At 48.2% G+C, this 61,504-nt stretch overlaps 1 protein-coding gene, 1 long non-coding RNA gene and 3 other non-coding genes across 5 annotated transcripts in view; 3 read left to right on the top strand and 2 right to left on the bottom strand.

Moving 5' to 3' along the window:
• The first annotated feature begins 1,937 nt into the window (after window positions 1–1,937).
• Window positions 1,938–2,010, top strand: TRNAV-UAC (transfer RNA valine (anticodon UAC)). Its single transcript has one exon. It is a non-coding gene; the product is annotated as a tRNA-Val (tRNA).
• A 1,003-nt stretch (window positions 2,011–3,013) lies between these two features.
• TRNAK-UUU (transfer RNA lysine (anticodon UUU)) lies at window positions 3,014–3,086 on the bottom strand. The gene has a single exon. It is a non-coding gene; the product is annotated as a tRNA-Lys (tRNA).
• An 11,683-nt stretch (window positions 3,087–14,769) lies between these two features.
• TRNAL-UAA (transfer RNA leucine (anticodon UAA)) lies at window positions 14,770–14,852 on the bottom strand. Its single transcript has one exon. It is a non-coding gene; the product is annotated as a tRNA-Leu (tRNA).
• Window positions 14,853–55,630: 40,778 nt separating this feature from the next.
• Window positions 55,631–57,779, top strand: LOC128835730 (uncharacterized). Its single transcript, XR_008444692.1, has 2 exons — window positions 55,631–55,713; window positions 57,552–57,779. It is a non-coding gene; the product is annotated as an uncharacterized LOC128835730 (long non-coding RNA).
• Window positions 57,780–61,022: 3,243 nt separating this feature from the next.
• LOC128837125 (mas-related G-protein coupled receptor member H-like) overlaps window positions 61,023–61,504 on the top strand; it is a 2,007-nt gene continuing 1,525 nt past the window's right edge. The window contains exon 1 of the mRNA XM_054028026.1: window positions 61,023–61,233. The gene's annotated coding sequence lies outside the window, so the exon portion shown is untranslated. The remainder of the gene's footprint in view (window positions 61,234–61,504) is intronic.

Here is a 61,504-nt window from a genome sequence, read left to right as displayed (position 1 = left end):
GCCTCCCCTGCCTGAAGTGCAGGGCAGGGATAATCATCAACATAAACTGACTCATATAATGAATTAAGGGGAGCAGGGGGAGGATTTGCACCCCCCTAGCCTCCTGCTGCAGAAGCAGCAGATGAGGGGGCAATCCTTCCTGGCTTAGCCCTCCCTTTGCACCAATTTATAGTGCAAGGAAAGAGTGAGATTCATCCTGCTACTAAACACAACTCCTCAACCTACTCCTGCAAGCTGAAAGGTTAGGGGCAAAGCTGCTTTCAGAAATAATGACACCTAGTGCTAGATCATTAGCAGAGCAGGGTTGTTATCCCCATTCTAGAGAGGGGGAAACTGAGGCACAGAACACGGGTAGGAATTAACCACAGGCCTGCAGGGTGTCCTTGGGTGACCTGGGACTAGAACCCAGCTATCGTGAGTGCCCGTCCACCAAGTAATTAATTAAACACATGCAGCCCCCGGTGAATGCAAATGGCGCTGCTGCAAAAACAGGGCACTCACAGCAGGACACTCCTCTCCAGCCTGATTTATGGCTGCCAGCCTGGCCAGATTGTAGTGTTGCCAAGTCTCAAGGGAAAAAAACCCCAGAACTGCCTTTCAAACCACACCCAACCCATTTCAGAGGGAGGGGAGTGGGGGCAGTGCTTAATTTGTAATGAAAAAACTCCCCCAGCACAAATTAAGCCCTGCACCCACCAAAGGGGGCAGGAACAGTGGGAAATTTTCCTCCTCCCGCTTGGAAAGGAAAAACTCAAATGTTTGCAACAGGGTTTAGCCAGGGCAAAGTGTGTGTGTGTGGGGGGGGAGATGACAGACACATGCCTTTGTCTTCCCAAAGTCAACAGCCAACAACACTGACTAGGCAAGGTCTTCCCCACCCTTCAGCCTGAAGCCTCGTTGAGGATGAGTGGGGTGAGCACTAAGCGCTGCTAGCACATGGAGGGAGAGCCAGTCAGCGAGCCAGGGGCAAGAGATGGCCAGAGCTGCAGGCGGCAGCCTGGGGAGAGGCCAGCTCCGCCCCCGGGCTCGCCCCGCCCCCTGCTCCCCCAGACCACGTACAGTACAGAGCCGCCCGCCCCCCTCCGTGCAGCAGCCAGAGTCTCCCCACATCGCCCATCCTGACCCCCACCTCTTCCCTGAAAGCCCCTCACGGCCCCCATATGGCCCCACCTGCTCTCCGAAGACACCCCCTCTTTGCGTCCCCCAACACCCCATTACTCAGCCCCCACCTAACATCCCAGACAACCATCCACTCCCCTTTGAACCAGCCTCCCCTCCGATACCTGTAGCCTTCACCTACCTACCACTGACCCTCCCCTTTATCCAGCCCGCTCCCCCTCCCCCACTAGCACTCCGCAAGTTCTGTGCAGCACTGTCTCCTAGCCCTGGCACTGCCTGTGGGCAGGGAGCATTGTTCACACAGGCAGGGTGCTGGAGGTGGTGTTGGCCTAGTGGGTAGAGCACTGGGCTGGGATTCAGCTCTGCCTGGGTGACTGTGGGTGAGTACCCTCGTCTCCCCGCACCTCAGTTTCCCCATCTGTGAAATGGAGGCAGTGACCTTGTCATCCTCTGTAAAGCTATGTGAGAGCTACCAATTAAAGAGTGCTAGCTAAAAGTGTGGCATTGTTATATGCCAATTATTTTAGGTCACTCTATAACTGGTGCAAATTGGAGCAACGACAGAGGGGGAGCCTTTCTGGGCATAACTGTTTTTTCCAGGGTGGGTGCACTCAGCAGGTCCTTCCCAGCCCCACTTGCCTGGCCCCATGCACGCAGACTTCACACCTCCTTGAGGAAGCACCCGGTCATAGCAAGCGATCGCGCTGACCCTAGCTGTGTGGCTTCCCGCAGGCAGGTAAGTGCTCTGAGCACTGGGCAAAGGTGAACTCCCAGCATCTCCTTTTGTCAGGCCAGGGGACCTGCTATTCTTATAAGGTGGTTCCATAGTGTAGTGGTTATCATGTCTGCTTTACATGCAGAAGGTCCTGGGTTTGAGCCCCATTGGAACCAACTGCAGGCTATTTTATAGGCAGCTATGAATAATGCAAGTGAGCCCCATGTACCTCTCATCAGGAGTTGATTTTATCCCCCAGCAGGGAAGAGGTGCTTCCAGCCATTGTTTCTGCCACTTGCCCCAACTTGCAGCGTTCTGCGCTGCCCCCATGTGACCATTGCAAGTACTCCTCCCACCTCCATTTCTCTGATACAACACGGTGGTGCAGTGCCCTGTCTCTTCACTAGGGACTGGCAGAGGTACCAGCACCAGACCCCCCCCCCCGCCCCCCAAAAGGGCAAAAGGGGTCAGTAGAAACCCCCCACCACTCCCAGGGGGTGATCAGAGGGCTGAGCCGCTTGCCCCCTCACAGGTGTCTGCCCCTGCTGGAGACGATCCCTCCTGGGGGACGAATGTAACTTCCCATGAGGGGGGGAGAGAGAGAGAAGGGTTTCCCAGCAGTGCCAGAGGCCTGGGGTAGGTGGGTGAGGGCCAGAGGGTGACCGGGGTAGGTGGTCAAGGGGTCACTTGGCCCTGGCCTTTTCTCAGAGTCACCTGCAGTCTGCAGCCTCAGTACACCCAAGGAGATGGATCCAGCCCGTCCATCCGCCTGGTCAGGGCCAGCTCCAGGCACCAGCTTCTCAAGCAGGTGCTTGGGGCGGCCACTCCGGAGAGGGGCGGCACGTCCAGGTATTCGGCGGACGGTCCCTCACTCCGCCTGGGAGCGAAGGACCTCCTGCCGAATTGCCGCCACAGATCGCGCTCGCGGCTTTTTTTTGTTTTGTTTTGGCTGCTTGGGGCAGCCAAAACCCTGGAGCCGGCCCTGCGCCTAGTAGTGCTGCAGGACTCAGCTGGGCCATGTTCGTGGGGTACAGAACCCTAGGCGGGGAGGAGCTGTGCCACCAGGGTCCTCTGCTGATAAGCTAAGAGCCACTGGTGACGATAGGGCAGACACTGGGCATGGTAAGGAAAGGGGCATTAATACATGTGGGGATTGGGGGTAAAAAAAGTCATTGGTATCGCCCGAATGGGGACTTGAACCCTGGACCCTCAAATTAAAAGTCTGATGCTCTACCAACTGAACTATCCAGGCAGCTACTAGATATGTTTTCCCACAGCTGAGAATCACTAATCCAAGCAATTGTATTGGCTGTAGTTTCAATACTTTTGTATCTATGTCCAGGGCCAGCTCCAGGCACCAGCCAACCAAGCACGTGCTTGGGGTGGCACCTTGTAAGGGGCAGCCAATCTTGGGGTGGCGTGGGGCACTCAGGTTTTGTTGTTGTTTTTGTTTCGGCTGGGCGGCGCTCAGGGTGGGTGGGTTGTTTTTATTTTGGCGGCATGGCGTGGGGCCTGGGGGAGGGGGAGTGTTTCGGCGGCCCGGCGCTTGGGGTTTTTTGGGTATTTTTTCCGGCGGCGCGGCACTTGCGGGGAGTGGGGTTTCGGTGGCATGGTGCTCGGGGGTTTTTTTTGTTTTTTTTTTCTGGCGGCGGCGCGGGGCGGGGCGGGGGGTTTTTCGGCGTGGCGGCGCTCTTTTTCTTTGCTTGGGGCGGCAAAAAAGTTAGAGCCGGCCCTGGCTATGTCTACATGTTCATTTAAACAGCACCAGACGCCTGAAACCTGGGGAGAAAACATACAAGAGACCAAAAAAAGAGAAGAAGCTCTTAGATATAATTTAGTTTAACAGATGCAGGAGCTCGAACCTGGCTACCCATCCTCTCTGTGTAGGCTCCTTCTTTCCCAAAAGGTTCCCCAGTTCCTCCCTACACCATCCTCTCATCCATTCCTTAAGACCTTGCAGGTTCTGCCTGTCTAACTGGCCCTGCCCATGGAACTGGAAGCATTTCAGAGAATGCTACCATGGAGGACCTGGATTTTAATCACTTACCTAGCAGCCTAAATTTGGCCTCCAGGCCCTCTATCCTACCTTTCCCCATGTCACTGGTACCCATGTGTACCATGATCACTGGCTCCTCCCCAGCACCGCACATAGCCTGTCTAGATGTCTCGAAACATTGGCAACTTTCGCACCCTGCAGGCAATTCCCCATGTGCTTCTCCCAGTCAGGGCTGGCTTTAGGAAGTGTGGGGCCCAATTCGAACATTTTCAGCGGGGCCCCAGCAGGGATGACTAAAAAAAAAAACATAAAAAAATCTCTTTCATTTCTTCCATGTATTATTTACTTTCCATAACTATATAAATATAACAAAATTATATATTACGTGCATTGCTGGCTGGAGGCAGGGCAGGGGCTGATTGGAGGTAGGGTCTGGCAGGAGGCAGGGCAGGGGGTGCAGCAGGGGCTGGCTGCGGGCAGTGCACGGGCTCCCCTGCTTCTAACGCCCCGGCCCTTTAAATAGCTGCCGGAGCCCTGGGGAAGCAGCGGGGCTCTGGCGGCTATTTAAAGGACCAGGGCGGCACAGGCAGCTGGAGCCCCGGCTCTTTAAATAGCCGCCGGAGCCCCCCGCTACCGCAGGGCTCTGGGGGCTATTTAAAGGGCCCGGGGCTCCCCTGCTTCTACCACCCCGGCCCTTTAAATAGCCGAGGGAGCCCTGGGGAAGTGGCAGGGCTCCAGCGGCTATTTAAAGGGCCGGGGCGATAGAAGCAAGGGGAGCCCCGGACTTTTTTGAATAGCCCTCAGAGCCCCGCAGCCCTACCCCAGGGCTCCAGAAGTGGGGCTCTGGTGGCAATTTAAAGGGCCTGGGGCTCCAGCCCCTGCTGGGAGCCCCAGGCCCTTTAAATTGCCCCCTGGGGAAGCTGGCTGCCCCGGTACGGCGTACCAGTGGCGGCAAGGGCACGGGGCCCTCTTAGGCGCGGGGCTCGATTCAGGGGAATCCCCTGAATCGGCCTCAAGCCGGCCCTGCTCCCAGTCATCAGAAATCCAGCTATCTATATTTCTAATGGTCAAATCCCCCATTACTATTAGGAAGAGACATGTAATAAATGGGATTCCCTCCCGCAAAGAGGTATTCTCAGTGCAAGAGGATACTATGACATCATCTAGAAGGAGTTCCTAAATATGGGATCATTTCCCTCCACTCCACTTTGATGTTCTCCTTCTCCAAGACATTCATCCTCCTCAACAACGCAGAGGCTGTCAGACTGTGGGTAGGACCACTCTACCGTGTCCTGGAAAGTCTCATCTGTGTACCTCTGTCTCCCTTAGCTCCTCCAGTTCAGCCTCTCTGGTCTCCAGAGCCTGTACTTGGTTTCTGAGGGCCAGGAGCTCCTTGCACCGAATGCACACGTACACCACCTGCCACCTGCCCCCAAGGCTGCCAATCAGATATTCTGCATTCAGTGCAATAAACTCTGCCACTGGACTTCTACTTGCATTCTCTTTTTTACTCCTGCAGCCATTTTTGTTGGGTTTTATTTTTGTTTTGTGGGAGGGTCTTTATTGGCCTAAGTCTAGAGAATGTTCATCTGGTGTATCTGGCTTTCCCACTCCCTTGCAAAACTCCCATGTTTACTAGCTCCTCTGGTCACTTAGGAGCGGGCTTGTTAAAGCCCTGTTCTCCCTGAGTAGCCCCAACCCCAGTTAAGGGTTGATGGGTGCTAAATGATTTAGGGATCAAAGCCTCGTTAAGAAGCTCTCAGCCTTGCCTAGCAGGCCGGTAGGCTCAGCACACCCCCACCCCGAAAAACAGACCACGCTATATACTTCAGTCAAGCTGCAAGCACACAATAAACAAACTGACAACAAACTCACCCCAAGGTTCACATAGTCACTCCTCCTTCATCTGGAGAACTCCCTCACAAAACTCCCATTAGCTGCTCCTGTTCGCTGGATGGGATCTGGTCGCTTCAAAGACATAGGACATGGTGAGCTCCACTAGAGGGCTCGCAAACTATTTAAAGACATACTACCCTATTCCTATTCACTATAATCCACCGCTCCCCAACCCACTATGGTGGGTAACATTCATCCCCTCCCCCTCACTGACTCTCCACCCCCAGTCTAACCATCACCTCCATTCTCTGGGGAGTTAATGCTGTGACCAACCCATAGCCCCAGCGTCCCTCTCCTTCAGCAAACATCACACCCCACCTGCGCCAGACCTCCATCGAGCATCATTTCCCCTACAGTTGGGGAGCTGGTCCCTTTGCACTGTGCTACAATAGAGAAGTAGTCAGCAGGTGTCACTGTGAGATCAAGGAAGAAAAGGAAAATGTTCTTTCATGTGCTCATGGCATGTGGCTCAGAAACCCACTAAGTCAAGGATGGTATTAGCCAATCATCTATGTTAAGTGTAGTATACACCACATTAATAAGTATTATGTGCATGGTATTACTATAATATGCATTATATACACACACACACACGTGACTGTTGAGAAGTTTTGTTAACCAACTGTATTATGCTTTCCCCACAATTCTGACACCCATGTCAAGTATCCTTCAACACTTTGCAAAGTTGAATTCAGCTTTGACATTAGCCAATAGGAAATGTATCAAAGGCAAAATACTTTAATGTGTTGCCAGGGTACAAGCTGATACCTTTGCAGACCAGTGCCTGGAATGCCAGAACAAAGATAAGGAAGGTATAGAACAACAAGTTAAGGAACTGGGACAAACTGATGGGTTGAATTTTAGTGACTTTAGAAAGTTTTGTAACTTGTAAAATCATCTGATAAATACTGCTATCTAGAATGTGTTTTTTTGAAGCACATGTTCTGTGTAAGGTGAACATGCAGCGAGAATTTGCTTCTGAGAAGTAGCTATGTATGTCTCCTTTACATATTGTACTGATTTGTCTTTAGACAATAAATTTGGCTAAGTTCAGTTATTTGGTCTCTTGAACATTTTAAGAGCAAACCACGAGTGTAGTCAGACAACTGGCTACACCTTTAGTCAATACATGGGAAACAGGAGGGCAAAAATAAAAATCAGTAGGTAATTAAAGCAGAAAGAGCCATTATTTTTCATGGATGTTTCAAGGAAATTTGGTGTGAATCACATCAGTTGTTTCTGGATGGAAAAGAAATTTTGGGAAGAAAATTACCATGTTTAGCAACGTTCTGGGGGTTTTCATCATCTAAATAAAAGTCATTGTTCAATGACAACCTCAAAAAAAATCTGAAAAATGTTGGGGGAAAAGAGCGAGAAAAGAGTTTCCAAAAATTTCATGGAAAATTAAATATATTTTCCAGCCAGCTCTGTCTGAGCTGTGTACAGGAGCCAGAATGGTGAGGGGGTGGTGCTCTATGTAGAGGGACCTGGGAGCTCTGCCCTCTGCTGTAGTGGTGGCCTATGTAGAGGGACCTGGGAGCTCTGCCCTCTGCTGCCTGGAGAAAGAGACAAAAAATGTAGTTCCATCAACAGCTCTGCCTTGCAAGCAGCAAGGAAGGGGATGTTGAGAAAATAAGAAGGAAACTTCACCCTTTCCCCTCATCGGGTCCCTCTCTTTGAAGGGCTCACTTCATCCTGCTCTTCCAAAGACATCTCTTCCTGAGATGCTAAAGGGCCACCTTCCAAAGTGTGACTCTGCAATGTAATAGTTACTATGCCTGCTGTATACCTCAAAGGTCCTGGGTTAAAGCCACTGGATTTGTGCTGAAGTGACAATTTTAATATCAAACCCCATACTGTGATTTCATGGGGCTGATTGTGTTGTGCTGGAGTTTTCCAGGCCCTTGATCATTCTCTAAGCCCCATTCAGTTCTGCAAGATCCTCTTGGAGATGGGATGACCTGTACTGCATACTGTTGAGGCCACACCTTTGATTTATACCCAAAACATGATAATAGTCTCAGTATTGTTCTCCATCTTCTTCTTTATGCATTCTGACTGAGTGAAAAGATACTGCATTGTATTACTCCAAGCATTCAACAATCACAGAAATGGAGGGCTGGAAGGGACTATAAAGGTCATCTAGTCCATCCTCTCTATGTGGAGACAGGGTCAAGTAAACCTAGACCATCCATGATAAGTGTTTATCCAACCTGTTCTTAAACACTCCAATGATGGGGATTCTACAACCTCCCTTGGAAGCCTGTTCCAGAGTTTAACTAGACATATAGTTAGAAAGTTTTTCCTACGATCAAACGTAAATCTCCCTTGCTGCAGATTAAGCTAATTACTTCTTGTCCTTCCTTCAGTGGATACAGAGAACAATTGATCCCTGTCCTATTTATAACAGCCCTTAACAGATTTGAAGACTTATCAGGGCCCCCCTTCAGTTGTCTTTTTTCAAGACTAAACGTGCCCAGTATTTTTTTAAAATCTTTCCTCATAGGTCAGGTTTTCATAGAATCATAGAATATCAGGGTTGGAAGGGACCTCAGGAGGTCATCTAGTCCAATCCCCTGCTCAAAGCAGGACCAACACCAACTAAATCATCCCAGCCAGGGCTTTGTCAAGCCTGACCTTAAAAACCTCTAAGGAAGGAGATTCCACCACCTCCCTAGATAACCCATTCCAGTGCTTCACCACCCTCCTAGTGAAAACGTTTTTCCTAATATCCAACCTAAACTTCCCCCACTGCAACTCGAGACCATTACTCTTTATTCTGTCATCTGGTACCACTGAGAACAGTCTAGATTCCAAAGTCCATCCTCTTTGGAACCCCCTTTCAGGTAGTTGAAAGCAGCTATCAAATCCCCCCTCATTCTTCTCTTCTGCAGACTAAACAATCCCAGTTCCCTCAACCTCTCCTCATAAATCATGTGCTCCAGCTCCCTAATCATTTTTGTTGCCCTCCGCTGGACTCTTTCCAATTTTTCCACATCCTTCTTGTAGTGTGGGGCCCAAAACTGGACACAGTACTCCAGATGAGGCCTCACCAATGTCGAATAGAGGGGAATGATCACGTCCCTCGATCTGCTGGCAATGCCCCTACTTATACAGCCCAAAGTGCCATTAGCCTTCTTGGCAACAAGGGCACACTGTTGACTCATATCCAACTTCTCGGCCACTGTAACCCCTAGGTCCTTTTCTGCAGAACTGCTTCCTAGCCATTCGGTCCCTAGTCTGTAACAGTGAATGGGATTCTTCCGTCCTATGTGCAGGACTCTGCACTTGTCCTTGTTGAACCTCATCAGGTTTCTTTTCTAAACCTTTTATCATTTTTGTTGCTCTCTTCTGACTCTCTCCACATCTTTCCTAAAGTGTGATGCCCAGAACAGAACTCCATCTGAGGCATCCCAATGCTGAGTGGAGTGGGACAGTTACCTCCCGTGTCTTACATACAACACGTCTGTAAATACACCCCAGAATAATATTAGCTTTTTTTTTTTTGCAGCTGCATCATTGTTGACTCATTCAGTTTGTGATCTACTAAAACCCCCAGATCCTTTTCAGCAGTACTCCCATGTAGCCAGTTATTCCCCATTTTGTAGTTGGCAATTTGAGTTTTCTTTCCTAAATGAAGTACTTTGCACTTGTTTTTATTGAATTTCATCTTGTTGATTTCAGACCAATTCTCCAATTTGTCAAAGTCATTTTGAATTCTACTTCTGTCCTCCAAAATGCTTCCAACCCCTCCCAGCTTGGTGTCATCTGCAAATTTTGAAAGCATATTCTCCACTCCATTGTCCAAGTCATTAATGAAAATATTGATTAGACCAGGGGTCGGCAACCTTTCAGGAGTGGTGTGCCGAGTCTTCATTTATTCACTCTAATTTGAGGTTTTGCTTGCCAGTAATACATTTTAATGTTTTTAGAAGGTCTCTTTCTATAAGTCTATAATATATAACTAAACTATTGTTGTATGTAAAGTAAATAAGGTTTATAAAATATTTAAGAAGCTTCATTTAAAATTAAATTAAAACGCAGAGCCCCCCCAGACCAGTGGCCAGGACCCGGGAAGTGTGAGTGCCACTGAAAATCAGCTTGTGTGCCGCCTTCGGAATGCATGCCATAGGTTGCCTACCCCTGGACTAGATCCAAGACTGACGCTGGCAGGAGCCCATTAGATACACTTTCCTAGTTTGACAGCGAACCATTGATAACTACTCTTTGAGAATGGTCTTTCAACCAGCTGTGCACCCACCATATAGTAATTTTCATCTACACCACATTTCCCTAGTTTGCTTATGAGAGTGTCATGTGGCACTGTGTCAAAAACCTTACTAAAAAACAGGATATATCACATCTACTGGGTCCCCCCATCAACTTGGCCAGTAATTCTGCCAACAAAGGAAATTAGGAAATTGATTTATTTTTGAGGAATCCACACTGGCTAGTCTTCATTACCCTATTATCCTCTCAGTGCTTGATTGTTTAATAATTTGTTCCAGTTTCATTCCAGGTATCGAAATTAGGCTGACTGGTCTTTAGTTCCTCAATTCATCTTTGTTCCTCTTTTTAAAGATAGGTACTACGTTTTCCCTTCTCCAGACATATGGGATCTCACTCATCCTCCAAGAGTTCTCAAAGATAATTGCTAATGGTCCCAGCCCTCAATGCATTTGAAGACTGTTATTAAGTTCCTCCACAGCCTTCTCTTTTTTAAACTAGACACGCCCAATTCTTTCAACCTTTCCTCTTAGGTCATGTTTTCCAAACCTCTCATTTTTGTTGCTGTCCTCTGGATTCTCTCCAATTTGTTCACAGCTTTCCTAACATGTGATACCCCAACCTGGACGCTGTTACACAATACTCCAGCTGAGGCCACATCAGTGCTGAGTAAAGCAGGACAGTTACCTCCCCGTGTCTGACATACGACACTCCTGTTAATTCCCTCCCCAAGTATGACAAGAATCATAATCAAATTAGGGGGGCCAACAGTGAGAATATTTGGAACCATCAACTGTTCTCTTAAGAAAAGAAAAAGAAAATAATCCCAAGCAAATGAAAATACCTGATAGCAGCAAATGCTCCATGGAAAACCAGTACTCTTTAGATCTTCAGTCTAATGCACTCCCAACCAAACTATTTCAGCTGCCACAGGTCAGGCGGGCATGGATGCTAGTAAGAAAAAGCCATACATGATGGACATCTGTGTGACGTTCTGTACCTCGTGGGAACACCCTACAGCCCCCTGTTCACCTTTATAAAATGATTGTGTGGTATCCAATGCAAAGTTTGTCATGTTGGGAGTCTTCAGAAGGCTCATGATGCACTGAGCATTGTTGTTATAGGGATGTTATAGCAATTGTTGTTACAGCAATGTTATAGGTTATAATTTCATGTATATAGTTATGAGGCTGAAAATGTGTCTTCATGGCTTAAAATAAACCCAGGCAAAAACTCTTCAAGCACAGTTCACACCTCATCAGGGCATGTATGGGACAAACCTAGCCCAGCCTCACAGGAACAAAGGACGCTGGCCTAGGCAGCAACAAAAGGATCTGTTGGACTCTCAAGTGAATCACCCCCCTTCCTTTGGTCAGTTTGGGACTGCAATGAGGTAATGCTCACCTGACTCTGAAGGGGGGGGGGGCAAAGCCAAGAGGGAAGAAAGGACATGATAAAAGGGAGAGACGTTTGCCATTCTCTTCCTCTTGCTTCCACCTACATCTACAGACACCACCACCACCAAGTGACTGAAGCGCTGATCAAAGGGGAGACCCTGGCTGAAGAGCAACCAGCCAGCCTGTGGTGAGAAGCATCTAAGTTTGTAAGGCCATTGAAAGTGTTAAGATCAGCTCAGAATGTGTTTTGCTTTTATTTCATTTGACCAATTCTCACTTGTTATGCTTTGTCTTATAATCACTTAAAATTTATCTCTGTAGTTAATAAGTTTGTTTATTCTACCTGGTTTGGTTTGAAGCGTGTCAGAGACTCCCCTTCAGATAACAAGCCTGGTACATATCAATTCTTTGTTAAATTGACAAACTCATATAAGCTTGCAGTGTCCAGTGGGCATAACTGGACACTGCAAGATGGAGGTTCCCAGGGTTGTGTCTGGGACCGGAGATATGGGCTAGTGTCATTCAGTTGCATAATCCAAGGAGCAGCTTACATGCCAGAGGCTGTGCGTGAACAGCTCAGGAGTGGGGGTTCTCACAGCAGAGCAGGGTAAGGCTGGCTCCCAGAGTCAAGCCTTGGAGTGACCTAGCAGATCACCGGTCCAGATAACACCAGGGGAATGTCACAATCGGACCCTAGTGAAGCCATTAATATAGGAGCATACATGACAGCAGGCATTAAGAGGGAAATGAGAAGGGCCAAAATGGAGTTAGAAGAGGAAATAGCTAAAGATGTAAAAATCAAACAAGAGATTCTTGAAATAGATCAAGAAGCCTGTGAAAGAAATTGGTGGATCCATGGGTCACTAGGGGCTAGTGGGAGCAATTAAAGGACATTGCTGAGAAGCTAAATTAATTCTTTTATCGATTCTCATTTCTGCATATTGACTTTTGACCTGCCATGGAAGATAACACCAGGGCTGCAAATCAGGCCAAATCACGTGCTCAATGCTGGAAAAAAGGTCACTGAACTCCAGCCTAGAAAACAGACCTCATAGAAGAGAAGGAGGTTCCCAGACATGGGGCTTTTTGCAGAACACACATTTCAACCCCACCTAAACATCTTTCCTCAAGTGAAATGAAGTTTACAGACACATGGCAGTTCATGTTCTAGATTCACCTTCCAAGAACAGTGGAGTGTAAGAGTGTACATGCCCCCTTTCAGGGCTTCTCCCTGAGAAGAACTCACTTATCTCCACTCTGCTGAAGACCCTGATGCTCAGGTGAGATGCCTGGGTGGGTAGGAAGGAGAAGGAAAATGCTCCTACAGGAAGGTTCTCTAGTGCTTTATATATATCAAGTCCTGTGTTCAAGCCCCAGTAGTAACAGTGTTTAAAAAAAATCCAACATTGCAGTTTTCAGGGGCTAATTTTGTTTCATTGGGGGAGATGGTATTTGTGTGACACCACCAAGCTGGCTCCAACTGCTTCCCATTGCAGATGAGCATCACCAGCCCCCAGCACATCTGCATTGTGACATAATCTGTAATAGCCAAGTGTCCGCTACTCCTCAGACAATAGAATCTCAGACATCTTTAGACACACTTCTTCTCGTATTCAGTATACCGACCCCAAGAGGTCAAATACCTGTTGTAAACCCTGTGCTCTGAAGCCCCAGAGAGAAGGGATCAGAAGCAGAGCTCTGTGTAAGCAGAACAAGCTTGTCTCTTGCCAATAGAAGTCAATTCAGTAAAAGGTATTGTCTCGCCTTCCTTGTCCCTGTCATAATGCAGACACTCTAGGGACGGTCCGATGGGGTGACATTCAGCTGCAAAGGGCTACATTTGGAGTCAGCTCAATGGTGGAGAGGCGACAGTGTCACAAATACCGTCTGCCCCAACAAAACGAAAATCAGCCCCTGAAATTGCTGTGCTGGATAGGCTGAGTCTTAAACACCCACTACTCCCCAGACAATGCAACAGATTCTTACACAATTTCTCTGCTGCCTTAATCATAGGTCAGACCCCCAAAATCAGGAGATTAGCTACATGGTAAAGTTATTAATGATGTAGAAATGTTCACATTTTTATTTGGAAAGGAAGAGGATGATGTATTCATAGCACATGAGGAAACTGAGCTACTAATCCTTTCGTAATTAAGAAGGATATTAAATAGCATCTGCTAGGAGTAAACAGTTTAAAGCCAGTAGGCCCAAACAGTTTGCACCTGAATCCTAAAAGAGTTGTCTGAGGAGGATCTCTCTGGTTCATTTTTAATAAGTTTTGGAATACTGGGGAAGTTCCAGAAGACTGGAAGAGTGCTAATGTTGTGTCAATATACAAAAAAGGCCGACAGAATGATCCAGGTAATTATAGACCACTTATAGCCTGAGATTAGTTCCAGGTAGAGAGGTCAATTGTATAGTATTAAACTGGACAGTCCTGTTTTTGAGAGGTTTTTCCCACATCCGGTACTGAGACAAAACCGGATGTGGTTTTGTGGGGTATCGGATGGGGAAATGCCACTCCGCCCTCTCTGGCTCTTACAAATGACACCTCTCCTATGCTGTGACTGCAAATGCATTGTCACGTCGGATGGGGCAGGGTAAGGCTGGCAAGGGCTGGGCCACGCCTTGTTCCCAGAATGTCCAGTATTCCAGGAACATGGAGTGGCTTCCTTCGTACCACTGAAAATACTGGAAAAGCTGATACAGGATTCAATCAGTAAAGACTGGGAATATAATTAATGCCAATCAACCCAGTTTTATGGAAAGTCAGCCTTATCAAGTTGGCTTGATAGGGCTGACTTTCCATAAAACCCAACTTGATATTTTTGGATGAGATGCCAAAGTTTGGTTGATAAATGTAACTGCTTACATGGCATATATTTAGACGTTTGTGAGACTTAGCACCACACAGCATTCTGATTAAAAAATTAGCCTTGTCCCACACCAAGAGGAACCATCTGATCCTTCAGGACCAATGGGATCAGCTCTCTCTTTTTTCTGTGATACAGGCTTCATCCAGACACCAGCTCCTAGACATCTTCTGATGCATGACTTTGGGTGCTCTCCATGTGAGCAATTTTGTGGTGTGATGGGGTAGCATGCCAGCCTCAGGCCTGGAGAAGAATTCAGGGGCGTGGTGGTACAAAGTAACTCCTTCAGCAGTGCTACAAATATCCACCCCGCCCCCCCCAATCCAGATCAAGGAATTCAAGGGAAATCATAGAATATTATGACAAGGTCTATAGAAAAAGCTAAACCAGACCAAGTGAGTTAGGGAAGGCCTAAGTTAATCATTTACTTTAGTATTGTTCAGTGTGATGACTGAATGTCAAGGGGAGTCAAGAAGAACTGTGGAAAGAAAATGGTTTTTATCCCTATTGTTAAATGGAGATGTTGGGTGGGGGAAAAAATACTTCTACCAGAAGTGGGGTTTGAACCCACATGGGTATATGTCCATTAGATCTTAAGTCTAATGCCTTAACCACTTGGCCGTTCTGGTGATTGACAGGTTAGTGCTTTGGCCATAGTGAGATTTACTCCCTGGAGCAATAACTCATTCACTAAGGTTTCCTGACTCTTTAGCAAGTCAGGGGAAAGCTGTGAGGACAGGTATTTCCTGTTCTCCCCCTCATGCACTTTCAGCTCAGTCCATACCTCTCTGAGCTCCATCTCTTTCTTCTTGACTGTAATTTGCAGAGATCCTGCCTACCACAGCTGCAAAGATCACCGTTAAATGGAGTCCTGAGGGGCTCTTATCTGCCAGCAAGTTGCATAGTTTAGTGGTGTGCTTGGCTCTTTTTAGAAGGAACTGAGTTTAAGGCCCACTCCAATAAAACCAGCAGCTCCTCTTTGAAGCATTAGTGTTTAAATAGTACCCCTTTGCTCTGCATTTCCTTATCTGCCCCCCTCCCCCCCCATGTCTCCTTTTCCCCAGTCCCCTGTGGATTACAGCAGGGAGGTGAAGGCAGTTGTGGAAATGGGCTTTGATCATCAGGCAAGGAGAAGTAGGGTGTGTGGTGACAGCGTAACCTGCCTGGTGGCTTGCCTGCCAGGTGTCATTGTGGGGGACACCTAGACAGACCTCTGGTGAGCAGTGAGGAGGAGCTTGCAGTTGTGGTCCATTTTGGTACCAGTGGTGTGGAGAGAGATCCTGAAAGCTAAATGTTAGTGTGACCATATGTTCTGTTTTGGCTGGGACAATCCCTTTTTTAAGCCCTGTTGGCAAGAGCAAAAGGGACAGATGCACAGTTTTGCCAAAAAAGTGGGATGCAACCCCTAGCAGGGAGCGGAGGAACATGCACAGGGGGCGGGGAGGACAACACCAACCCCGCATGGGAGGAAGTGCTCAGGAGAGCAGCTTGGGCCAGGCCAGCCCTGCGTGGGAGGGAGGCAGAGGGTCTCGGGCCATTCCACTGGGGCCTCAGGCTGGCCCTGTGCAGGCAGGAGGCAGGGAGGGCTCAGGCCAGCCCCACGGGGAGCGGGGCCTTGGACCCCTTGTGGTGTGTCCCATTTTCCCCTTTGGGAAAATATGGTCACCCTACTAAATGTAGACTGCTAGGTCAAAGGCTCAGGGACAGGGCCTCAGCGGTAGCACTCTGTGAAATGCTTTGCTTCCTAGGCAAGTCCAGCTAGGTATGGGGAATGCGAGGGTCTCCATTTGTGGTTGAAAAGATAGTGCCAAGAAGGAAAGTTTAAGTTGATTAGACACTGGGGAACATTTTTGCTGGCCGGCTTCACCTGAGTCAAAATGGAACCAGATGGCTGCCAAATGAATAAATAAGATACCGGAGGAATGTTTAAAGCGAGAGCTGGAGGAGCGGCTGCAGAAGCTGAGGAGCCCCTAAAGCAGCCAGAGACATCTGTTAAAGACATGGGTAGTGCAGTGGTGTGTGCGCGTGTCTAGGAAATGGGATGCTGCACATTACAAGTGTATAGGTGATGGGGACAGGGAATTTACACAGGTAAGTTCTGCAGAAGGTGGAACTATATGGGGCTCTCAGCAAAGACAGGCACATTTCACCACCCATCACAGAGGCCCATAGGAGGTTGCTCAGGAATTTGGAGTGTGTGGGCAGAGAGGCTTAACTGGGTATTGTTTTAGTAGAGGGTATGTGTGTGTTCTTGTTCTGTTCGGCTGTAGGAAAGGATAAAGAAGTCCACAGATGCCATGCTTGTAATACGGTAAGAGATAGAGAAGCAGCTAGAACGCCAACAGAATAGCTTTTATAGAAAAGGCATCCGGTAAAGTGGACAGTGCTGAGGAAAGATGGAGTGTCTGAGGATTGACCAATTATGGTGAATGCTCTACACAGATCACCTAAAAAACGGATCTGAGCATGTTCTGGAATGACGAGACCTTTTGAAATGAAAGGCCAACTACGCCAAGTGTCAGCCCACCATCCACTGCTGTTTATCAGATTGATGGACTATGTCAGCGGGAAGATCCCAATAGGAAAAGGCGAGAAGCTGCTCTATGCAGACAATATAACAATAAAGGCATCCTCAAAAGAAGGATGGTAGAAGAAATGGTAAACCAGTGATATGACCAGTAAGCAGGAATGGGATGAAAATGAGCATGACTAAAACGGAGGTCAGGTGGGTCAGTACAGGTGTGACAGAGATTAATAGTGTGCCATTAAACCAGACTGAGCAGTTCAAGTACCTTGGCAGTGGGATTACAGAAATTGGCAAGTTTGAATGGGAGATCCAGTCTAGACTAGGGAGTACTGGAAGAGTGTGGAATAACATTTCAGGTGATGTCTATGAGAAGAGTATGCCACCAAGACTGAAAGTACGACTGTACAGAACAATGATGCATCCTCCAATGCTGTCTGGTGCAGAAGCTTGAGTGGCAAATAGACGGCAGGTTCAACAGCTACAATTGTTTGAGATTAGATGTCTTCACACCAGAAGAGGAGTTCACGAACACAATGAAAGCACTGTGGGGGAAGTCAAAGTTCATGATGTGACTGACAAAATCCAGAAAGTGCAATTTTGCTGATAGGGACCTATACAGAGGATGAATGAAGGAGACCTGGTGAAGAGAGCATGGAAGGAGAAGGTAGCAGGAAAGAGACCCCAAGGAAAGTTGAGGAAGCGATGGATGGATGGCATCAAAGAAAATGGCAAGCAGGTGGACCTTAGTGCCATCTAGGACAGAGGTGGTCAAACTACAGCCCACAGGCCACATCCGGCCTGTGGGACTGTCCTGCCCGGCTCTTGAGCTCCTAGCCGGGGAGGCTAGCCCCTGGCCCTTCCCCTGCTGTCCCCCCTCCCCCGCAGCTGCACAGGCAGCGTGGCTGGCTACGGCTAGGATGCATGGCTGCCAGTCCTGCCGCTCTGAGCGGCATGGTAAGGGGGTGGGGAGTGGGGGTGTTGGATAAGGGGCAGGGGGTCCCGGGAGGCAGTTAGGGGACAGGGAGCAGTTGGATGGGGTGGAGGTTCTGGGGGAGGGGTCAGGGGACGGGGAACAGGGGGGTTGGATGGGCAGAGGTTTTTTGGGGTGGTGGTCAGGGGACAGGGAACAGGGGGAGGCTGGATAAGCGTGGGAGTCCTGGGGCGACAGCTAGGGGGCGGGGGTGTGGATAGGAATTGGGGCAGTCAAGGGACAGGGAGCAGGGGGGTTGGATCGGGGTGGGGTCCCAGGGGGGCTTTTTGGGGCAGGGGGTCACAGGACGGGGCTGTCAGGGGACAAGGAGCAGGGAGGTTGGATGGGTCGGAGGTTCTGAGGGGGGCAGTCGGGGCAGGAAGTGGGAGGGGTCAGATAGGGGGCAGGGGCCAGGCTGTTTGGGGGGGGCATAGCCTTCCCTACCCGGCCCTCCGTAAAGTTTTGCAATCTCGATGTGGCCCTTGGGCCAAAAAGTTTGCCCATCCCTGACCTAGGACAAAAGAAGATGGTAGATGATGGTGTTACAACCCGACCCCAGATGATGGAGTAATGGAAAGAAAAAGTGTGTGTACGAGTGACAGAAGCAGCAAGAAACCACAGAAACAGACACAGAGAAGGAGCAGAAAAGCCAAGGACACAGCCAAGACAAGCACTGGGACATGGCCCTGAGCAAAACTAGGAGAGAGCTTTGGAGCTAAGTGCTGCCTGGAATGGTGCTGGGAACTGTAATCAATGACATTGTCCCTCATTGTTTGATTCCTACTGTGTTCAGGGGAACAAGACTTTGTACATTCTTAGTAACTGTAACAGAGTTGGCTGCCTCCCACACAACCCCTCAGGGCCAGGGGTAGCCTCAGTTTCTCTTGTTCCTGGGCTCCTCAGACTTCACACACCGGCTTCTTTCTGTGCAAACATCCCTCCTTAGGGTCTGGGTTTATTAATAGTTCAGTTACAAACAAAACTCAAAGTCTCAAAATAAAGTCCACACCATCCACCTCAGTTCCCTGCTTTTTGCAGGCCACTTCCAGCCCTACTTGGCTGGAGTCTTGTTCTGGTGTCTCAAGCTCTTCTGTAGCCATCTGCTCCCTGCAACCTGATGGAGTCTAATTCTCTGCAGCTCCCTCTGCCACAGCTACCCTCCGGCTCTTTATAGAGACCAGCTGCCCTCTCTCAGGCCCCATGGCAAGGCTGCTAATGAGGCACAGATGTGCTGGATCTATTTCCTCTTCAAGGGACCCCATCCACCCTTTGATAATAAACAAACAAGACTGCATTAAAGAAATGCTTAACTCCATCATCAATTTCTCCTCCTTATTAGAACAATCCACCAGACTGTTGCCAGCACAGAATGCCCGAGGCAAAGCAACAGCGGGTTCGCTGCCCGGTGTGCTTCGCGCCAATAAACAAACCAGGGGGAGAAGCAAACAAAGTTTACTTGGGATCCCAAAGCAGTGCTAGGAGACAGGCACGTCTCAGATCAAGCACACTAACAGGAACTGTTTTTCTTCTTTTATACATTTTGCAGTTAAGCCTCACCCCCCACCCCTTTCCCCTCCCTTCCTCCCCTTCTACCCCTCCCTTCTCTGGTAACAATTACTAAGCAAATAACGATTACATTTAAGCAGTTAAGTCATTCTTGGCAGCTATAAGCCTAGCTTGTTGGTAACTTCTTTAAACCGTTATCTTGTCCTTTTTCCCTTCAGCCAGAAACATGCAGGCCTCATTATTACTGCTTGAGCAGGGGGTTGCACACAGATAACTTGTTGCTTACATATTCCAATTGCACCTGGCTTTTGAGGTTGATTAGAGTTTAAACATGGAAGGATAGAGTTTGGTTCACTTAGGCCTAGTGCAGGAAGGCTTCATTGACACTTAGTGGCCTTCCACCCTCCCAAGTTACCTAGGGTGAGGCCTAGTGACGTCAACAACTCCCTCCTTTGAGAATACTCAACAAACCTTTGGCAGAGTTTTCTCATATTCTGTGGACAAGATATGATTAAGTGCTATGAAGCTGGGGTTTTCAATGAGAGGGTATGCCTGGATTTTTGAGGAACGGGGGGCACAAAGCATACGGAGGAGCATCTTAAAACAAGCAATCAGGAGGAGGGTGACCAGGCACAGTACCACACCGGTGAGGAGGAGACGCACAAGGTCACCCCCCAGTCCTCCTAGGCTGGACAACCAACTTCAAAGGGAATTGAAAACCTGTGGGTTCCCTTTCCTGGGCCTCCCACTGCTCAAAAGCCTGTTTGGCCGACAGGACGTGCTTGTTAATGTCCTGTGAGTTTTCCGGGACATAAGTACAACATTTATTTCCAATAAGGGCACACACCCCGCGCTGGGAGGCTAAAACATAATCTAAGGCCTGTCTATTTTTCAGGGACAGCAACCGGAGCTGGTATAGCTTTGAGTTAAGGCTCTTCTCTATGGCCAAGGTTTCATTGGTGAACTTGGTGAGAAACACAGAGAGCCTATGATAAAATTGGGTTAGCCGTTCCACCCCATAGGATGGGAGGAGGATCATATCCAACCTGTCTTCTTCCTTAATGGGCTCTGAGGTGGCATACAAAGATTTACGCTGCCTGGGGTGGCCAGGGGTTGTCCCTTAATGCATACTGGGATTCAATGGTACAGTTTTGTGACAAGGGGGTACCTGAGGTATTTCTTCCCCTACTGAACCATCCCCAATGGATATCTGACCAATTTTGGGGGACCACCCTCCAGGGTAACCCTACTGCAGTTAGAGAGGTTAAACTCTTGGGCAAAGCAAACCTTCAAGGACTCATATGTGTTTGTTTCCAAGTTAGTAGGTATCCCTTTCCATTCCGCATGTGGTCGGGGGGGAAACGGGAGGTAACGAAAGGAGTGTCCCTATGGCAAAGAGTACCACTGTGGCAGACCCTGGACCTGAACTCATGCTGGGCAGGTGACCCTAAGGCCTAACAATTACAATTCCCCAAATACCCACAAAATAACAATTACCAATAGTAGGCAGATTAAAAACAAAAGGACCAGGCCACTAGGTTAGGCCGGCCCTGTGAAAGTGAACACAACCAACGCTCAGAGTTCTTGCGGGGAGTGCACTGCGACTGTCCAAAGAGACCACAGGGCATTCCCAGCAGATCTTATTGTTTTTTTGAATAACAGTTTAAGTCCCAGGTCGTTGCTGGTAGTCCTTTTCTGTAGGCTGGATGGTCCACCGTTCAGGAGCGGGCACTGCCTTCAGACAGGAGTGATGAATCCAGTTCTTCTTAAACTTCCACCTCTTGGAATTATGAGAATCTCAGCTTTAATTTAAGAAACAAAAAGTGAGTTGTCAGCCTTCGTGGTTGTAGAAAAAAGCTGGAAAATGTGAACTCCAAAGGCTCCAAACCCAGGATATCCATAAAAGAACCTAATATAAGTTTGGTTGTTTTTACTCTTGGTTGAAAACAATCCCAGGAGTTCGTGGGGCCCGACTCACAATTGATGACTGTTTGGAGCTGGCATTACCTCACCCTGTTCATAGACTGCTGACATACTACAGCATTATATAAAAACCTAATTAGAGCAGGGCAGCAGCTCTGCCACCATAGGTAAGAATTGCTTTCTGTTCCAAGCTCTTCTAAGTGCTCTAAAATCCACCTGGTTAATTGGATTGCCTTGAATCCATGGGGTAGGGTGAGTGTTCCCAATTTGGGGTGATTTGACTAACGGGTCCCTGAAATACGTTCCCCTCCAAAAAAAGAGCTTTTCTTAAGATTGACAAATTCTTCCAATGTTTTTTTCTCCTAGACCTGGGATCAAACCACAGCTCAGATTGTGGCCCAAATGATCTCAGTCTCCCAGTATTTACTCTAGCCATTGTGTGCCATGCACACCTCCTGTGGAGGAAGCAAAAGTGACAATGGTATTCAAGAAAGAATTTCGCTCTCCAGCTAGGCACTGACACTCATGCACCAAATGGATTACACTGTGCCTGTTATCTACCTAATTTGGTAACTTTTTTGGATGAGATTACAAGTTTGGGTGATAAAGGTAATAGTATTTGATGGCAATGGTCCCTTCTGGCTGGAGTCTACTTTAAAAGTTCACATTGTTTGAAATAACCCTTTTAAGGTCATAACACATCCCACGGTTTACATGGCTCCTGTCTCCACCCCACCCCCCCAGAGACGTTCCGTACCAACCCACAATAACACATAAACATCTGCAGTCTTTATACAATGAACTCTACCGTATCTGTCACACGCATGCACCTCCCATATCTCTTTTCACAATCACAACACTGTGGTGCTCTTCAGCTTAGTCCCCAGATCACATATGGCCATCAGATCACACCACTGTCAAGGCGCTCCAGCTAATGCCACGACCATTCAATACACCTCCACCTAACAGCGACGGCAACTGATGTGCTTGCTGATAATGCCCAGGGGCTACTATTATCAGCTCCAGGGGGGCAGAGTTAAAGTTGGGTTGGCATGGACCTTACCTCTGCATTTCCTGGTTTCCAGAGGTTTGAGTTTTGCTGAGCTGTGTTCTGGAAGATGTAACAGAGTGACTTCGCCACCATAGCACCTGCTCATGCCACAATGCAGCATGGAACGAGTTATTCTATTCTAGCACCTCCTGTTATCCATCATTCCAGTTCTGCAGTGGTCTGCAGCTTTCATGGCCCAGCCCTCTGGCCAGGTCACCTTCCAGTTCAGTCCCCTTCCAGGGGTAGCAAAAAAGACCAAACAGAAAACCCAGAGTCTACTGGCCTCTGTGCCAAGCTCTCAGCCCTCATCTGGGACGCATCAGTCTCTGTGCCTTTTAGCCCTGAAGCTTGTACCTCCTCTCTGGCTGGGGGGTCAGGAGGGGGACGCAGGCCCACCCTCACCTCTGGGTTCCAGCCCAGGGCCCCTGTGTTACACAGCCAAGGACAGCTTTGTGCAATAATCTCACCACTTCCCTGGGCTGCTCCTACCTTCTCTCTGGTTGTCAGCATCTCTCACAGGCAGCAGGCTCCACTGCTCCTGCCCTGAAACTGTCTCCTCACACAGGTTCTTCCCAGCCAGCTGCTGAGGAGCATCCTCAAATCAGCCTCTCTGGCAGCTGGGCTGCACTTCAGGCAGTTATTAGCTCTCTCCTTAGATCAAAGCCCCTCCAACCTTCCTGCTAGAGCTGGGTTCTCACTGAGGCCAGGTGCAGGCCCTCAGCCAGCTTCTCCTCCAGATGGCCCTTCCATTAGTCCTTTCCCCTTTGGGCTTGCAAGGTCCAGCACATCACCCCTCTCCTACCAGTGTCTCCCCTGCTGTATAAGGGAAGAGGCAGCATACATGTTGGTCCCCTTCCCAAAGCTCATCCCAGTTGGCTGGGAGAGGGGGTGCCATGCCTTAACTGCTCTGCAAGGCTCCTGGTCCTGGTCCCTTAAAGAAACAGTATTAAGATTTCCTCCCAAACACGACTTATAACCTGGACCACTTTCCGTCTACCAATATCTCCTATTCCCAAGGTCCTTGGACTTATCACACCTCTCATAGAAACACAGGGCTGGAAGAGACCTTGAGAAGTCATCAAGTCCAGCCCCCTGTACTGAGGCAGGACCAAGTAAATCTAGACCATCCCTGACAGCTGTTTGCAGCCCATGAGAAAGGAGTGGCTGCACCGCTGCCCTTAAGGGTACATTCCCCAACAACCTTAATTCGTGAGTCTACATAGATAGACAGGTGCTGATCCTTGTAAATTACACTTCCAATTCATTCTCTCCTTGGTTTTCTTGGTTGTACCAAGCACCAGCCAAGAAAGCAGCTATTTTGGATGTGATCATCAGGGCAGACGAGAGGGGGGGAAGCCGGTACAAATTACCGGCGCCTGGTGGCCCGGAAGGTGGCCTGGGGCCTGGCTTCCCTGCCCTCTCATCAGCCCTGTTTAGCTGGTCCACCCTCGCTGGGGGGCCCAAAAATTTTTTTTCACTGGGGCCCGAATCCACTCTCGGCGGCCCTGGTGATCATGAGCCACATGGGAGCGCATGATCCAAATGATAAATGAGGCTGTTTGTAAAAAGCTTTTAAGGAATGTCCTTGTTGTGTTTTATGCTGGCAGGCCCTGTGGTCTGAAGTCAACAAGCAGAAGGTGGCGATGGAGGAGCTGTCTGCTGGTCTCTGCTGACAATGAAGGGAGCTGACTGGGTGATCCAGCACCTCAGTTGCATGTCAGTTGTGGATAGTTTGGGGACATTGGGGTGTAATCTGGCTCTGTTTTGTACTGGGGGCCAATATTTTAGAGATTACTTTATCAGGAACCACCTGGGCATGACCCTCAGTCATGCCCAGTTGCCCCTCCTCCGCCCTTTGTCTCTTTCCAGGCATACCTGTCACCCGGCTTCCACCTCTGGCTTAGTTCTCCAACTCCTCCGACTAGCTCTTGCAGAGGATGGGCCCTAGTCATCAGTTGCCAGGATACAGAGTGTCCAGCTGTTGTCTGGGCCCAGCAGATAGACTGCAATCACACCTGCCCACTAGGGGTCTCTTCAAAGATCACACACCCTTGTCTCACCACCTAGATACTTGTTCGATACACAGGGGAAACAGGCACCCACAGTGTTCATACAAAACATTAAGGAAATTCCCACTTTGTCACAGAGGTCTATTGTGTTTTCTGTCTGAGGACTGAGGCTGGGTCTGCCCCATCTACACTGGAAGCTAAACATTTCTGACCCCAGATGAGGGGAGACTGGCAACCGTTATGAGCCGTTAGTCATTTCCCTAATGTGCACAGGGGGCAGATAGGCACCTGCATCTTGAACCGTGCCCTTATAGCCCCTCAGGGGTCAGCGAGATGTTCTGGTTTGGCAGATGCCCCTTGTCCAGGAACTCCCAGATTGCAGAACATCCCGTATTCATTCACAGACATCCCTCAGTGCCATGGGAATCTGCATGGTGATGGGCAGAGCCAGAGGTGAAAGTAAGCCAGTACAGTATGCCGTGCTGGACTGGACCGGCTTCCGTGGTGGTGATTTAAAGGGCCCAGGGCTCTAGCCGCTGCGGGGAGCCCGGGCCCTTTAAATCCCCGCCGGAGCTCTGGCAGCCAGATTCCCACAGTGATTTAAAGGGCCCGGAGCCCCAGACCCTTTAATTCATCCCTGAGCCCCGGGGCTCCCAGCCACCTCTGTAGCTCATAGCTCCGGGGTGATTTAAAGGCCCTGGGGCTTCCAGCCAGAGCCCCAGGGCCTTTAAATCTTGAAAGGCTCCGCCTCTTCTGGTTGAGGCCACATCCCCACTCAGGACTCCGGCATACCGGTAAATCCTTTAAGTTACTTTCACCCCTGGGCAGAGCCATCAGGGAATGCAAAGGTTAAAGCCGGACTCTCATCCTTAAGTCAGTGTCTGCCCCCCCCCCCATACCCGCCCACTGGGTTATCTGCCTGGCCAAAGCCTGCTCTGGAGGCAGTGCAGTGTAGGAGCTGACAACCCCCATAGGTATGCTCCCCTAGTGCATCCCAAGGCGTTTTGGGTGCCCACCATGATGAAGGCATGGGGCCTTCTCCCATCTCGGCTGGCAGCTCAAATATTTCCAGCAACCATTCAGAGGGAGCCGGGTCAGCAAAGGCACAGAGAGGGGCCCCCTTATTCTGTCCATCCTCTTCACTCTATAGCACAAGGGTTGGTGGACATTTGCCCTCAGGCGCCACTCTGGCAGAGGCCCTGTGTTCCGATTCACCCCGTGTGCTGAACCTCTTCCATATACCACAGAGTCCCACGTCCAGGCGATGGGGCGTCGATGGGGGAGGCACCCGCATGTCAGGGAATGCAGAAGTTGAGCTGAATGTTCAACATCCCCTCAGCCCCGAGATAATCCTACCAGGGGAGGGGCCGTGTCCAGCTGTCCCCAAGGCGTGGGCTGGCAGCCCAGGGTCACTCCCCAGGGGGCTGGGTAAATGAAGGGTTCGTTAACTCTTCTCACTGTCTGCCTTGCCATACAAACACCCCTAGCAGGCGTGGCACTGCTTGGTGTATAAGAAGTGGTTGCTTGTCTGCTGACGTCCAACGAACAAAGCCAAGTCCCTGGCCACAGAGCCCTGATCCCAGCAGTGATCCTGGCATTCAATAAAGTATCAGGTTAAACACTTCCATCCTACTCGCCTGTGCAGTCCCCACGGCACCTCTTCTCCCCCATTGACTACTGCAGAACAGGGTCTCATAGCTGGGGTGCTGCTGCTGCCAGACCCATTCTTGCCTCTTGTCTAAGGGCCTGATCCAAATCTAGTGATACTCAGTGGAAAGGCTCTCATTGACTTAAATGGGCTTTGTATCAGGTCCTTAGTGAGCATGTCTGTTCCTCCATCCTTCTCTCTCTGAGCCTGGGATGGATCCCTGTGTGAGCTTGGGCCCTTTCTAATCAGTGCGCGGAGCCACACCTGGGGCAGCTGTCGCTGTGTTTGGATCAGCCAGTGAGTTCCTGGTGGGTGAGGGACTTAGCTTGCACCTGCTGAATTAGCTGTGCCTTGAACCCCATAGAGAAGCAGAACCTGGCTGGACACATGGGAGAGGGGCTGGACACCCAGCCTCTCAGCCATGGCCATATTCTATCCCTTTATCCTGTCCACCACCCCCAGCAATCAGGATCCAGTGGCCTCACCAGAAGAACCTCTCTGGAAATGCCATGAGCACCCAAAGAAATGAAACACCCCTTTGGGCTGATCCTTCTGGAGCTCGGGACCTTCATGAGCAGCTCCCGTTCAGGGCAAGAGACAAGGAGCAGTCACAGGCCGAGCAAAGTAACGGTGACACAGTGTTTATTCACGTGGTCCCACCTAGCCCTGGCAAAGCTCCCCCGGCTGGACACTCATCAGGCTGCTGGGTTTGGGTCCCACCCCACTGGCTCCTTGTGCTCTCAAGCATCCCTCAGTCTGAGTAGGCTGCAGCATTTCCCTCCTCTTGACCTGTCTAGCACATTCCCTGGGCCCAGGCTCTCTTTCTGTTAGCCCTTCACAGAAAGGGACCAGACGGCCCAGCAGCCCTTGCCCCCAGGACCATTGGTGACCCCCCAGACTCCCCAGTAGCTTAGACACACCCTTTCCCAGACTGCCAAACTTGTGAGCACTCTGGGTTTACAGCTCACCTCTTCAGGGGGGTCGTGATAGTGAAGCAAACAGACACACGGGCTTTGCAAAAGGGTTTCAAACCAATCACTCTTTACTGTAGCTAGTGCAAGAAATATACATATCTAGACAAAGCAATAAGAAATCTGCCTCACTTTCCTCACCATACTGGTGTATGCTTTGGGTGAAGGTCAGAGTCCCTCAGTGGGTCCCGCGTCCCCAATCCTGCACATGGCTCCTCTTCTGAACTAGGCAAACTCTCTCTCTCTCTCTCTCTCTCTCTCTCTCTTCTGCAGTCAGTGCCCTCATCTCTCTGTCTCTAAAATGGCCACTGACAAACCCTCCCTTTTACAACCTCCCATCCCCTTTGCCAGGTGAAACCCTGGCAGCCTCATCAGGTGCTCAGAGTCCCTCACCAGGTGATCTATTGCTTAGTGACCTCCCCACAGAAGTCACACTTGAATCATGGGTGTGCCCTGGGCAGCAGCCATCTCTGTGTTCAGGGCAACAGAGGGTCCTGTGGCACCTTTGAGACTAACAGAAGTACTGGGAGCATAAGCTTTCGGGGTAAGAACCTCACTTCTTCAGATGCAAGTAATGGAAATCTCCAGAGGCAGGTATAAATCAGTGTGGAGATAACGAGGTTAGTTCAATCAGGGAGGGTGAGGTGCTCTGCTAGCAGTTGAGGTGTGAACACCAAGGGAGGAGAAACTGTTTCTGTAGTTGGATAGCCATTCACAGTCTTTGTTTAATCCTGATCTGATGGTGTCAAATTTGCAAATGAACTGGAGCTCAGCAGTTTCTCTTTGGAGTCTGGTCCTGAAGTTTTTTTGCTGTAAGATGGCTACCTTTACATCTGCTATTGTGTGGCCAGGGAGGTTGAAGTGTTCTCCTACAGGTTTTTGTATATTGCCATTCCTGATATCTGACTTGTGTCCATTTATCCTCTTGCGTGTTCAGGGGGATTTCATTTGAATAGACAACCTCAGGTAGCATCCCTGGGCCACCAACCCTTGGAATTTAGTCCAAGATGGAGATACAGAGGCAGCAGGAAGGCAATAAAACAGCTATAGAATCAAAATGATGTTTGCAGCCGGATACCGATACATGCAGAGAGTTCATCTCACAACAAATTCATAACCTGGAAATCGATTCCCCAGATTATCACACATTCCCCAAATTGTCAAGGCCGGGGTGAATACCGAGAAAGAGGAGTTAGAGAGCAATACCGGCAGTTAGCCTGGTCATTTTGGAGCACAGGTGCCTGCAAATATTAGTAGAGGAGTTTGAATTTGATTAGTCAATAGTTAATTTGTCTTATTTCCATTGGAATAAAGGTGAACGATTCAAATATCAGCTGGGATCAGCAGGAGTCCAGAGCTGCATGGAACGATTCCCTGCCTTCCATGGGAGTGTCTCTGCACAGGGAGCTGGCTGGGGAATGAGTTACACAAGGATAGTCCTACTATTATTTCCCCCCCACACCATTTCTCCAGGCCATTGAATTTTCACTCAGCATATATACAGGGAAATTGGGAGCAGTGCAGCATGTAAGGTGCCTCCTTACCCCCTCTGAACTCTGGGGCTGCACTGGCCAAGGACAGCAACTGTGAGTGGGGTAGAGAGAAGGAATGAGCATGTCAAAGGGATCTTTGGGTTGCTGGACTTAAGACCCTGAGGAGAAAAGGACACTGACCAGCTTACTTGGGGGTTGGTCTTTTCTCATGGTTTGTGTTTATGAACCCTAGTTGTAGTGTTTTCCCAAATTAATGTTGGGTTATTTCCCTCCTTTTATTAAAGGTTTTTGCTACACTCAGACTCTGTGCTTGCGAGAGGGGAAGTTTTGCTTTTTAGAGGCACCCCGGGGGTGGTGTGTACTTGTCCCAGGTCACTGGGTGGGGGCTCGCGCTGCTATTGTGTTGTATTGTTAAAAAAGAACCTCTAGATACTGAACCCGGCCCTTGTTGCTGCCCACTCCAACTAGCAGAAGGGTTACACTAGTTTGGATATTACCCAAAATACCACGCTGCCAGCCAGTCCTTTAATATCTAAAACCAAAGGTTTTATTATGAAAGAAAAGAACGAGAAGAGGGTTGTTAAATGGTCAAAGCAGCCAGGTACATACATATGACTTCAGAGTCCATATATCAGGTTCTTAGCAGCATTGGTGAGTTTGCTGGCTTGTGAAGTCCCTCTTGTTGACGTCACTAGGCATCACCCTAGGTAACTCGGGAGGGTGGAAGGCCACTAAGTGTCAATGAAGCCTTCCTGCACAAGGCCTAAGTGAACCAAACTCTATCCTTCCATGTTTAAACTCTAATCAACCTCAAAAGCCAGGTGCAATTGGAATATGTAAGCAACCAGTTATCTGTGTGCAACCCCCTGCTCAAGCAGTAATAATGAGGCCTGAATGTTTCTGGCTGAAGGGAAAAAAGACAAGATAACGGTTTAAAGAAGTTACTAACAAGCTAGGCTTATAGCTGCCAAGAATGACTTAACTGCTTAAATGTAATCGTTATTTGCTTAGTAACTGTTACCAGGGAAGGGAGGGATAGAGGGGGAGGAAGGGAGGAGAAGGGGGCGTGAGGCTTAACTGCAAAATGTATAAAAGAAGAAAAACTGTTTCTGTTAGTGTGCTTGATCTGAGACGTGCCTGTCTCCTAGCACCACTTTGGGATCCCAAATAAACTTTATTTGCTTCTCTCCCTGGTGTGTTTATTGGCGCGAAGCACACCGGGCAACGAACCCGCTGTTGCTTTGCCTTGGGCATTCTGTGCTGGCAACATTCTTGAACACATCCAAAGCTCTATCAGTCCTTTGTCCAAAACTTCAGTTTGTAGAGATGTTGCTCCAGAGGTGAGATGCAGGATTGAAGACAAAACGGATGTGATGCAGATGCCTTTTTATATCCTTTGTCATGTGGCTTGTACAGCCTTTGTCCCAAACCGAAGCTCACAGCATAGGGGCATGCAAAAGTATTTGTAGTTCCCTGTCCACAGGCATGTCCCTACATGTCCTGCTGACTCATGGGCTTGATGGCCCATCAAGCAGGCCGGATAGTGCTGATGCTAATCTGTCTGGGAGTGTCACCAGATACACAGTACAAGTTTGAGATATCACATATTTGCACTCATGATACAGAGATGATACATACATATAAACAAGCTTTTCATATTTAACAAATTGTACCTTTTCCACTGATCACTTACATCACCTATCCAATATAAGATTCATTGCAATTTTGTGATATTGGTATCGATAATATTATAAATGGTCACCTATATTCCATACAGTGTCACACAGACATCTCACAATTATATTAATCACTAGTGTGTCCCCAGCTTTCCTAAAAGACCTTACTCACTACACATTTATAAGTACAGTGATATTGTAGAGAACCAGTTGATTCAATTGCTTATTCTTCGGGGTGTAGATCCCCACTGGGGTGTCTAGACCCTGATTGTCATTAATCCTTTTATGTCATGACAGCTGGAGACAATAGAAGCCACCGCCCAAGGCAATCAGTCACCAGGCAAAGCCTGAACTGAGTTAAGCTGTGTGGTTGGAAGGGGTTCCCTGGCTGGGATTGACGGCAAAGGCAGGGGCTAGGGGATTGCTTGGCAAATTGTGTGAGAGGCAGAAAGGCAGCAGACAGCAAGGCAGGAGTTGTGAGCATGGCCGTGAGGAGCTGAGCTCTTTGGGGCACAGGACTGGCTGGAGATTCAGGCTTCAGGATTTCTGAGCAAGGAAACAGTCAGATGCTGATTATTCCTGTTGGTGCAGGAGCCAGGACTGTGTGGGAGAATTCAGTAAATTAACAGGACTGCACCAAGGAAATGCAGTTGGAAATAACCTGGCAAGGCCCCAAATACTGCGTAGTGGAACAAACTCTGGGACAAACCTGGTCTCATTGCACTGCTGTCCCCCGCCTGCAGCGGCGGTTTCTAACAGGCACTAACCGAGGATCCTGTGGGCTGGGCTGCCCTTTGATTGCTCAATTAACAAACCCACCTGCTCCCCTCCGGGATCTGATTCTCAGAAATGCTCCCTCTTCCTTTAACCCAAACCCACATTTTCCTCCCCCAAATGACCCCATCTCGACCTGCCTCTCTCCATCACTGGTTGCTGAGCAACACATGTTTTTTCTCCTCCTTTTCTCCCTCTGCTGTCAGCCCGCAGCTCAGATCAGCATGCTCACCGGGCCAGAGCCGGCTCCTTTGTTTAACCCCGCACTGATCACCTGGAGCCGACCCCTGGCAGCTGATCAAAACCTCCTGCCATTTCCCAGTCTTGCTGGTCAGCAGTTTTGTCTAACCACATGCCTGCTGTGTGATACGGACAGAGCCGGGCAGCAAATCTTAACTCACCTCCCTCATGACCCCCAAAGGAGAGGAGAGGAGCAGGCGGCAGACCGGCAGCACCTCCAGGACCCATCTGAGATCACTCCTGTCCCTCTCCTCACCCCGTGCTGGGTGCTGTACAGCAATCCTGTGAGACAGCAGCTGCCCCAAAGAGCTTACAGTCTAAACAGACCAGCTAGAAAAAGGGCGGGAGAGGAAACTGAGAAGTGACTTGATCCTAGTTACCCAGTAGGCCATGGGCAGAGCAGGTCTCCTGGCTCCCAGTCCAGTGATCTACCCACTAGGCCATACTGCCTCTTAACTCATGTTGTTCCCCAACTCTCCCAGCCTAGGCACTTGGTCCCAACAGCCTGTCCCTGTGGACACGCACTCCTAACCCTGTGAATTCCCCACCCCGGGCTGGCAGGTGCCCTGTCCTTGTCCACAGGGGCCATCCTTGGGCTTTCACTTGACGGAGTCTGCAGCCATGGGTGAAGCTAGCTGGACAGGTGAGCGCAGGATCCCAGGCTGGATGTCAGCTCTTCCCAACCTGACTGGGCCCAAGGGGCCTGAGGCTTGGGGGTGGGGCCTGGAGGCAGGCTGCGGCAAGCACTAGCTGGACTGCCCCAGGTTAAATGGTATCTGCCCCCCCCGCCCTACTGGCTCACACCGTGTGCCTCCACCCCCCACTCCTACCCTGCTGCTTCCTCCCTTGCCATTGATATATATCAGCGTCCTGCTCTTGCTGGCTTTCATCCTTCTTCAGAGACTGGGCAGCTATTGGACACCAGGTGGGGGCTCGCTCCATCGTAACCCCTGCCTCACTCTCACTGCAAACACTTTGTGTAGGTCCTACTTTATCCCCCCTTCCCGTGGGTGACCTCCTAGCCTTTGGTGGCAGGTTGCAGGGGGGTATTGAGACTAACACTTCATGAATGGCACTAATTAGTTGGCACCAGACCCTGCCTGGCTGGCTCTGCAGCCTGGTCCTGCTCTGATGGGCTGGCTATGACCCGGGAGCATATGACTGATGCCCAGGTGGCCCTGCCCATGGTCTCCATCTCAGGGCTGGACGGTGCATCTAGGCATTGGTGGGCACTTAGGCTTTGTGCCAATATTGGGGGGAGGGGCAGAATATCTTCTCCCAGCCTCTTGGAGAGAGCCCTGACCCAGGAAACAAGTTCTGCTGGGTCTCAGCCCATTGGTGCCAGTCTGGGCAGAGGGGCACTGGGGGCAGAGCGCAAGCCCCAGTGCTACGAGCTGCGTAACATGGCAATGGCCAGGCCCACCAGGCTGTGGCTGTGTGCCATGGTGGTCAGAGGGAGCCGTCCCTTCCCTCCCTGGCTCTAGGCAAAGTTTCTCTCTCTCCCTGCCACTCTTAACTCTGGGGCTGCACTGGACAAGGACTGCAACTGTGAGTGGGGTACAGAGAAGGGACAGGCACGTTAAAAGGACTTTTGGGTTGCTGGACTGTCAATGAGCATGGCAGGCAAATCATAGATTGTGCATCCAGTCCTATTATTTTTGCCCCACAATCCAGGCTGGGATCTGTTGGGTACATTGTGCTCAGTTCAGTTATCAAGAAACCTCCACTACGGGATATTGGTCTCTCCCGGTCATCCTCTCTCACACACACCTGTTAGCAGAGAGTAGGTGACTCAGACATCACCCGTGCTGTGTTTCACGGACCACCCCAGCCTCATGGACTCATAGAACAGCTAGATCCCAATGAGCATTGCTAGAGACAGAGAGAGCCACAGGGAAAGGTTGATGGCTGTGGACCAGCTTGGACAGAGAAAGAGAGAATTAAACACAGAGGGAAAGATGCATAGACAGAGAAGGAAGAAACAGAAATGGGAGGGGCTGTTGGCCATGTCTGGGCAGAGAATGGCGGGTGGGATAGATGTGGCGGGGGAAGTGGAGAGTGAGAACAGTTATGTTTGATTAATGATGGCAAACAGCACAGAATCCATTCAGCAGCCCCTTACTATCCTTCCTCCAGCCCCCAGGGCCTGAACCGAGTGTTTGTGGGAGCAGGAGTGGAACAGATCCTCTTTAGAATCTCAGTGTCTCTCGATCACTAACTCCTGTGGGATCTTTCTGGGAAAGTTTCTGACCATTTCCCTGCCAGTCCTTGTGCAGCAGCCAACACTCAGGGTATGTCTACGCTACGAAATTAGGTCGAATTTATAGAAGCCGGTTTTATAGAAATCGGTTGTATACAGCCGATTGTGTGTGTCCCCACATAAAATGCTCTAAGTGCATGAAGTCGGCAGACCGCATCCACAGTACCGAGGCTAGCGTCGACTTCCGGAGCGTTGCACTGTGGGTAGCTATCCCACAGTTCCCGCAGTCTCCGCCGCCCATTGGAATTCTGGGTTGAGATCCCAATGCTTGAATGATGCAAAACAGTGTCGCGGGGGGTTCTGGGTACATGTCGTCAGGCACCTTCCCCTCCGTCAGAACAACAGCAGACAATCGATTCGTGCCTTTTTACCTGGGTTACCTGTGCAGACAACATACCACGCCAAGCATGGAGCCCGCTCAGCTCAGCTCACCGTCACCATATGTCATCTGGGTGCCGGCAGACGTGGTACTGCATTGCTACACAGCAGGAGCTAATTGCCTTTTGGCAGTAGACAGTGCAGTATGACTGGTAGCCTTCATTGGCAATCTGGGTGCTGGCAGACATGGGGCTGTATTGCACACAGCAGCAGCCCCTTGTCTTTTGGTAGAAGATGGTATATTACAACTGATATCCATTGTTGTCATACTGCAGTGGCTGTCAATCATGGGCACCTGGGCAGTCTTGACAATGATGGCTATCAGTTATAGTATGCTATTTTCTGCAAAGCACCCAGAAGATGCTGAGGGCTATCAGTCATGCTGCACTGTCATCTGCCAGTTTAAGATGTAAAAAATAGATTTGTTCTGTATTCATTTGCTTCTCTCTTTCTCCATGAAATCAACAGCCTGCTAAACCCAGGGTTTTGAGTTCAATCTGGGGGGGGGGGCATTCTGTGTGACAGTTGTTTGTGTTTCTCCCTGATGCACAGCCACCTTTGTTGATTTTAATTCCCTGTACCTGTATGCCATGTCGTCACTCGCCCCTCCCTCCGTCCGTCAGATACTAGTTTTGTGCCTTTTTTCAGAGCAGACGCCATAGCACTGGGATCATGGAGCCCGCTCAGATCACCGTGGCAATTATGAGCACTATGAACACCACGCGCATTGTCCTGGAGTATATGCAGAGCCAGGACATGCCAAAGCAAAACCAGGACCAGCCGAGGAGGCGATTGCAGCGCGGCGACGAGAGTGATGAGGAAACTGACATGGACATAGACCTCTCACAAGGCACAGGCCCCAGCAATGTGCAAATCATGGTGTTACTGGGGCAGGTTCATGCCGTGGAACGTCGATTCTGGGCCCGGGAAACAAGCACAGACTGGTGGGACCGCATCGTGCTGCAGGTGTGGGACGATTCCCAGTGGCTGCGAAACTTTCGCATGCATAAGGGCACTTTCATGGAACTTTGTGACTTGCTTTCCCCTGCCCTGAAGCGCCAGAATACCAGGATGAGAGCAGCCCCCACAGTTGCGAAGCAAGTGGTGATAGCCCTGTGGAAGCTTGCAACGCCAGACAGCTACCGGTCAGTCGGGAATCAATTGGGAGTGGGCAAATCTACTGTGGGGGCTGCTGTGATCCAAGTTGCCAGGGCAATCAAAGACCTGGTGATATCAAGGGTAGTGACTCTGGGAAACGTGCAGGCCATAGGGAATGGCTTTGCTGCAATGGGATTCCCAAACTGTGGTGGGGTGATAGACGGAACCTATATCCCTATCTTGGCACCGGAGCACCAAGCCACTGAGTACATAAACCGCAAGGGGTACTTTTCAATGCTGCTGCAAGCCCTGGTGGATCACAAGGGACGTTTCACCAACATCAACGTGAGATGGCCGGGAAAGGTACATGATGCTCGCGTCTTCAGGCACTCTGGTCTGTTTCAAAAGCTGGAGGAAGGGACTTTCTTCCCGGACCAGAAAATAACCGTTGGGGATGTTGAAATGCCTATAGTTATCCTTGGGGACCCTTCCTACCCCTTAATGCCATGGCTCATGAAGCTGTACCCAGGCAGCCTGGACAGTAATCAGGACCTGTTCAACTACAGGTTGAGCAAGTGCCGAATGGTGGTGGAATGTGCATTTGGACGTTTAAAAGCACGCTGGCGCAGCTTACTGATTCGCTCAAACCTCAGCGAAAAGAATATCCCCATTGTTATTGCTGCTTGCTGTGCGCTCCACAATATCTGTGAGAGTAAGGGGGAGACATTTATGGCGGGGTGGGAGGTTGAGGCACATCGCCTGGCCGCTGATTACGCGCAGCCAGACACCAGGACGGTTAGAAGAGCACAGCAGGGCGCGGTGCGCATCAGAGAAGCTTTGAAAATGAGTTTTGTGGCTGGCCCGGCTATGGTGTGAAACTTCTGTTTGTTTCTCCTTGATGAACCCTCCGCCCCACCCCCGCACACCCGGTTCACTCTACTTCCCTGTAAACCAACCACCTCCCCTTCCTCTTCGAGCACCGCTTGCAGAGGCAATAAAGTCATTGTTACTTCACATTCATGCATTCTTTATTAATTCATCACACAACTAGGGGGATAATTGCCAAGGTAGCCCGGGATGGGTCGGGGAGGAGGGAAGGAAAAGGACACACTGCAGTTTAAAACTTTAACTTGTTGTGGAAAAATGACCACGCGTTGTGTTTGAATCAGAATCGCCTGAGGCCTTTTTATTTTCATGCATGCATGGGGGGTACCAGTAAACTAGCAATCCCCCTGATTACAGAATCTTGCACAGCTTATATAGCATAAAACCACAATTATATGATACATATTTTCTTATCAGCATTATTGCCATATTTGGAATACATTCTCCATAAAAGGAATATAGCTTAGCAAGCTTTCCTGTTTTTCACAGTCTGTCCTACTGCGATTTCCAGACTTCCTCAAAACTGTCAATGCAGTACTAGGAATCACAGGTCTTATAATTATAGATAGTTCTGCTTTTATACTTTTCCTCTATTTTGCCTCTAAAAACCTTTCACCTACAATAGACTTAACTAATGTTCAGGTCTGAACCAAAGTTCAGGCCCGAGACAACTAAAGTTTAGGCCCTAGCAAACTTTTTCCTCCACAATTTCCCCCTTTGGCGCTTCCAGCGCCACCCTTGGCCTAAACTTCCACATTCATGAGCCCTCTAATTTCTGTCTTTTCCTTTTCTCTTATCTCATCCCAACTTTTATCATAAACCTCATTAACAATCATTAAGGCCACTTGCTCCCTTGCAGTGGGCCTAGCAGAAAAATTACAGGCACAGGAATATCCCTTACAACAATAACAACAAAAACACAATCCTAAAACAAGCAATCCCAATACAATAATCAATCCACCTATAGCAACAACATGGTGTGGTTCGTATATAATTTTGGTCACTGCACACAGCATATCTTGACTAGTACACAAAGAAGACAATCGATAGGTGGTCTGAAAGGCACCTTTTTCTGTTTGATACACGTTTTTGAGGATATGAATTTTTCCTTGTAAGTCAGAAATCTTTTTAATCTTGGGCAACAATAAAAGCAAATTTTGGAAACGGTCGGGTATTAGAGAAGTCCAGTTAAAGGGCATCTCATACCAGAGAGGAGATTGAAATATTTTATCCGCCGGCCAGTAAATGATCTGGTTACTGGCAACCGTGGAGAGGTTAAAATGGGTGTTGTGCATGATATGGGCTTTGACAATCACACAGCTGTCATTGGCCTGGAAAATTATTTCTCCTGTTAAGAGGGTCCCCAATCCCTTACCCTCCCAGCAAACATTGTCATGAACAGTGACTATTTCCCCTGGTTTAAGTTTATGCATGCATTGAAGCTGTGGGGGTTCCGATGGCCAGAGTGTCCATTGATTTCCCAATCCAATCCAAATATTGGGTGTTATTTCAGGGGCACCGACTATAAATCGGCTAGGTAAACCAGGTGGTTTTATTTCCCATATATCTCGGTGAATCACCCAGTCCCAGATGCATCCTCCCCATGGAACAGGCAGGATTCGGTAAGTGGGTGCCCACATCCCTTTAACTGGTCCATACGCTTGGAAGGAGCATTGGGACTGTACACATCTCCATCCTGAAAACCTCCAGGTATGTCTCCATGGCCACAGATCAGATGGTACTCCTGAGGTGTCTGTGAGGGCAGTGGACCAGGCCTGGTGTTCGAGGTCACTTCGAATGGTTGCTAACTGATCATTCAGAAAATCCTGGATCTCTGAACATGCTGTGTCCCACCGCAATGCCTCCCCAGCACCAGTGATGTTCCATACCATCTCTGCCAGAAGTCTCTGGGTTAAGGAACCAAGGGCGGAAATGACATGCAATTCACCTACCCCGGCTTGCACCTGGGTTAGTTGTGCCCCTGTAATAAGTCCTGAGGCCTTTTCTAATTGGCCCAGTTTTTCTGCATGCTGTTGGTTTTTATAGATATTCCAAATTGTAGCTACACCATTAGCTCCATCCCACAGATGTCCAGTCAAATCTCTTTTTCGTTTGGGGAAAGCCCATGCCCGTAGTTGAGCTATTCGGAGAGCAGCCCCCCTTGAACAGTTATAATATTTAGAAGTAATTTGGAAACTAGACAAGGGTAACATAAATCTTATGGTTCCCAGGGTGGCATTGATTATTGTCCATCGATTTCCATATATATCCTTTTAGGGTTAGTCTTATACCACATTTGCTGACTGAACACCTTCACGTATTTTTGGAAATCGTTAACTCTAAAAACATAGGGTGGGGCATACTGCAATAGGGTACAGGTTACATCAATGGTCACGGGGATTGTGTGAATACAATTAACATTTCTTGAGGTTGAACAGAGTCTTTGGGTATATATTTGACCCCCTTTTAACTGGGTGACTAAATAACAAAAGGGACCTTTCCCTGTTGAGGTGTTACAAACCCCGGGGATGGCCATCATGTCTACCCCCCTATAAAATCCCAGGATGGTAAGTTCAGATTTCTTGGGTTTCCTGGTGGTGATGTCAAAAGTTTCTATCTCCACCATTCCATTTGTTTTCCACTCAATAGTTCGTTCATAAGACCTATTTTGGATATTAAAAAATAGAGTATCTTTACAAAATTCCGACAAATTACTAAAATGGGAGGGTCTTGGCCAGTGGGTTTCAGAAAAATATATAGGCTTACTGATGTCTGGGTATACCACAGGAATAGGGGCACCGGGGTTTTTTTTTTGTGGCAACGAGGGGTTGTTGTAGTTTTTGATATTCGTTGTCGGGAAGCCAATTGGGGAGGACAGTACATGCTGATGGTACTTGCCCGAAAACACAGGGTGCAGCCTGTGGAATAAAACCCAAGATCCAATCTGTGCCACATTCCCAAGAGTGACCTCCACAAGTGCCTCCCTGCCAATGGATAATACTTCGTTTCTTACACCAGGGCCAATTTTTAATGTCCTTTATAGTTACAAAATTTTGGGCCTGGCTGGGTTTGGCAGAGCGAGTATTTCTTTTCTTCCTATGGGGTGGTGGTCGTGGTTTAATACAATTTTGAGGGGTGGTTACTTGTTGGGTTTGACCTAGTGGTTTTGTAAACTGGTTCACAGACAGGGGAATGGATGTTATCAATGAGGTGCTGGAGATCCTAGGTGTCCAGAAAAACATAAAGGTATCATGAAAATTCAACAATAATAATAAAAGCATAGTTACACATATAAACCAAATAGAAGGCATGAGCCATTTTCGTACCATGGCTGATTCTTTCCTTCTAGCCGTTGGGTCGGTCATGGTAGTTGAGGTGCCAGTGGGCGCTAGGCTCACCACTGGGCTTGTAAAGGTGTTATTCTGGCCTTTTCAGGCTGGAGATAAGTTGACCCGTTGTCTTCTCCTGAGATTATATCTGGGTTCCTTATCAGAGCCGGGGGAAGGGTCACAATCACTGTCCAAATTGTTTCCTAAAACAGGGTTTGCAGGATGGAATTCCTCGGCGTCTGGGTCTAAAGGTGGCGATATCTGTTTGCAGTGTGAGGCATGGACCTAGTTGGCTAGTCCCTTGCACTTGATCGCAGTGTGGGTGGTTAACAAGATCTGGTAAGGGCCTTTCCAGCGAGGCTCCAAAGCAGTTTTCCTCTGGTGCACCTTTATATAGACCCAATCTCCAGGCTGCAAGGGGTGGCACGGAGTATCAGCTGGTTCAGGCAGAGCACTTTGGACTTGTTTGTGAAGAGATCTGATGCATCTTATTAGAGTCTGACAATAGGTCATAATGGTATCATCATTCAGTTGCAAGTCCAAGTAATGTTGGAGTGGGGGAGGGGATACTGGCATCCTCATGGGTCTAGCCATAAGGATCTCATGTGGGGATAAACCATGCTTACGCGAGGGAGTGCTTCTCATATACATGAGAGCGAGGGGAAGGGCATCAGGCCAATTTAAACCAGTTTCCTTACAGATCTTAGAGATCTTGTTCTTCAGTTCCCCATTTTTCCGTTCCACTGCCCCCGCACTCTGGGGATGGTGAGCACAATGCAAGTGCTGGGGAATGTTGAGAGCCTTGCAACTCTGTTGCATGATTTGGCCTGTAAAATGGGTACCTCTATCGCTGTTAATTGAGAGAGGCAGACCAAATCGGGGAACAAAGTCCTTTAACAATTTTTTTGCTACGGTTAGAGAATCGGCCTTTACGCAAGGGTAGGCCTCTATCCATCCGGAATACATACAAACACAAACAAGAACATATTCATAAGAACAGCATTTTGGCATACTAATAAAATCAATCTGAATATTCACAAAGGGTCCCCAAGGGGCAGGATGTCCAGCAAGCCTGGTTCTTACCGGTTTGCCACTGTTGTGGGCTAGACCGGTAGAACAAGAGTTACAATACTGTTGCGCCATTATAGGAAAATTTGGGGCATACCAATGCTGCAATACTGATGCAATCATTCCCCCTTTGCTTACGTGGGCCATACCACGGGCCACACGTGCAAGATAGGGGAGTAAAGCCTTGGGCGCTACCAAGCGGCCAGTAGGAGAGTGCCACAAGTTATCCGGATATAAAAAACAACCATTCCGCCTCCAGTTTATTTTTTTAGACTCGGGAGCCGAATCTTGCATAATAGCTAAATCCTGAAGGGTAGCAGCTATGGAGGGGAGTTGTGAAACAAAAACAGACTCGATTAAAGCCGGAGACCCAGAAAGAGCCGCGTGCTTGGCAGTAGCATCTGCCAAGGCATTTCCTCTAGTAACATCATCATAGGGTTTTTGATGAGCAGCACATTTCACAACTGCTATGATAGAGGGGAGTTGCAGAGCAGAGAGAAGAACCTCAACATAAGGTCCATTACAAATTTTTCCCCCTTTTGATGTGAGAAACCCTCGGTGTTTCCAGAGTTGTCCATAATCATGGACCACACCGAATGCATACCGAGAATCCGTATAAATAGTAACGGATTTTTTTGTTGCTAATATACAAGCTCGAGTAAGAGCAATCAATTCAGCAACCTGGGCAGAGCGGGCTTCCGGGAGGGAATGGGCCTCCACAGGCTCATATTGAGAACAAACAGCATAACCAGCAACAAGCAAACCCCCCGGATTTCTAAGACAGGACCCATCTACATAAAATAATAGATCGGGGTTATGAAGCGTGGTATCCTTTAAATCAACTCGGGGGGTAGAAAGCTCAGCGGTTACAGTAAGACAATCATGTGGTTCCCCATCAGATGCGATAGGGAGAAGAGAGGCAGGGTTGAGGACAGGACAACGAGAAAGAGTTACATTAGAAGCATTTATAAGCATCATCTCATATTTAGTAAATCTAGAATTAGAAAGATGCTGGGTATTCCTCTTTATAAGTAAGGCCGTCACTGCATGTGGAACAGCAACGCACAGAGGGGATCCGAGAACAAGAGTAGCAGAAGTTTCAACCAGGACTGCAGCTGCAGCCACCGCCCTTGAGACAAGCGGGGAGTCCAGTCGCTACTGGATCCAGAGGGGAGCTATAATAAGCAATGGGCCTCTGAACAGAACCGTGGGTTTGAGTAAGGACCCCCTGAGCTATTCCCTCTCTTTCATGACAATAAAGAGTAAAGGGCTTTTGATAATTTGGAAGACCTAGGGCAGGGGCCCTCGTAAGAGCCTTTTTAATTTGGGTGAAGGCTTCCTCTGCCTCAGGGGTCCACTGAAGGGGTTCTGGAATCCTATCGAGAGTCATTTTATGAAGAGGTTTAACCATAGCTGCATATCCAAGAATCCATTGTCTGCAATATCCGGCCATTCCCAAAAACCCTCTCATCTGTTTCTTTGTGGTTGGCCTAGGTACCTGAAGAATGGCCTGCACCCGCGAGGGAGACAGGTGTCTCTCTCCAGCTGAGATGTCATGTCCCAAATAATGGACTCTGGGTAGGCATAGCTGTAATTTTGTCTTAGAGACTTTGTGACCCTTTCTTGCTAGTGCTTGTAAAAGCACAAGGGAATCGGTCTGGGAAGCTTCTAGTGATAGAGAAGCTAAAAGCAAATCATCTACATACTGGACCAAGGTGGACTTCATTGGAAACACAATATCATCTAAGTCCCTTTTGAGGGCTTGAGAAAACAGGGTAGGTGATTCAGTATAACCCTGGGGCAATCTGGTCCAAGTATATTGAAGTCCTTGATAGGTAAAGGCAAACAAATACTGACCATCTTTATGAATCGGGATAGAAAAGAAAGCTGAACAAAGATCAATGACAGTAAAAAAAGTAGCCAAAAAGGGAATAGAGGAAATAATAGTTGCAGGATTAGGAACAACAGGAAAAACGGGGAGAATAGTTGCATTTACAGCACGGAGATCCTGGACAAAACGTCATGTCTCCCTGCCTGGTTTTTTAACCGGTAGAATGGGGGTATTACATTCGCTAATGGTTGGTACAATAATCCCCTGTTGAATTAAGGAGTCAATCACTGGCCGAATTCCCTCCTCAGCTTGTTTAGAAAGAGGATACTGTTGAACCCTGGGTAGAGACTTTCCTGGGTTTAGGTGAATTTTAACAGGTTGAGCCGTTCTAATGCACCCAACCTGGTTAGCATGATCTGACCACAAGGAGGGGGGAACTTTAGCCAGCAATTCCTGTTGCAACAAGGAAGGGCTGGGATCCCGTTCCCCTTCTGGCATGTCTTCCTGCAGGACTTCATTGCAGCTTGGATCAAGAACATCCAAATATACCCCATCCGGGGAACAATATATGGTACAATTTAATTTACAGCAAATCTTTCCCCAATAGGTTAACAGGTGAACAAGGGCTAAGGAGAAAGGCATGACGGTCTGACAGAGGGCCGATAGAAACTGACAAGGGTAAAAAGACAGGATGGGGAATGGGAGTATTACCTACCCCCACCGCATTTACAATTTCAGGAGTCAGAGGGAGGGAGGGAAAATCACTGGCGCGAAGGGTAGACCGCGAAGCGCCAGTATCTACCAAAAAGGAAGTGGATATCCCTTCTACAACACAGGTTACATATGGTCCAGATTGATCCAAGGGGATAAATGAAGCGATGATGTTACCAGTCTCCTGGCTGGCCTACAGGTTTTGGGGAAGAAAAGGAGCAGGGGGAGGAAAAGGAGGTGGAGGAAAAGGATAGGCAGGTTGATTGGGGCGGCGGTCAGGACGAAAGGGACAATTCCTTTTCCAATGACCCTCTCGTCTACAATAAAAACAAGTAGTATTACCTTGTTCCATAGGGGCTGGACAATTATAATTCTGTTTGGGTTGTCCCTTTTTACCTCCTATCTTCCCATGGGCTTTCTGCATTTTTTGGACTTGAAGGGCTAGCAACTTAGTCTCTGTATCTTCCTTTTTCTTTTCAAGTTGACGATAATAATGCTGGGCTGCCGCTAATATTTCCTTCAGATTTTTTCCCTCCCAGTCAACAATACCTATTTTTAGCTGGTCACCCAGTTTCTGATTAAGTCCTTGCACAAAAGCTGGTACCACTGCTTGCTCAGCGTCCTCCTCAGCATTATTAATGCCGGAGTGTCTTTCAAATACTTGTTTAAGACGTTGCATATAATCGGCAGGATTTTCTCCTTTATTTTGCTTACATGTATTAATTTTTGTCCAGTCTGCTTTCTTTGGGCAGACCTTTAAAATAGCATCCATTATCCTATCTCTAAGGGCTGACAACTCCTGTCCAGTGCCAGGGTCAACCTCAGGCCTTCCGGCAATATCAAAAATGCGATCTAAAGTTTCCCTGGGCACCATTTCCCTTAGGAGCTGGTTTAAATCGGCCCATGTAGGAGTATAGCAACTTATAACAATTCCTAATTCCTCTTGAAATTTCACAGGATCCTCCCTGATGTTGGGGAATGTCTTTTTTAAATGAAATAAATCTGCAGCTGACCAAGGTGCATGCACAGTCACCGTGGTTCCCTGTCCCAGGGCATCTACGCCTGGGAGTTCACGTAGGGGATGCAAACCAGTTGCACAGTTAAGTCTTGGGGTAGAAGTAAGAAAAACCCCTTTTCCCCTACTTCTAGTAATGGGTCCTTTAGAACTCGTGCTAGGTACCCCTTCTCCTTCTCCTTCCTCCTCCTGAACTCCCACTAATGTCAATCCTCTTTCTTGTCTCTCCTGTTGAAGATTCTCCAAAAATTCATTCATTTTAGCAAGAGACTTATCAAGGAGCTCATTTGTCTTATTTACCATTGTAACTGGAGAATCAGAAGGTGACTGGGGATCGGTTTCTGAAGGCAATTCGGTGATTTGGGTCAGGGGTTTCTGAAGAGGAACCTGGACGGTGGAGTCTGCCACCACCCTAAGTACTGAAGGGGGCTCACTTTCTCCTTGAACCTGAGCGGGGGCAGCAGATGCCTCCTGCCTAATGGGTACAAAAGATCTGTTTTCTACATATAAATCTATAAGATCATAGGGAGGGGCTGAAGGGTTCTCTTCCTTAGGGGGCCTAGAAGGGTAAAGGGGTGCTTGCTCTACAGCAGGGTTTTGGAGGTTAGTTGACTTCTCTTTTGTCTCTTTTAATTGGATTTTAAGTTTCTCCTGGGAGTCCTTAAGACTCCTCAATTGAGATTCACGGCGCCGTTTTTCTGTTTCCCCATACCAATCAAAATACGCATCATAATGACCCTGCCCCACTTTATTAACCAATAGTGCACCTCTAAGGTGAACAATTTTGTCAAGATCAAAACTTCCCTCTATGGGAAACTGTAAATTCGGATCATCCCTGGTTTACCAATTCTATTTATCTAAAAACTTACAAGTAAAAGGACTATAATTCTTATACATATAAAACGCTGGTGTGCCTTTTGGCGGGACGGCAGGTTTTTTAGACTCACCGCCCCCCATTTTCCTGGAGTCTACCTGATTATAGGGTTTTGGTCAGCTATCCCTAGATTTCCGATAGCATCTTCCTGAACCTATAATCCCTTTTTCCCACGATCCTCAGCTCCCCTGAACACTATCAGGCCACTCACACGGGTCATAGGGCTTGCTTTAGAGACATTCCTGGTCGTAAGCCTGAAGGCCTCGCAGAAAGCTCTGGGTGTCTTCCTATGACCCTCACTCGTTTTCATTCATACTTGCACACAAACGCTGAGGTAAGGCCTAAAACCAAGGCCTATCCTTGTGGGAACCCCGACTCCCCGCCACTTACCCGTGGCTCCTCCCGGGAAACCAAAAAGTTGTCAAGCGAGTCTGGCAGCAAAGGTCCGTATCCAGCTTGCTACTCTGACCCAGGGCCTACGGACAGTCCTCCACCGATAACCCAAATAGAGATTTAAAAGGTCTCTCACCTATCAAGTGCCGGCTGGGTTCGGAGGGGAATGGTCCGCGGTCTCCTGGTCCGGTGTACAGTCTGTGGATCCGAGTCACGGCACCAAGATTGTTGTGGAAAAATGACCACGCGTTGTGTTTGAATCAGAATCGCCTGAGGCCTTTTTATTTTCATGCATGCATGGGGGGTACCAGTAAACTAGCAATCCCCCTGATTACAGAATCTTGCACAGCTTATATAGCATAAAACCACAATTATATGATACATACTTTCTTATCAGCATTATTGCCATATTTAGAATACATTCTCCATAAAAGGAATATAGCTTAGCAAGCTTTCCTGTTTTTCACAGTCTGCCTTATTGCGGTTTCTAAGCTTTCCTGTTTTTCACAGTCTGTCCTACTGCTATTTCCAGACTTCCCCAAAACTGTCAATGCAGTACTATGAATCACAGGTCTTATAATTATAGATAGTTCTGCTTTTATACTTTTCCTCTATTTTGCCTCTAAAAACCTTTCACCTACAATAGACTTAACTAATGTTCAGGTCTGAACCAAAGTTCAGGCCCGAGACAACTAAAGTTTAGGCCCTAGCAAACTTTTTCCTCCACAATCTCTTATTGAAGGCCAGCCTTCTGATGCTCAGGCAATCATCTGGGGTGGAGTGACTGGAGGCCCCCCCACCGTGTTCTTGGGCATCTGGGTGAGGAGGCTATGGAAGTTGGGGAGGAGGGCTGTTGGTTACACAGGGGCTGTAGCAGTTGTCTCTGCTCCTTCTGCCTTTCCTGCAGCTCAACCATACGCTGGAGCATATCGGTTTGATGCTCCAGCAGCCGGAGCATCAACTCTTGCCTTCTGTCTGCAAGCTGACGCCACCTATCATCTTCAGCCCGCCACTTGCTCTGTTCATCCCACGATTCAGCCTGCCACGTCTCCTCTCATTCATATTGTGCTTTTCTGTAGTCTGACATTGACTGCCTCCACGCATTCTGCTGTGCTCTTTCAGCTTGGGAGGACATCTGGAGCTCCATGAACATGTCATCCCGAGTCCACCGTTTTCTCCTTCTAATCTTCACTAGCCTCTGTGAAGGAGAAACATTTGCAGCTATTGGAGGACAAGGGAGAGGTGGTTAAAAAAGACACATTTTAGAGAACAATGGGTACACTCTTTCACGTTAAATTTTGCTGTTCACATTACACAGCACATGTGCTTTCGTTACAAGGTCGCATTTTTCCTCTTATATTGCGGGCCTGCCGGTTTGGTGTGAGATCATTCATGCAGTGCCAGGCAACAGATTTCGGCTTGCAGGCAGCCATGGTAAGCCACAGTCTTTTGGCTTTTTTAACCTTCTTAACATGTGGGAATGGTTTCAAACAGTAGCGCCCTCATTTCCCATACCAAACACCCATTGGGTTGGCCATTTAAAATGGGTTTGCAATGTAAAAGGAGGGGCTGCGGTTTCTGGGTTAACATGCAGCACAAACCCAACTAACCCCCTTCACCCTCCCCCCCCCCCAATTATCAGGGATGATCACTTCACCCCTCCCCCCCACCGCTTGGCTAACAGTGAGGAACATTTCTGTTCAGCCGAGCAGGAACGGGCACCTCTGAATGTCCCCTTAATAAAATCACCCCATTTCAACCAGGTGACCGTGAATGATATCACTCTCCTGAGGATAACAAAGAGTGATAAGGAATGGATGTTGTCTGCATGCCAGCAAACTCCAGGACCATACACTGCCATGCTTTGTTATGCAATGATTCCAGACTACGTGCTACTGGCCTGGCGTGGTAAAGTGTCCTACCATGGTGGACGGGATAAGGCAGCCCTCCCTAGAAACCTTTTGCAAAGGCTTTGGGAGTACATGAAGGAGAGCTTTCTGGAGATGTCCTTGGAGGATTTCCGCTCCATCCCCATACACGTTACCAGACTTTTCCAGTAGCTGTACTGGCCGCGATTGCCAGGGCAAATTAATCATTAAACATGCTTGCTTTTAAACCATGTGTAATATTTACAAAGGTACACTCACCAGAGGTCCCCTGGGTGCCCTCAGGGTCTGGGAGCACACCTTGGGTGAGTTCGGGGGTTACTGGCTTCAGGTCCAGGGTGATAAACATATCCTGGCTGTTGGGGAAACCGGTTTCTCCGCTTCCTTGCTGCTGTAAGCTATCTACATTATCTTCATCCTCATCTTCCTCGTACCCCGAACCCTCTTCCCTGTGTGTTTCTGCAGTGACGGAGTCATAGCACACGGTTGGGGTAGTGGTGGCTGCACCCCCTAGCATGGCATGCAGCTCCGCGTAGAAGCGGCATGTTTGCGGCTCTGCCCTGGACCTTCCGTTTGCCTCTCTGGCTTTGTGGTAGGCTTGCCTTAGCTCCTTAATTTTCACGCGGCACTGCTGTGCGTCCCAGTCATGGCCTCTGTCCTTCATGGCCTTGGAGACCTTTTCTAATATTTTGCCATTTCGTTTACTGCTACGGAATTCAGCTAGCACTGATTCATCTCCCCATATGGCGAGCAGATCCCGTACCTCCCGTTCAGTCCATGCTGGAGCTCTTGCGATCCTGGGTCTCCATCACGGTTACCTGTGCTGATGAGCTCTGCATGGTCACCTGTGCTTTCCATGCTGGGCAAACAGGAAATGAAATTCAAACGTTCGCGGGGCTTTTCCTGTCTACCTGGTCAGTGCATCTGAGTTGAAAGTGCTGTCCAGAGCGGTCACAATGAAGCACTGTGGGATAGCTCCCGGAGGCCAATAACATCGAATTCCGTCCACACTACCCCAATTCCGACCCGCTAAGGCCGATTTTATCGCTAATCCCCTCATCGGAGGTGGAGTAAAGAAACCGGTTTAAAGCGCCCCTTAAGTCGAAAGAAAGGGTTTCATCGTGTGAACGTGTCCAGGATTAATTCGATTTAACACTGCTAAAGTCGACCTAAACTTGTAGTGTAGACCAGGCCTCAGTCCCCACCAGGCCGTGCAGAAAAATGTCTTCCCCCTGCTGGGGAGAGCGGGACACACAGTTCACAGCATTAGGAGGCCTTGTGATCACCGGGTGGTTTGATAACATCAGGCAATAACAGGGCTCTACACATTAGAATCTCAGAAGCAAACATAAAGGAAATGGCTTGCCCAAGATTAGGCTTCCTGGGACAGATATCATAGAAAGCTACACTTATCATTTAAAGGTTCCTAATGTATTGAGGCTGTAACGCAGCTATGTTAACTAGCATGGAACTTAGCACCTTCATAATTACTCCATTTTCCTCTCATTTTCCAATTAATATATTTTTGTGATGTTTCAATCATGTGGCATCATACAGACTCCTACATTGGTCATCAGCACAGCTGGAACCTTTAGTTCCATCCCACTTACCTCTGCCCCTTGAGCTAATACAATAACTGATAGCAGTAGTAAGTTGTTATACTCTATGTGGACCAGCAGTAGAAGGGGACGAGACACGCACTCTGCCAGTGGGCTTCACAGCTGTTTGCTGGCAGGGGAAGAATGGCAAGACTCAGGAATGGTGGGTTCCATTCCAGGCTCTGCAGGGGAGTGTGCTCTAGTGGGCACAGACTCTCCTGCCTCTGTCTCCTCCCTCAGCAAGTTGTCCCAAGCTCCTTCTCCCATCCTCCTTGCTCAGCCAATCCCAGGCTCAAGGGCACCAACTCTGTGGGTGCTCTGGGGTTAGAGCACCCCTGAAAGAAAAAATAGTGGGTGCTCAGCCCCACCAGCCACCCACCGATTAGCTGTTCAGCAGGCCCCACCAATCAGCTTCTCCCCCAGCACCTCCACAGTGGAAAGAAGTTAAATAGTGGGAAAAGTGTGTGTAAGACAGGCTGCTCTCCCCTGCCCATTTTGGGGGGTGGGGGAGGAAATTAAAAAAAAAAAAAAAAAAAAAAATCGGAAAAAGCAGGCTATTTCCCACCAAAATGAAATGTGAGGCTGAAACTGCTGTGTTTCTAGGAAATTAATGGCTTCCCCCCCAACCCCACCCAAAAAGTCGATGTCTTCTAATTCAGATTTCACTGTACATACTGTGTAGGCCAGTGAATGCTGGCTTAGAAAACAGTCACACACCAAGGATGAGAAGGAGATTCCAGACTCAGGGTTTTTTCCTAAATGCACACTTCGATCCCACACAAACGTCCTTCTTCTAGTGAACTGAGGTTTGCAGGCGTCTTACAGTTCAGCCTCTAGATCGGGGTGCCAAACATACGGCCCACAGGCCCAAACCACCCCATCCCCTCACCATGGAACAGTTTCATCCAGCTTACAGACTCCTGTGAATTGTCAGGCTTGTCTACATGACCCCACACTCCATGCTATGGGGGTGTTATTTGTAGAGTGCACCAGTGGGTTGAGCTCTAACACCCCTGTGTGTGTCCTGCTAGCGTGCATTGATGTTGTAGAATCATAGACTTTAAGGTCAGAAGGGAGGAGGGATAGCTAAGTGGTTTGAGCATTGGCCTGCTAAACCCTGGGTTGTAAATTCAACCCTTGAGGGGGCCATTTAGGGATCTGGGGCAAAAATCTGTCTGGGGATTGGTCCTGCTTTGAGCAGGGGGTTGTACTAGATGACCTCCTGAGGCCCCTTCCAACTCTGAGATTTAGGAGCGGGGAGAAAGAAGGGACCATTATGATCATCTAGTGTGACCTCCTGCACAAGGCAGGCTACAGAATCCCACCCACCCACTCCTGTGTCTGAGCCACTGAAGTCCTCAAATCATGGTTTAAAGACTTCAAGGTGCAGAGAATCTTCCAGAAAGTGACCTGTGCCCCACACTGCAGAGGAAGGTGAAAAACCCCCAGGGCTTCCTGGAGGAAAATTCCTTCCCGACCCCAAATATGGTGATCAGCTAAACCCTGAGCATGTGGGCAAGACTCACCAGCCATACACCCAGGAAAGAATTCTCTGTAGTAACTCAGATCCCACCTCATCTAACATCCCATCACAGACCATTGGGCATATTTACTGCTAGTAGTGAAATATGAATTAATTGCCAAAATTAGGCTATACCATCCCCTCCATAAATGTATCAAGCTTAGTCTTGAAGCCAGATATGTCTTTTGCCCCCACTACTCCCCTTGGAAGGCTGTTCCAGAACTTCACTCCTCTAATGGTTAGAACCCTTCATCTAATTTCAAGTCTAAACTTCCTGATAGCCAGTTTATATCCATTTGTTCTTGTGTCCATATTGGTACTGAGCTTAAATAATTCCTCTCTGGTATTTACTCCTCTGATATATTTATAGAGAGCAATCATATCTCCCCTCAGCCTTCTTTTGCTTAGGCTAAACAAGCCAAGCTCTTTGAGTCTCCTTTCATAAGACAGGTTTTCCATTCCTCGGGTCATCCTAGTAGCCCTTCTTTGTACCTGTTCCAGTTTGAATTCATCCTTCTTAAACATGGGAGACCAGAACTGCACACAGTATTCCAGATGAGATCTCACCAGTGCCTTGTATAACGGTATAACACCTCCTTATCTCTACTGGAAATACCTCGCCTGATGCATCCCAAGACCGCATTAGCTTTTTTCATGGCCATATCACATTGGCGGCTCATAGTCATCCTGTGATCAACCAATACTCCGAGGTTCTTCTCCTCCTCTGTTACTTCCAACTGATGCCTCCCCAGCTTATAACAATAGTTCTTGTTATTAATCCCTAAAGGCATGACCTTGCACTTTTCACTATTCAATTTCATCCTATTACTATTACTCCAGTTTACAAGGTCATCCAGATCTTCCTGTATGATATCCTGGTCCTTCTCTGTATGGCAATACCTCCCAGCTGTGTGTCATCTGCAAACTTTATTAGCACATTACCATGTTGTGCCAAGGTCAGGGGGAGGGATAGCTCAGTGGTTTGAGCATTGGCCTGCTAAACCCAGGCTTGTGAGTTCAATCCTTGAGGGGGCCACTTAGGGATCTGGGGCAAAATCAGTACTTGGACCTGCTAGTGAAGGCAGGGGGCTGGACTCGATGACTTTTCGGGGTCCCTTCCAGCTCTGTGAGATAGGCATATCTCAGTAATAAAAAGATTAAATAAGGTTGGTCCCAAAACCAATCCCTGAGGAACTCCACTAGTAACCTCCCTCCAGCCTGACAATTCACCTTTCAGTATGACCTGTTGTAGTCTCCCCTTTAACCAGTTCCTTATCCACCTTTCAATTTTCATATTGATCCCCATCTTTTCCAATTTAGCTAATAATTACCCATGTGGAACCATATCAAATGCCTTACTGAAATCAAGGTAAATTGCACTTCCTTTCCACTGCATTTCCTTTGTCTACAAAATCTGTTACCTTCTCAAAGAAGGAGATCAGGTTAGTTTGGCACGATCTACCTTTTGTAAAACCATGTTGTATTTTGTCCCAATTACCACTGACCTCAATGTCCTTGACTACTTTTTCCCTTCAAAATTTTTTCCAAGACCTTGCATACTACAGATGTCAAACTGACAGGCCTGTAGTTGCCCGGATCACTTTTTTCCCTTTCTTAAAGATAGGAACTATGTTAGCAATTCTCCAGTCATACGGTACAACCCTTGAGTTTACAGATTCATTAAAAATTCTTGTTAATGGGCTTGCAATTTCATGTGCCAGTTCCTTTAATATTCTTGGATGAAGATTATCTGGGCCCCCATGATTTCGTCCCATTAAGCTGTTCGAGTTTAGCTTCTACCTCGGATGTGGTAATATCTACCTCCATATCCTCATTCCTATTTGTCATCCTACCCAGTGGCGTATTATCACCTAGGCCGACAAGGCCTAGGGCAGCAAATTTGCAGGGGTGGCAAATTTGAGCACCCACAGAGAAGCTCCCCTGCTCCAGCTCGCCTCCTCCGCAAGTGCGCTGCTGTGTCCTGTTTCTCTCCCCTCCCTCCCAGCGCTTGCGCCACGAAACAGCTGTTTCGTGGGGCAGGGAGGGAGGGGGGAAGGAGGGGGAACGTGGCACACTCGGGGAAGAGGAAGGGCTGGGGCGGGGATCCAATAGGGGCAGGGAGGGGGCAGGAGTTTGTGGAAGGGGTGGGAATGGGGGCGGGAAAGGGGTGGAGTCGGGGTGGGGCCAGGGGTGGACGGGGCAGCAATTGTTTCAGGGCCTGGGGCAGCAAAATCATTAATCCGCAACTGATCCTACCATTATCCCTACGCTCCTCATTAGCCTCATTAAAAGACTGAGGCAAAGTATTTGTTTAGATATTGGGCCATGCCTAGATTATCCTTAACCTCCACTCCATCCTCAGTGTTTAGCAGTCCCACTTCTTTATTTGTTTTCTTATTTATATGGCTATAGAACCTTTTACTATTGGTTTTAATTCCCTTTGCAAGGTCCAACTCTACATGGCTTTTGGCCTTTCTAACTTTATCCCTAAATGTTCTGACCTCAATAAGGTAGCTTTCCTTGCTGATCACTCCCATCTTCCACTCCTTGTAGGTTTTCTGCTTTTTCTTAATCACCTCTCTGAGATGCTTGCTCATCCAGCTTGGTCTTCAACTCCTGCTTATGAATTTTTTCCCCTTTCTTGGGATGCAGGTTTCTGACAGTTTCTACAACTTTGACTTGAAGTAATTCCAGGCTTCCTCCACCTTTAGATCCCCAAGTTCTTCAGTCCAATCCACTTGCCTAACTAATTTCCTTAATTCTTTAAAGTTAGCCCTTTTGAAATCAAAAACCCTAGTCACAGATCTATTTTTGTTTATCCTTCCATTTAGTTTAAATCGAATTAGCTCATGATCACTCAAACCAAGGTTGTCCCCTACAACCATTTCTACTACTCACCAAAACCAAATCTAAAATGGCAGCCCCTCTTGTTGGTTCAGCAACTACTTGGTGAAGGAATCCATCAGCTATCGCATCTAGGAAAATCTGAGCCCTATTATTATTACTAACACTTGTCTTCCAGTCTATATCTGGGAAGTTAAAGTCTCCCATGATCACACAATTCCCATTAGTATTTACTTGATTAAAAACATTAAAAAGGTCTCTATCCATATCCAAATTAGATCCCAGCAGTCTATAGCACACCCCAAGCACTATCTCAGGGGAGGCTCTAGTAGCTTTCTTCCCCAATGTGATTTTTGCCTAGACAGACTTATCCATTCCATCCCTTCTTATTTCTTTACAGTCTACCTCATCATTGATATACAATGCTACTCCACCACCTCTGCCTTTATTTCTGTCTTTCTTAAACAGCACATATCCTTCAATACCTGTACTCCAGACATGACTACTGTTCCACCATGTTTGTGTTATCCCTATAATATCTGGTTTCACTTCCTGCACCGGTAACTCTAGTTCCTCCATTTTGTTACCTAGGCTTCTCGCATTGGTATTCAAACATCTTAATTCTTGCTGTTTGGCTTCATTCATATTCTTTACCCAATTAGGCCCAGACATTCTACCACCAGTATCACCTATTAGAATTGTATCTATAGTACCCTTCCTCCGTATATCCATTCTCCTACCCACGACAGTATCTTTCTTGCTTCGTTTTCTTCCCTGTCAATGTTAAAATCCGGCATAGAGATTACCTGGACATCTCCCAACCATCTCCTCCCACTTCCTCGTTTAAAGCTCTCCTAATCAGTTGTGCCAGCCTCCATTCTAGAAGTCTATTTCCCTCCCTACTCAGGTGAAGTCCATCCCGAGAGAACAGTCCTCTGTCCATGAATGCTTCCCAGTGGCCATACATCCCAAAGCCCTCCTTATAGCACCACTGCCTGAGTCATCTGTTGATCGCCAGAATCTTGTCACACCTTTGTCGCCCTTCTCTAAGAACCGGCAGAATCCCACTGAAGATCACCTGAGCCTTGATTTCCTTAAGCGTCTTCCCCAGCCTGGCATAGTCTCCCTTGATACGTTCCAGCGAGAATCTAGACGTATCATTCGTTCCCACATGAAGGACAATCAGCAGATTCTTTCCCGCTCCCATTAGGATCCTCTTAAGCCTCAGGTCCACATTCAGTATCTTAGCACCCGGCAGACAGCACACCCTTCTGTTCTCTGGATCAGCTCTGGTTACAGGGCTGTCTATTCTTCTCAGTAAGGAGTCCCCAATCACATAGAGCTGCCTTTTCCTGGTGACGGTGCAATTCTCCGGGCTGTCCCCTGTTCCCTCTGGCTGAAAGTTCTCTCGATTCCTATTCACCCTTGCAATCCTCTGCAACCCATCCCGTATCCTCCTGGGGCTCATATTTGGTGTCATCTCCATTCCCCTCTCCTTATAGGGCTAACTGCTCTTCTCTTCTTCCTTGCCCTCTCACCTTCAGCGACCACCTGCTGTGCCCCTTCTTCATTTTCCAACTACGCAAACCTGTTCCTGAGCTCTAATGCTCCTTCACTAGCCCGTCTTTTCCTCTGCCTGGTTTGCTTAGTCACATGCTTCCATCATTCACTTTCCTCACCCAGCAGTCTCCCCTCAGAGTTCTTTGGTCCTGCTTCCATCTGCAAGTCTGAGCTTTTCCCTTCGGCCTCCTCATGTCTTTGCTCCATCATCTGCTCTAACCCCCTTCTAAACTCAACCAGAGTTTCCACCTGCATTTCCAATCCTCGAATCTTTTCTTCCATCAGCTCCATCAGGTGGCACTTCATGCAGATAAACTCTTTTCAGGTACCCCCTCCAGGATCATGTACATGCCGCAGCTTCCACATCCAGTCATCTTCATTGTGTCTTCCACTGCTTGGGTCACTACAACTGCTGTCTCTGTATCTGTCATACAGGGCCGGCTCCAGGGTTTTGGCTGCCCCAAGCAGCCAAAAAAAAAAAAAAAAAAAAGCTGCGATCGCGATCTGCAGCGGCAATTCGGCGGGAGGGACCGTCTGCCGAATTGCCGCTGAATACCTGGACGTGCCGACCCTCTCTGGAGCGGCTGCCCCAAGCACCTGCTTGCCAGGCTGGTGCCTGGAGCCGGCCCTGCTGTCATAGGCATCCCACCTAACTCCTGTAAATCTGGGAAACACAAACCAACCCAAACATGAACCCCCAACAAGCACCAAGACACTGCTAGAACACTGCACACTCCCTTCAGTAGCCTGTCTGTTCCTCTGCCTGCCTCTCTTAGTCTTCCCAAGAAAACTCCCTGTAAAGTCCCACTCAAACTCCCCTGTTAACTGGCTCCTGTGCCACTGCAGCTGTCTATGCCACTGCCTGACTGGCTGGCTACCTTTCTTGGACCCCTGGTTAGGGGGCGGGGCTTCTCTGACCAGGGCTCAGCTTCTCTCCCAGCACATTGCCTCTACCAGCCTCTGTCCACACATACAAATACAAATAGCTACAAATACCTTCTCCTCCAACAGAAGTCCCACTCAATCTCGCTGTTTACAGCTCTGTTTGCTGGCTCCTGTGCCGCTGCTATTTCAAATGCACACTAATAAACATTTAGTGCACCTGAGCAGGGTCCCCCAGGGGGAGTTAGGGTGCAACACTGTCATAACTATAATGGGAAGGGTAACAGCTCTCCTGTGTACAGTATTATAAAATCCCTCCTGGCCAGAGACTCCAAAATCCTTTTACCTGTAAAGGGTTAAGAAGCTCAGGTAACCTGGCTGACACCTGACCCAAAGGACCAATAAGGGGACAAGATACTTTCAAATCTTGGGGTGGGGGTGGGAGGGGAGGAAGGCTTTTGTTTGTGCTCTTTGTTTGGGAAGTTGTTTGCTCTGGGGACTGAGAGGGACCAGACATCAATCCAGGTTCTCCAAATCTTTCTGAACAAGTCTCTCATATTTCAAACTTGTAAGTAAACAGCCAGGCAAGGCGTGTGAGTTTATCTTTGTTTTCTCAACTTGTAAATGTACCTTTTACTAGAATGTTTATCTCTGTTTGCTGTACTTTGAACCTAAGGCTAGAGGGGGTCCTCTGAGCTCTTTAAGTTTGATTACCCTGTAAAGTTATTTTCCATCCTGATTTTACAGAGAGGATTTTTACCTTTTTCTTTAATTAAAAGCCTTCTTTTTAAGAACCTGATTGATTTTTCCTTGTTTTAAGATCCAAGGGGGTTGGATCTTGATCCACCAGGGAATTGGTGAAGGTCTCTCAAGGCTACCCAGGGAAGGGAATTAGCATAGAGAGTGGTGGCAGCGGACCAGATCTAAGCTGGTAGTTAAGCTTAGAAGTTTTCATGCAGGCCCCCACATTTGTACCTTAAAGTTCAGAGTGGGGAAGCAGCCTTGACAAACACAAATCACTGCTGTAGTCCAAACTCCTGGGCCACGTAGACATGCCATTCATTTCTTTATGAGTATGATGGTGGTCAACTTGTCATTGGACCTTCATGTCTACCTGAGGGTGGGTTCAAATCCTGGTGAGTAGCATTAGTTTGTACTTTAAGATCAACCAGGACTGCTGCACAACAATCCAGCAAAACCTCACAAACAGGTGTAGAACCACTTAGAATCATAGAATATCAGGGTTGGAAGGGACCTCAGGAGGTCATCTAGTCCAACCCCCTGCTCAAAGCAGGGCCAATCCCCAACTAAATCATCCCAGCCAGGGCTTTGTCAAGCCTGACCTTAAAAACCTCTAAAGAAGGAGATTCCACTACCTCTCTAGGTAACCCATTCCAGTGCTTCACCACCTTCCTAGTGAAAAAGTTTTTCCTAATATCCAACCTAAACCTTCCTCACTGCAACTTGAGACCATTACTCCTTGTTCTGTCAACAGCTACCACTGAGAACAGTCTAGCTCCATCCTCTTTGGAACCCCCTTTCAGGTAGTTGAAAGCAGCGATCAAATCCCCCCCTCATTCTTCTCTTCTGCAGACTAAACAATCCTAGTTCCCCCAGCCTCAACTCATAAGTCATGTGCTCCAGCCCCCTAATAATTTTTGTTGTCCTTCGCTGGACTCTTTCCAATTTTTCCACATCCTTCTTGTAGTGTGGGGCCCAAAACTGGACACAGTTCTCCAGGTGAGGCCTCACCAATGTCGAATAGAGGGGAATGATTACGTCCCTCGATCTGCTGGCAATGCCCCTACTTATACAGCCCAAAATGCCATTAGCCTTCTTGGCAACAAGAGCACACTGTTAACTCAAATCCAGCTTCTCGTCCACTGTAACCCCTAGGTCCTTTTCTGTAGAACTGCTGCCTAGCCATTTGGTCCCTAGTCTGTAGCAGTGCATTTGATTTTTCCATCCTAAAAGCAGGACTCTGCACTTGTTCTTGTTGAACCTCATCAGATTTCTTTTGGCCCAATCCTCTAATTTGTCTAGGTCCCTCTGTATCCTATCCCTACCCACCAGCGTATCTACCACTCCTCCCAGTTTAGTGTCATCTGCAAACTTGCAGAGAATGCAGTCCACGCCATCCTCCAGATCATTAATGAAGATATTGAACAAAACTGGCCCCAGGACCGACCCTTGGGGCACTCCGCTTGAAACTGGCTGCCAACTAGACATGCAGCCATTGATCACTGCCCGTTGAGCCGATGATCTAGGCAGCTTTCTATCCACCTTACAGTCCGTTCATCCAGCCCATACTTCTTTAACTTGATGGAAAAATACTGTGGAGGACTGTATCAAAAGCTTTGCTAAAGTCAAGGAATAACACGTCCACTGCTTTCCCCTCATTCACAGAGCCAGTTATCTCGCCATAGAAGGCTGAAGAGTTATAAGTCTAGTGGAAGCTGGGTACGTGACCAGAAATGGCATTGAAGAGTGTTTCCTGCTGGCTGGAGAGTAGATACCCCAAGTGCCAATCAAAGAAAAGAAAGCTTCGGATAAGTCAAAGGGTGGATGCCTCTTGCCAATGTTAAACCGGCAAACTCCCGGTTTACACTCTTTAAATAAAAAGAAAAGAACTACCTTTACTTTTCCTCATTTCTTTATTTAGCCAAGAAGAGAAAGGTAGATCAAGAGTGTTGTGCATTTCAAGAGAAATTGTATTTCTTTGTGGCCATGAATGGAAATGTGGGCTGAGGAAACTGGGGTGGTGAAGCACTGGAATGGGTTACCTAGGGAGGTGGTGGAATCGCCTTCCTTAGAGATTTCTAAGGTCAGGCTTTACCAAGTCCTGGCTGGGATGATTTAGTTGGGGATTGGTCCTGCTTTGAGCAGGGGGATGGACTAGATGACCTCCTGAGGTCCCGTTTAACCCTGATATTCTATGATTCTTTGAAAGCCCATGTGCTTGATTTGTCAGCATCACGTAGCTGTGCTAAAAGAATACCACATTCGAAGACCCTGTGAAGCAAACCCTGGTGGAAAATGTAATAAGTCATGGTTCCTGAATCAGAGAATCATTCTTGTCTCAGTTCAGCAATTTTGCCCATCTACCTTTCTGTGGCCTCATCCCATTGAGTCCCAACAGTGTCAGGTAGTGATTTCAAGGCAGGAAAAAAAAAGTGCCACATTATGCTGCTGAAGCTTAATTTCAAAGGCGTGAATGGTAGTGTAGAATTCTGTCCTTACTTGGTTGGGCCCCTGCATTCTGGTGTTGAGTGAGTTCAGGTGCTGTGTAATATCCGCATGAAAACAATGTCTTGAAGCCGCTCATTGTCCTCGAATTCAGTGACACCTTTCACTTCCCGGTCCATGAAAAAATTGGATCTCACCATGCAATTCAAAAAATTACTTCAACCCAGCGTACTGGCTTAGCCAATGACTTCAGTGTGATACAGCAGTCCATGATGAATGTCCCATTCTTCCAAAAGCTGGTGACTGAGACCTGAAGCTCAAATAAAATGTTCAGTTCTAACAATCACATCCATCACATGATTCAACTTCAGCCTTTTACTACAGAGAGCTTCTTGATCTGAAATGCAGTGAAAAACTGTTGGTAATGGTTGATTTGCAATTTGGCCTTCAATTTTTTTAAAACTCCAGCTTTCTTGTCCAGCACTGAGGGTGCTCTGTCTGTCTCCAGATTCACAGCTCTTGCCCAGTTCTGAGATAATACAATAGAATCCCAGAGTAGAGCTGTTAAAGAAGAAAGATTTTTTTTCCCTGGATGATTGGACAAATAATACATTTTTCCATTGAAAGATTCAAGTTTTGAGTGAAAAATTAAAAACCTAAATATTTCAATTCTGAAATGTCACCATCGTTGCTCTTCGGCGATGTAGTTCAAGTGCCACTAATTCCCATTTTCCTCTATAGATTGGGCTCCCAGGTTGGACTACATCTCCCATGATGCACCACAGTCTTCCCTCTTGGTGAGAGGAGGCAGTTCATTTCGGTAGTCACATGGACTCAGTACATAGTGGGAGATTTAGTTCAGCAGGATAGCCTGGCCCATAGAGAATGGGAGCATGAGGTAACAAACTACAGCTCCCATGAGGCACCACAGAACCACAGAGGATAAAAATATTGTTCTTTATGCTTAAAATATTTCCATCTGTGGTGTTTAGTTCTCTAACAATAAAAAAAATGCAAGGAATTTGGACTGTTTTGCAAAAATATTGATTGATACAAAAACCTAATTTCTCAATAACAAAGAATATCGATTGGAAATTTTTGACCCTCCCCCCATCCCATATTTCTCTTCACCATTGTAACCCTTCTGCCCCTCTGAGTTGGCAGCAACAAGGACCGGGTTCAGTATCTAGGGGTTCCGTTTCAATAACGCAATGCAAAACTGGCTCAAGCCCCCACCCAGTGACCTGGGACAATTACATACCACCCCCCCGGGCGCCTCTAGGAGGCAATACTTCCCCTCTCGCAAGCACGGAGTCTGAGTGTAGCAAAAGCCTTTTAATAAAGGACGGAAACAATGCGGCATTATGTTGGGGAAACACCACAAACAGGATTCATAACACAAACCCACCTCCAAGTAAGTTTGGCAGTGTCCTTTTCCCCTCAGGTTCTTAAGTCCATTCACCCCAAAGTCCAACAACCTCAAAGTCTCTGACCCTGGTCAGTGCCGCCCCAGAGTTCAAAAGTTTATCGGCAGAGTTTTACCCTGCCCCAGCCTGGGCGGAAAAAGGGGGGGGCACACAGGATGCTAAGGGGCACCTTACGTGGTCCGAGGCCGACTGCCCCACCTCTCCATGGAGTTCTGCTGCAGCCTTCACCACGAATGGCTCCGCTCTACCAGCCACGCCGCCCAGCTCTTCCAGCCATCCCCGCAACTGCTCCGCTCTGCTCCCCATTCCGTGGGCTGCTCCAACCGTCCCACAAACTGCTCAGCTCTGCCAGCCGCTCCACTCCACCAGCCGTCCCATGAACCGCTCCAGCTGCCCCGCAAATGGCTCAGCTCCGCTCCACTCACTCGCTGTTCCATGGGCCGCTCCAACCGTCCCACAAAGTGCTCAGCTTTGCCAGTTGCTTAGCAATATATAACCCCACTGGTTAACACAGCATTCAGTGATCTTCGCTCAGGAATTTTAGCTCTTTTAGTGATTTCAGCTTGTAGTAGGGGAGCCCCAATGCTAGTGCACCACTGGCCCAAAGCAAATTCAGTTCAGCAACTTCTAGCTAATGGAAGCAAACTTAGCTCTGCTATTCAACAGTGGAGAGAGGAGGTAGTGCAATTGCCATTCCAGGCTCTCAAAAGGGGCCCATACCATCAAGTACACATACTTGTCCCCCACCACTCTCACTTCACTGGGTTTTGTAACCCATGCCCCTTGTCTAGCAAGTGCTACTTAATTACTAGTGAGTCCCTCTGTCATACAACTGGCCTTGATTCACAGAACCAGGGTAACAACACTATATTCTTCCTGCCCCAATAACAGAGAAACTGGGGATCCCACACCAGCCAAAGTAATCACTTTCAGTTGTTGTTGTTCCAGGCTAGGTGGGTGGGTGTGCCTATGTAAACAAGATCAGCCCCTGAAGTTCTTTTCCACCCTTGCCATAATTCACCACCAGATGTCAGGGTAGAGCTTATCCTGACTCTGCTTACACCATAAACACAGCTTTCTACAACATCTAACTCATGCAATTTAATCTTAGGCAAGTCATTTCCTTTACGTTTAGGAAAGCAGGAGCAATGTGCAGAGCCCTGTCGCTACCTGATCTTATCAAACCACCCAGTGCTCATGAGACCTCCTGACGCTGTGATCTCTGTGTCCCACCATGCAGGGTGGGCAAGACATTTCTCTGCCTACACTTGGGAGGTGCTGGGTGTCAGATACTCCACAGGGACTGGCAGGGACATTCTCCACGTCTGGATAACAGTATTTCTTGGAAAACTTTCCCAAGAAGATCCAATCTGGAGAATTGCAGTTAGTGACCGTGAGACACTGAGATTCTGAAGTGGATCCGACCCAGCCCGGCTCCTGTAAACACTCAGTTCAGGCCCCAGGGAGGAAAGAAGGTAAGGAACTGCTGGATGGATTCAAAGCTCTTTGCCACCATTAATTAGACGTTTGTTCTCTCTCTCTCTCCCACTATCCACTTCCCCCGGCCCCACCCCATCCCCAGTGCTATTCCTTGTCTCTACATGGGCAACATCCTGTCCAATTTCTGTTTCTCTGTCCTTGTCTGTCTGTCCAGCTCAGCCCCCGTGTTTAATTCTGTCTCTGTCACTTGCTGTCAGTCCAGGATGCCCCCCACCCATCAGCCTTTCTCCAGGTCTCTCCCTGTCC

The sequence above is a fragment of the Malaclemys terrapin genome, chromosome 4 (genome assembly GCF_027887155.1).
Source record: "Malaclemys terrapin pileata isolate rMalTer1 chromosome 4, rMalTer1.hap1, whole genome shotgun sequence".
Lineage (NCBI taxonomy): Eukaryota > Metazoa > Chordata > Testudines > Emydidae > Malaclemys > Malaclemys terrapin.
The sequence above is the reverse complement of the archived record's forward strand: the minus strand, read 5'-3'. Positions and strand labels throughout refer to the sequence as shown.